At 41.2% G+C, this 72,089-nt stretch overlaps 2 protein-coding genes across 2 annotated transcripts; one reads left to right on the plus strand and one right to left on the minus strand.

The window, feature by feature from the left end:
• Nucleotides 1–1,994: 1,994 nt before the first annotated feature.
• LOC124291513 (ester hydrolase C11orf54-like) lies at nt 1,995–19,778 on the plus strand. Its single transcript, XM_046728513.1, has 9 exons — nt 1,995–2,171; nt 8,286–8,384; nt 8,867–8,940; nt 11,868–11,969; nt 13,404–13,478; nt 15,709–15,795; nt 16,185–16,334; nt 17,334–17,447; nt 18,489–19,778. Exons 1-9 carry the CDS (start codon nt 2,111–2,113, stop codon nt 18,657–18,659), a joined length of 933 nt encoding a protein of 310 aa, XP_046584469.1. The 5' UTR covers nt 1,995–2,110; the 3' UTR covers nt 18,660–19,778.
• Nucleotides 19,779–20,775: 997 nt separating this feature from the next.
• LOC124291504 (acyl-CoA dehydrogenase family member 10-like) lies at nt 20,776–51,607 on the minus strand. The gene is made up of 21 exons (XM_046728488.1): nt 51,596–51,607; nt 50,858–50,872; nt 50,315–50,473; nt 49,211–49,370; nt 47,858–47,952; nt 47,021–47,136; nt 45,176–45,357; nt 44,227–44,377; nt 37,671–37,816; nt 35,038–35,211; nt 32,836–32,953; nt 32,722–32,801; nt 30,323–30,489; nt 28,524–28,664; nt 27,641–27,778; nt 26,881–26,971; nt 25,234–25,392; nt 23,831–24,003; nt 22,707–22,850; nt 22,113–22,190; nt 20,776–21,568 (listed from the first exon to the last, which is right to left on the minus strand). Exons 1-21 carry the CDS (start codon nt 51,605–51,607, stop codon nt 21,416–21,418), a joined length of 2,652 nt encoding a protein of 883 aa, XP_046584444.1. The 3' UTR covers nt 20,776–21,415.
• Between the last annotated feature and the right edge of the window lie 20,482 nt (nt 51,608–72,089).

The following is a 72,089-nucleotide window of genomic DNA, read 5'->3' on the forward strand; positions in this document are numbered from 1 at the left end:
GCACGCGCTTCACACAATATCACAAAAGCTATGGATGGAAAGGTACATGTGCTGCGAGGGCTCCAAGCGAATACGGGTATACCAACCATCGAGGCCAGCATGCCTGGCTACCGTACCAGATCGCGTTAGTAGCCTCTTGCTTGTCGTAAGAGGCGACTGACGGGATCGGGTGGTCAGGCTCGCTGACTTGGTTGACACATGTCATCGGTTCCCAATTGCGTCGATCTCGTGATGTTGGTCACTGATCTGGCCCAGACTCCATTATTTACAGACATATAGCTGGAATATTGCTGAGTGCGGCGTTAAACAACAAACCAACCAACTAACCTAAATAAAATTTTCCTTCTCTAAAAGTAACGGTGGGCGTTATTCTGGTGACGTCGTATGCTTTGCAATAGTATCGATGAAAACGAGAAGTACTACTAGTAAGTCTAACCACTAGGTCTCGCATATTTGTATAGCAAGTATATGGCGTGTCTCCCAGTAGTGAAGGCCGCCATTGTGTAGTCCCTGCCTTGGTCAATCTAGCGCCAGCGCAGCATATCCCGTGTACCAGTCTGGACTGGCCGTGGAAACAAAATTCAGAATCTGTGCTCATATGGTCATAATACTAATACTCAAAGATGATTGCATCCACGAATGCAGTTTTTCCCTTTCTTGTCCAAGTGAAATAAACTAAAGTACATTTTTTTACAAACTAGCTCTTTCACAACCCAAGAATATTCGATCCACTTCGGAATGGAGAGTTACGTCAAGAGAATGACCTAACTAAGTTTTCTATAATAGTGACATTATTTGACTTTGTAACCAAAACCAAAATAGACACCGCGTGAGAACAATGACCATCTGCCAGTGGGCCAAGGCATCTGGGTCACGCTGACCTCAATCAAGGACGGCACAGGGCCATTACATACTTCACTGACAGTTAAGTCCGTCGAGGAAGTTGACGCTCCCACCCGTCAGGCGAAACCCTCTTCAGTCTCAACGCGAGTGGACATAGATATCTTCTGTTGAACCTTATTAATCCGGATAACGTTTCCCGGATTAATAAGTATCCGAATAAATCACCAGCAATATATACAGGTTTTACGAGACAAGGGGCGGTGGGGTAGAATCGTGGATAAAGCGTTCGCTCGTCACACCGACGACTCGGGTTCGATTCCCCATATGGGTACAATGTGTGAAGCCCATTTCCGGTGTGCCCCGTCGTGATATTGTTGGAATATTGCTAAAAGCGGGGTAAGACCAAACTCACTCACTCACTCACGAGGCAACCATTTTCGCCGATTCAGTTGATAGCGACTAGCGTAAATATCGATGCTCATAATATCGATCACTGGCTTGTCTGACTTAACTCGATTATTACAGCACCTGTCATATATAGCTGGTATAGTGTTGAGTGCACCTTAAACAACAAACAAACTAAAGAATACGTGTTCATGACTGATTAACACGACATGTTAGTGAGTGAAGATTTTCCGTCGCATCGGCATCATTTCAACCATAGAGCGACGAGGCCAATTTACATACACAAGTCGTTTATTAACGGCATACATATTGACCCGTATTAAGGGATCGTTCATAATTTATGGCTACATGTGCATAAAACTGATGACACCCCCACCCCCGCTAGCCATAAATTGTGAACGGCCCTTAAATAGTTATCACAGGGGCTTGTAACACTAAAAACTGCCATCAAGGCATATACTGTCACTGACGGGGCTTAGTACCATTTAAAAGGATCCTTTTATATAGTACTAAGACCCCGTCAGTGACAATATATGACTTGATGGCAGTTTTTAGCGTTACAAGCCCCTGTGATAGTTACATCCCGCCTGCTTAAGACAGAAGGTTAAAAAAATTCTTCAATTTTGGGTTCGATACTAATTCAATTCCATACAGAAGTACCAACTGTGTAGCCATTTCATATTATAGTACCGCTTCGTTGAATAACGGCTAGGTATGAGAGTTATTTCCCTTTGTTTTCTGATGTTTATACGCGGCTCTGAATCTTCGCACGGCACGAGGTTGGGAGCTGAACAGATGTACTGTAGAAGTGGGACATTTCACAGTGTGCTCGACTTTATTTCTCCTAGTCATCTCCACAGCTATGTCGGCTCCCGTTGTCAAGGCCCCCATGCACGTGCCCCCTATGGCAGAGGCAGCCAAAGGTAGATCTATTATGTTTACATCTGCACATTCATGTCACTGTCGGTGTTCGATTCACAACTTCCACAAGTGATTGCATTCGACTGAACGGGTATCTACCCAGCACGTATAACCCTAGAGATCGTAAAGAGGTGTTACATAGGAAACCTGGGTCCAAAGGGCTAAGGACAGAGTTGGAGGAGGGGGTAACCTACCCTAACCCAACTAGCCCTAAGAATCGAAGGGACAAGCGAATGCTTCAGCCAGCAACAAGCTTTGCCTGATAAACCGCCCTCCTAGCTGTCCCCGTGTTGAGAGTAAGGTCACCGAGAATTATCATGTCATGCTTATCAGTGTGTATAACCCACTTCCACATGGAATACTCCGTCTGGTCGTGTGCAAATTTCTAGATGAAAATTGTTATTTCATACAAAATAACCAACGTATAGCCTCGCCAGCATGCGTACCTGTGTGTCAGTCCAGATACTTATTTACTGATTTGAATGCAGGGATCGTATATACAGGAATTCACTTGCAGTGAATAATGCAGAGACTGCTATGTCTGATATATTATTACTTCAACACGTACGTTTACCTGTCATGAGCTTTTGTGATAGGTCACACAGGGAGACATGCATTCAAACTAGAAGGTACTTGATGCAGTTTTACTCCATTATAGATAGAACAAGTATATATGGATGAAAACTTCTTTAATTCTAGAGCATGACATTTCGATACAGGTCGTGCTCTAGAATTAAAGAAGTTGTCATCCATATATATATACTTGTTCTGTCTGACTTTGAACTTCTAAAATGCCACTCAAAGAAGTTCAGTTATGTTTTATAGAACTTCATTTGTTCAAAAATACTTAATAAACTACCCAAGGGAGTAAGACAATATTGAATACCTGAGAAACATCAGTATCCAAAGTAAATGAAAACATTAGTATATATGCTCAAAAGATTTTCTCAAACCTTAAATCATGGTTTGTGTGTGAGGATTCATTTTGCATTTTTTGGCATCATATAAGGAATATATGTGTGTTTACACAATATTTTAATATGTTAATTGAACTTAAATCCTGTAGACTAACACTTGGTCTCTGGAATTATACAATTGTGATTGAAACAAATAACTGCAGGAGCCCTGGGCCTAGATTTTCGAACCTCTCTTAGCGCTAAGATAGTCGTAAGTGCCATTCATTAACATTAACTTACACTATCTTGGCTAAAGAGCTTGAAAAAATCTAAACCTAATTAATGATGGAAAATTCAGAGTAAAATCTAGACTTGCTTCATTGAGAGTGAGAGAGTTGCTATTTAACGTCACATCGGCACTTCATTGAGAGGTTTTGCATCACAGGAAGGGACGGGTGGAATTGAAAATAATGTGGTTCAAGGATTGTGAGACTGTAAACTGCTGCTCTTGTTTGACAAGCTAAGATGTCCTATGCTGTCTACTTCACTTACTACAATCCTTGGTTAATCTGAACTTGTGATACATGAAAAGAATCACACACTCATGTCTTTTACTTGCTAATATATTGAAATAAGTTGCTAAAAGCTAAATAGTCTGGAAGACCCTAAAACATTTATTATAAGTATTGCTTTGTTAGATATCAGAAGACATATGGTTGAAATTCTATTCATCATCTAAGGGACGTTCATAATTTATGGCTAGGAGGAGGTGATGATGATTTTTATGGAGAAGCATGTACAATGTAAGTGACCCCCCCCCAAAAAAAATGTATGTACAAAGTAAGTGACCCCCCTGCATGTCATGTACAAAATCAATGCCCCCCCCTCCCTTCCCATATTTTTTAAGCATTATTATTTAATAATGTGTACAAAATTGATGATGCCCCTAGTACATGTGTACAAAATTTATGACCTCCCTAACGCACTTGTGCACACACAGCCTCGCACGCACACACACACACACACACACACACACACATTATGAACGGTCTCTAAAGGACCACTTCAAAAACATTTAGTTAGTGCCTTGCGGGTGGAAAGTAGAGCTAGTCATTTTCAGTGTCAGATCTTGAGAGATGAGTGATGTCATTTTATTGTGATGTCATGGTAACTGATGTGGTCATAGTGATCAACACATCCATTGTACAAATATTTCCTGAGATATATAGAGATTAGAAAGGAGTGGGTGTTGAATATGGAAATATTCCAACTCAATATTTTCAAGCGTTTTGATTTATTCACTCGCAAAATATTCAGCATCCATGATGACAAATCAAGCAGACTATGCTGCGTGTAATAAAATGAAAGGGGGATAACTCTGCCACAACTATTTTATAGATGAAAATAAACCATTAAAAATATTCATTTGAAAAATAATACTTATTTAAAGGACACCGAAATTTAGTTTTAATTATCCACAAACTTTTTAAAAAATAATTTTATTGTTTTTAAAGATGTTTTACAGTCTATTCCCGAAAACTCAACAAAGTACATTCAGGTTACAATACAATATAAGCATATGATGTACAAATCATGTGAACAGTTCATGACACAGAAGCGCCATGACTATACTTAGACCAAAGCGAAAAGAGCTGTGAAGAATGTATGGTGTAAAATAATAAAACTAAAACTAAAATGAGACCCTGACGGTTTGCACTCATATTTCGGGTACCCATGGATGATGTATAATAACTGAAAGGGATATATATACATATAAACTATACTCACATTAGTGTGTCCAGAATAAATAAAAAAAAAGAGAGAAACACCTCGAAACAAAATAAGAACATAAATCCAGTAGAAGTCCGAAAGAAACACAGAAACACAGCCATAGATCTCACACAAACACAGAGGAACTGAGTGTGTTGTCAACAATTAGACCACGTGTATAGAGATCATAAAAAGCACGTGCTGGCGCGTAGCCACACATGTTGCCACACCACTTATATTGTTCATTTTTTTAATGTTTTGTTTGGTTGACATTTTTTGTCAAAAACTGCTTGAATGGAGTCTTAATGTTAATTTAAAGGGGAAGTGTACACGATAAAATCACATTTATTCTTATATGCAACAAAATGAAATATTTTAATTATTTAATATCAATGTTTGAAATTTTTCTTACAATGAAAGTATAACCCTCAAAATAATTGCTGAAATGTTATGCCATCATGCGGTCCTTGTTTGTCGAGCTAAACAGGCTAGGGTTGCCGCCGTTTGATTATGACGTAATTGGTGCCACTTAATTTTAGACTGGTCTCCTGTCTAGTCCCAAACCAAAAGATAATAATACTGAAATTAATTACGTGAGAAAAGTTTGTGAAGATACGAAAGAAGCATAAGAACTGAAAATGTAAGCAGCAGGACAGACTGATCGTGTGTACGGTATTTTCATTCATAACCTCACGTCAATGAACATAGCAAATATGTGTAACAATGTTGACGTACGTGTGACATCACCATCGGGAAGCGACATTCTCAAAATGGCGTGTCCACTGACACGAGTACGCCGGATTTTTCGACGGAAAATTTTGTTGTTTCAAGCAGCGTGTATACATAAATGTGACATGTAAGTAGTCTGAAACATTCTGACAATCTGCTGGTTCATATTTTCTTTTTGTTTTCATTGTGACCAAGGGAAATAGTCAGAAATGAGGAGTACTTCCGTCGTCGGTGTGCATGAGTTTTTCATCAGTCATGGCGTCACGCTTTCAGAAACTATAATATGTTGTGATGAATCTCGGAAATCATTGGAATACACCTATTTTATTTAACTATCGCTTGCTACAATACCTTTCCCATGCATGGTCTAAAACTAATGAGCAAGTGTATGCAACAAAAGCAGGCGAACAGATACACGACTTTGTTTACATTTCAAACAAGTGGTCCTTTCCCAGCGCGGCATCTGATATCATTCGTTAGATTTCATTGAAACACTTGTTATAAGTGACAAAGACAATTTGTCATTTTATTTTGAACTGTATAAGGAATTCAGGGATTTGTGTAAGAGTACGTGTGACGTGATTTTATAAACACTCTGCAATGTGGCTGAAAATTCACTTGGACGTTAACTGTGTGTATTTCGTAATGTGTCAAAACTGGCCAGATTTAATTTTCAGTATATCTGCCTTACAATGAGCGGATGATGTCATAGAAAACCGAATTTCAAACAGAATTAAAACCTGCCAACTGCATTTTTCTTCGTGATGTATTTGGATATGGTATTGATAGGTGGGAAGAGAGGAAGATGTGGGACATATATTTACGATTTATGTAGGAATTTATGTAACAAAAGTAGAATGCCGACACATTCACCGATGGCAAGCTAGATATAGTGCATAACGTTTTAGTTTTTGTGAAAAACGATACTGTTGAAAGACGACCGACTCAGGTTGAATGCTGTACAATTTGGTTACGTGGTAACATTGTTTGTACAGTGTATACGTTTTTTCAAACTGCAACGTCATCACAGCATGGAACTGACCACATAGCCAGCTGATGGCCAGGCAACAGCTGGATTAAAACAGTAGCCTGCGCATCGAGACACTAGAACCACACTTATACCTGCACCACGTGAAATGGTTCTAACAACGTCATTCGTTTATCAGTCTGGCACCAATGACGTCATTTCCAAGGGACATAAGCCATGGTGTGTTTATTGTGGTCATAGAACTCTCGGTTAATGTGGAAAATTTGAATGGATATAGCGCAAAAAATAAATTAGTTACTTCTGATATATGTACTGTTTTGGCAATAAAACAACTTGCCAAACACTTTTTATTATGAAAAAGTGCAAGACAAAAAGGTTAATTTTCGTGTAAACTTGCCCTTTAAAATATCAAGGTGGCAACAGAAAGTTCGGCATCATGACGTTCCTATCTTTGTATAACCTAGTTTGGTTACACAACACTGATTAGATACCTTTCATCTGGTTACACAATACCTGTTTCAAATAACCAAAATTATCTTATAACACTGATGGCAATTTCCACTGATCCTCGGATTTTCACGGATTTTATTTCAAATGTTTCTAAATCCCAGAGTCGATAAAACCACATTAACATTTCAGCTGAAATTTGAATTTCCTGTTGCCATCTCTGTTATGAAAATACAGTCGAGCACCGTTGTGTCGAACTCTGATATCTTGGTTGTCTCGATATAACATCTCGGTACCGGCAAAATCCTTCATAATTTATCATTATTCAAGCTTTTTTAACTCGATACGGATACCTAGATATTTCGGATATCTCGATATAATTTCATGGTCCCAACAAGCAAAATTACCCATTTAACTCGATATTTGCAAAGAAACTCTATATTCACCAACCTTTCATGGACAAATATCCCTCTGAGTGAGTGAGTACTGTTTTACGCCGCTTTTAGCAATATCCCTCTGAGTGAGTGAGTACTGTTTTACGCCGCTTTTAGCAATATTCCAGCAATATCACTGCGGGGGACACCAGAAATGGGCTTCACACATTGTACCCATGTGGGGAATCGAACCCGGGTCTTCTGTGTGACAAGTGAACGCTTTAATCACTAGGCTACCCCACCGCCCTGGTATCCCTCTGAACTGAGGTTGTTTCCCCACGTTTACACATTGTGCAGCATGAATCAAAGGGATGCAGTAGAGTAAACTAATTAGGGCTTATTGAGTTGAAGGTGATGCTTGTTTGTTATTTTGTTAGGATTAATTAAGAAGGAATTAATTAGGAAGTACCCACAGTTACGTCTAAACACAACTGATAACGGATTATAGTTTCGAAACTTTTTGTTTTCTTTCATAGTGATATGTGATGATATGCCCTGGGCCTCGTTTCTCAAAGCCTAAGATCTCGTAACTTTTCTCGTAGCATTCGTACCTCCTATGTTACAGTATAGGAGATTCGAATGCTACGAGAAAAGTCACAAGATCTTAGGCTTACGAGAGCTTTGTGAAACGAGGCCCTGGTCGGATGTCTCGAAGTTCAGATAACTCGATATTTTTTCTTGGTCCCTTGAATATCAAGACAACGGTGCTCGACAGTATTCAAAACACATGTGTAATAAGGCTTGATCTCATCCTGGTAATGTCTCCAGTGGAAACCTGTTTTAGATGATAGGCCAAAATATACATGTGCTTCATGATATGTAGAGTAATTCCTATGATTGTGATATTTTCAGTATTGCAAGAAGGACTCGCTAAGAACTTTGAGAATGTCACAGTGAATGTGGTGGAGTGTCCGGACCTGACTCAGGAACCCTTCCTATTGTCAGCCAAAGGTACAGGGACTATTCTTTTCTGTCAGGATTCAATGTCATGATTCAGAGCATTTTAGAGTGACGTAAATAGCCCCGTCATCCAAAGGTGCCACCATTTGATTAATTATTTTCTCACTCGACTCACATTTTTAAAAATAATTATAAGTCACTCTCATCCAATGGTCTTGAAATTTATTTTGTAATTCTATAAATAAAACTCAGTGTTCAAAACTATGACACATTTTTATGGAATGAAATGGTACCAATTGAAATTATGTCAGGTTAATATTTTCAACCTGTCAAAAGTACATGAATTACCAATTTTCCATAGTCACCATGGTCACAGTATCATCAATGTTAAACTTCAGTTTATTTGGCAGCATATAAACACATGAATAAAATCAATCAAAACTTGCAAAATATACATATTTTCCCCAAAATTATTTCAATTACCCGTTTAGATGAAGCACTGCTAGATGATGTAATTGTTGTCTGTTTACAAGGTATATGTGGGAGTCCGAGACTGGCCGATGTTGGGGGAACCCCCTATCTCCTGCCTCTAGCTCAGAGGGACAAGGTTGGTGGATAATAGGTGAGGTGAGGTGAAATGGGGATTAACGTCGTACTTGAGAATATTTCGCTCATATGACGACGTGCATGCGTGTGTATGCTAGTAATAGCGGCTTTCTGCTGAAGCTGGCTTGTACTAGCCAGACTGATACCATGCCGTAGTGAAGCATGAATACCCCACTCAGACACAGTTTACTGACTCCGAGCAGACCAGTCCTTGTTGTACCCATTAATGCCGAGCGCCAGGCAGGGACCAACAAGTACCATATTTTAACGTCTTTTTGTATGACACGGTCGGGGATCGAACCCGCGACCTTCCGTTCTCTTGGCGGACGCTCTTACCACTACACCACGGAGGCGGTCTGGTGGATAATACGAGATAGAAGTGTTATTTTGTAATTCTATCAAGTGTTCAAGAGTGTACTTGCAAAGGGGAGAGCCTTTTTAATTTAGTGTGTCAACATGGAGAACATTATTTTATTCCTTCTTCATACCTGGTGAATGTCATTTTTTAATGAACTTGATTGGAAGTGGTTGTAATCAAGAATATTCGCATTTGTAATGTCATTTAGGCCAGACCAATTTTATTTCTTGTTTTACGGACATTTGTCATCAGAAAACCTAAGGGCAGGAGGGGAAAAAATAAAAATATAATCACCAGTCAAAGTAATATTCCTTCTAAATACTAAAAGTATTTTACTTTTGGGAATTTATTAAGTGTATATGGGGCAAAATACAATCTAAAAAAATAATTCTTGTACTTTTACATTTTTGGCCAAATAAAAAGATTAGAAATTTAGTTTTTGAGCGGGGAAAAATAATTTGCGTGTTTTGTTTTTTCTTATTCTTGAAAAAATACGACCGGCGGATCTGTGAAACAAGAGAAAAAAATTGGTCTGGCCTTATTATCATCTGTAACATATGTTATATTGGGAACTTTCTCAGTAAAGTACAGATTACCATCTGGGATTCAAACCCACACTTTCTAGATGGCATTTAGAGCGTCCGCCCGCCCAGAGAGTGGAAGGTCGCGGGTTCGATCCCCGACCGCGTCATACCAAAAGACGTTAAAATATGGTACTTGTTGGTCCCTGCCTGGCGCTCGGCATTAATGGGTACAACAAGGACTGGTCTGCTCGGAGTCAGTAAACTGTGTCTGAGTGGGGTATTCATGCTTCACTGCGGCAATGTATCTCAGTGAGCTAGCACTATAAAACCAGCTTAAGTCTGGGCTAGTACATGCAGCCGCACATACACATACACATACACACGCATGCACGTCGTCATATGAGCGAAATGTTCTCAAGTACGACGTTAAACCCAATTTCACCTCACCTGACCTAGATGACATTGTGTATTCATAGGTTTCGGCTATACCAAATTACACTAGAGGTACACATAGTATGTGATCTTCATTTCCATTTTTTGTGGAAGTGGTGGTGGCTGAGTGGGTTAGACGGCTGACTTGCTGTGCTGGCTATTTGGTACCTGACTTGGAGGGTGTGGGTTCGAATCCTGGATGGGACTTTACTTTCTGAAGTCTCAGGTTCATTTCATCAATAATTATTCCTTGTATTAAGCATGTTTGAGTAAAAATGTTTTTTCATGTTTGTCCACATTCCTCTTGCTCTACAACATTTATCATAGGTTGTATGTTATATATACTGACTGACTGACTGAGTTTGGTTTTACGCCGCTTTTAGCAATATTCCAGCAACATCACGGCGAGGGACACCAGAAATGAGCTTCACACATTGTACCCATGTGGGGATTCGAACCCGGGTCTTCGGCATGACGAGCCAACACTTTAACCACTTGGCTACCCCACTGCCCCTGTCATATATACACTATCACAAAATATTTTAAGATGTCACCTAGGAACCATTTTAAATGTGCATGTAAAATTGTAACTTTGCTATCCGCTAACATATGAGTAATTGCAGGCCTTGATAACATTCAGATCGTCATGGTGGCATCATGATTGAGCATGTCAAATGAGTGTGTGTTTTGTTGGAGTGATGTTTCGTTTGTTTTCCATTCCATGCTTAACGATATTCAAGCTTCATGATGGTGTCCTGTAAATACTTAAGACTGGACCAAACAATCCAGTGATTGTCATGAGCATGGAGGTATGTATGATATGATGACACTTGTCATCCACGTCAGGGAGTCTGACCACCCAATTCTGTTAGTCGCCTCTCATGACAAGCTACATCGATTCTAAGTTAATCTAACCTGGATCTTAACTGGTGACAGCGTGATCAGTCTAAGTAAACTTAGCCTCAGTATTATTCGTTACACTGCTATACTGAGTCTAACAAAACCTTGTGGAAGGTCGCATCAGGTAACCTTTTCAATTGACCAATCAGAACACAGCTTACCAAATCGCGAAAGTTGACATTCGCACATACCTTTTGAACTTTTACCTCGAAAAAGTGTTGTACTCAAACGTTTCCGAATGTTATTTCCGTACGATCGCTTCCGAGTGATGCACATGGAGCACGCCACAACAGTAAGTAAACAGTCACTGAAAATAGCATTTTGTCAGTATTCAAGGATGTCAGGTTTCGGGAAATATTAGCTTATGATAACCATGTCAACAGAAACCCAAAAGCATATATTCTGCAGGTCATATATCTGTGTTTTATGCAGGTTTTCATTTGTTGTGAGATCAGTGTTGGCGACCGGGGAAGAGTAAATCCATTTTGTAAGTCCCGCCGAACCCTAAATAGTAGCCGTTGTCTGATTGTTTAAATCCGTTCTGTCGTCTCGCGTTTGATTGGACGGTCATAGGTCACTCAAAGGTTACCTGACGCGACCTCCCACAAGGTTTTGTTAGACTCAGTATATAGCAGTGTAACGAATAATACTGAGGCTAAGTTTACTTAGACCGACAGCGTGATGTACCTGCATGATGTTCCCTTTCTATTGCAGGTGTTTAACTTCCCCCTGATATCCAAGCTGGTCAACTTGCCAGGTGCCTTCATTGTTGGAGCTGGGGCCGGTCCATGTCATGTTGTAGGGAGCAACAGCGAGGTAAGACATGGACTCTTCCATTGAGTGAGTGAGTTTAGTTTTATACCACTTTTAGCAATATTCCAGGTTTATCATGGCAGAGGACACCTGAAATGGGCTTGATCATCCATTGAGTAACCTTTCTCGATCTTCCAAGTAGATAAAGCATTTGTCCCAAGAGCATAAATTTGGGGGTCACGCCACCATTAAAAGACATGAAGTTATGTTACTTGTTGTTACCTTCCCTGGTGATCAGCATTAAATAGATAGAAAAATCACTGGTCAGCTTCAAGTCACTATACTATTTCTGTATGTAGTGTCCATTCTAACTGCAAATTGATATATCAGTGAGCTCACACTACAGAATGAGTGAATAAAGTTATTATACCACTTTTAGCCATGTTCTAGCAATATCACAGGGCACCAGAAATGGGGTGGAAACAACTGCTAGTGTACTCCGGTACAGTGGAACATGTAAAATCACTTGCCCTGATAATTTTTCCACTATACGGCCGTTTTCTTGTTGATTTTGTAAATAAACAACATAATTAACATTGGAATATCAACTGGACACCGGTACAGTGTGATATACAAATTTGCTTGCCTGACAGAAAAAAACACTGGACTCGGGCGTCGGGCAATGGGTAATTTCCACCCCTGCTTCTTTCATTTTACTCATGTTGGGAATTGAACCCGGGCTTAGGTGTGATGAGCGACCACTATAACCACTAGGCTATCCCAACCCACCTGACACTATACAGGGCTCGATTTAAGAGATGTTAACCTACTTGCACCAGGTGCAACTTAAGATAAAAACCAAGTTGCACCAGCCGAATTCCAGTTGCACTGCTTTTATTGTAATTATTTAGATGTTTTATTCAGAAGTTTATCCTCTCCAAAAATTGACTTGCACCTGGTGCAAGTTAGACTAATAACAAGGTTGCACTTTGTAATATTTGGCTGCACCAGTGCAAGTGACAAAGCACTAAATCGTGCCCTGCTATGGTACTGGCATTACTCACAAGCAGTAGATTTGCAGGGACACATGCATGTTAAGCTACAAAAATGCAATAATCTTGGACATGATAATCCTTTAAGTGGAGTTAAACCTAAGTTCTTTTCGCCTAATTCATCCAACCTCAGGGGCAATGGGGTAGCCTAGTGGTTAAAGCGTTCGCTTGTCATGCCTAAGACCAGGGTTCGATTCCCCACATGGGTACAAATATTTCAATGTGTGATTCCCATTTCTGGTGTCCCCTGTCGTCATGTTGCTGGAATATTACTAAAAGCGGTATAAAACTATACCCACTCACTCACTCATCCAACCTCATTGAGTTTTTACTTCTTTATAGACAGCTATGTTAATGTGGCTGCACAGTCAATCATACAGCTAATGGTGTCTGTCAGATCGTGGTTCCAGCTACTATTGTTGAGTATTTGATCCTTGTGTTTCAGCTGGTGGGCAATGTGAAGGTTCCGGAGACTGATAGTGGCAGTGTCATCAACAACACCTACACTGCCAAGATACAGGTGAGTGAGTGAGTTTAGTTTTACGCTGCACACAGCAATATTCCAGCTATATGGTGGCGGTCTGTAAATAATCGAGTCTGGACCAGACAATCCAGTGATCAACAGCATGAGCATCGATCTGCGCAATTGGGAACCGATGACATGTCAGCCAAGTCAGCGAGCCTGACCACCCGATCCCATAAGTCACCTCTTACGACAAGCATAGTCGCCTTTTGTGGCAAGCATGGGTTGCTAAAGACCCATTCTACCCTGGATCTTCACGGGTCGCCAAGATACAGGTAGTACATTGGAACAGTCTTCCAGTAAACTCCCTGTCACTGGCCTCTAGGGAGATTGAGGGTCAGAATTATAGGGGTAATGCTGTTTTTCGGGGCATTGTAATTTGCAGAAGCCCTAGGTCTTCAATTGGAAGGTTGGAAATTGTAAGTTGTTGGAAGGCCGTGGGCTTCTGCAAATTATAATGCCCTGAAAAACAGTGTTACCCCTATTATATCTAAAATGCATGGAATTTGTGTTAAAAAAAGAGAAAACAGTATCAAAACAAATTTAATTGTAAGTTTACTTTCAAGAACTCGCAATGGGCTGTTGACCCAACATTGTTAGGTCGTGGAATTTTTGTTGTTGTCATTATGAAGCGTGACGTCATTAGGTTGACAGAACAAGACAATACCGCTGTGATGTCATTTGACATGTCATTGGTTGTTGTTCAGAATATCAATCACTGGATTGCTGGTGAAGACAGCTGTCTTTTAGCTAGCATATTACTGACAACAGAAATAAGCACATTTTCCTACCCATGTTGCAGTTACGCTAATCGGAGCGGGCGTGGATTGTTGTTTACAATATCAATCACAGGATTGTCTGGTCCAGACATAATTAGTTACAGGAAACTATCTTATAGTTGGAACATTGCTTCGTATTGCATTGAAGAAGTGAAACAAGAAAACCCAACAAACCAACCACGGATACTAATCTTCCACATTAAGATGACATGAGAGACATGCAACAGACATATTTACCAAGCTGATTATTTACATATATATGTTATACATATGCATACATGCTGATTCAAAATAGCATTCATAATAACTAGATATTTCTATAGCGCTAGTATCCAGTTTAGTAACTGCTCAGAAGCACTTTTTGGAGCCTACACAAAAACTGCAAATGGTTAACAATATGTTTCAGTGAAAAAGTGGGTTTTCAATTTTGACTGAAATATAGTCAGTTCTGTAGTGGATCTGATCTCGTGTGGAAGGCTGTTCCAGAGAACAGGGGCTGCTCTGAAGAAGCTGCGGTTGCCAAAGCGGGTTTTGCTGGGTGGTGGAACTTGGAGAAGATGTTGTCCTCCTGATCTCAGGGCTCTGGGTGGCTCATACTCATTAGTGAGATCTTGTATATAGGGTGGTGCCAGTCCTTGCGTCGCCTTGAACACTAGTACAAGAATCTTGTAGATAAGGTGGTGGTGCCAGTAGTACCAGAATCTTGTAGATAAGGTGGTGCCAGTCAGCCGCCTTGAACACTAGTACCAGAATGTTGTAGATAAGGTGGTGCCAGTCCTTGCGCATTGAAGCCGCCTTTGAACACTAGTGGTACAAGAATCTTGTAGATAGGGTGGTGTGTTTTCAGTCCTATGCCGCCTTGAACACTAGTACCAGAATGTTGTAGATAGGGTGGTGCCAGTCCTTGCGTCAGCCTTGAACACTAGTACCAGAATCTTGTAGATAAGGTGGTGCCAGTCCTTGCCTTGAGAACACAATTACCAGAATGTTGTGATAACAGCTTTGAACACTAGTACCAGAATCTTGTAGATAAGATTGAGTACCAGAATCTTGTAGATAAGGTGGTGCCAGTCCTTGCGCCAGCCTTGAACACTAGTACCAGAATGTTGTAGATAAGATGGTGCCAGTCCTTGGCGTCAGCGCCTTGAACACTAGTACCAGAATGTTGTAGATAAGGTGGTGCTAGTCCTTGAACACTAGTACCAGAATCTTGTAGATAAGGTGGTGCCAGTCCTTGCATCAGCCTTTGAACACTAGTACCAGAATGTTGTAGATAAGGTGGTGCCAGTCCTTAGGCCGCTTCTTGAACACTAGTACCAGAATCTTGTACTTAGATTGTACTTGATTCTCTCTGCGACCTCTAGCCAGTGTAAGTTTTTTAAGACTGGACTAATATGCTGATCCACAATTCGTCCACTTGTTCACTCTCTGTGTTTGTTTCATTCCAGAATGATGCCTGTGTTCTGGAGAAAGTAAACTCCACAGACTTCTGTCTCATGGGGAACTTCCTGTGCTCAGAAGGAAAACCAGGAAAGGTATTTTCTCTCCCTCCTCGATAATCTTCAGGGTATACAACCCATAATGCATCGTGTCTGATTGTCTCAGAAGCAATTATTTTTCCATAAACTGAAAGCATTAGGCCCCGCCCATGAACAGACTATTGTTTCCTGATTGGCTGATACAAATAGCTGACAACTATCTATGCTATACTGTTATAATAGCTGACAACTATCTATGCTATACTGTTACAACAGCTGAAAGTGATGACGCTTGTTGTAGTATTCTTTCTGTCATGTAGAACTTTATTGTATTCATGAAGGAAAGTTTGAACCAGGGACAATTAAGGTTGCAGTTTGAAATCAGTTGTGGTCGTGTGATCAGCTCTGCTGTTCTGCCAGGTTTATTATCAGCATATGTTTCCCAGGTAATTGAAGTTGTTGCAAGCAAGAGAACTGGTCCGGACAACTTCATGACCAGCTTGAGGACGAGTCTGGCCAATCACTACAATACCAAGCCTGTAGCCCTGGGTGGAACCTTCCTGATAGAGAGTGGGAAGGCCTACCTGCACATCATGGTCAGTGGTAATCAGTATTACCTGTCGAGGGTGTTACATGTACGGACCCGTGAAGATCTGGGGTAGAATTGATCCCCAGTAACCCATGCTTGTGGTAAAAGGCATCTAACATGATCGGGTGGTCAGGCTTGCTGACTTGGTTGACACATGTCATCGTATCCCATCTGCTTAGATCGATGCTCATGACGTTGATCACTGGATTGTCTGGTCCAGATTCGATTTATTTACAGACCGCTGCCATATAGCTGGAATATTGCTGATTGCGGTGTAAAACAAAACTTATTCACTCACTCGTCACATGTACATGTGACAAACAGTGTATACGTGACTGAGAGGTGGTCACATGACCATAAATTACAACATGTAACACAAAAAGTCATGATAGTATGAAAGAGACTATGTACATGGGCGGATCCAGAAATTTTCAGAGGGTGGGGATGGGGTGGGGGTGTTTCAGGGTGTTCGAACCCCCTGAACCCCACTTTGGCTCCGCCGTTGCAAAACATTAACTTCAAAGTGGTCTTTAGTCGTGTTTCAAAAGGGGGGGTTCGAACCCCCTGAACCCCCCTCTGGATCGGCCACTGATGTGTGGTATTATTCTCTATAGTACACACATGTACTGTCCATGTACATATCCACTGTTATATGTACCGTGTATTGCTGTGTATAAGACAAGTTTTCATATGTGGTAATGCCTATATGAGGTCAAAATGCAGTTAGAGTACCAGCAAGGACCTTTTGACAAAATGTTTTGACACAATTTTGAAAAAATCGTTAATATAGTTCATTAAATGATTTTATTCACTGTTTGAAAGAACCTTTTTTTCAAAATAATTGACAAAAATCATAATAAAATTCATTGAATTATATAACTGAAAGACGTAATTATCTGAATTATCTTACCTGAATTTTGTTAAAAATATGGCAGTGATTCCACCAAGATCATAATGGTTGTCATGTCTGTTAGTGTGTCTGTGTTGACTTGATGTCCACTTCCAGCCCGACTTCTCCAAGACTCCCCTCACTTCTGAAGCAGACGTCAACAACTGGCTGAAGTTCTTCGAGATGGACGCACCCCTGGTGTGCCTGGGAGAGCTGGTGTCACATGACCCTGTAAGTTTACTTATCATACAATCGCCAGAGAATGCTTAAACTGATAAGTTTGTCACGGTGATGTGAAACCTGTACAAATGGCTGGCGGGCGGATGGCTGCCATGTTGTCTTTTTGTGTGATGACATTACTTGCTTGTCACAAGTTAACTGACCCTGTTCAGGCCTCTGGGTTAGTCAGGGTTCAGGGGTTAGGGTTCAGGGTTAGGTTTAGGTTTAGGCCATGAAAGTTTAATGGCAATCAGTAGATCAGTCTAATTGGAGCACAGATATTTTGTAAAATGTTACTTGTGAACATGATAAATGTGTCACTTACACAGTGTGTATATTCATATTGCCCTCAGAGCTATGTTCTTGTATTCTGTACAAATCATCTGCTTGCCTCTACTGCCATGCAACTGTTGGGTTTAAGATCCCCTTCAAACAGATGACTGGTCAGGCTAAGTGACTTGAATGATGTCATTGTATCCCATCTGTGTATGTCGATGCTTATTGTGTCGATCACTGTGGCCTGTTTGGTCATGTACAGACCACTGACCTATAGCTGCAATATTGCTTAGTCCAGCGTTTAAAAACAAACTGGCAAGTTACTGGCAGGTTGTGAATCTCATGTTATGGAACTTTCAAATGTCAAGCTCATGAAAATCAGTTGGTGTGACATTGTGTTCTGTTTGAGGTCAAACACTGGTGTCACTGTGGCCTGTTTGAGGTCAAACACTGGTGTCACTGTGTCCTGTTTGAGGTCAAACACTGGTGTTCTTGTGTCCTGTTTGAGGTCAAACACTGGTGTCACTGTGGCCTGTTTGAGGTCAAACACTGGTGTTCTTGTGTCCTGTTTGAGGTCAAACACTGGTGTCCTGTTTGAGGTCAAACACTGGTGTCACTGTGGCCTGTTTGACGTCAATACTTGTGTCAAGAATAAGCTGTTACAGAATTTGACAGAATTTCTTTCAGTAATTGTCTTCATGTTTTAAATTTCAATATTTTTGTGAATTATTGAGCCTTTCATCTGGTCTAACATGGCATCGATCTCTCATCTTCTAGGACCTTGACCTTCGGGTAGAGCATTTCCACTGCTTCAGCACACATGGTCAGGGAGGTCACTACCACTATGACACCACGCCCAACGAGGTCAAGTACAGAGCCTACTTTTCATTGGCTGAGTTTATCTACAGAATTGACCAACCAAAGGAAACTCATAACATGGGGCGTTGAGGTCAAAAGTCAAGGTCATGAACCATTTTTAAGTGGGTCAAGGTCAAAGTGGGTAACTGACCTTCACTTTAGCTATCAAAAGTATTGAAGATTCGGAACACCTTCCATCCTTAATTGGAATATGTGATTGTTTTCTGGTCAAATCACTTGTTGCACATCTGGTTGGGGACATACAGTTTAATTTATTGTTGTGATTATATCGAATCAAATTCTCATCAGTACAAATCAGTAACTTTAGACCATGTACACAAGAAAATAGACACCTCATCTGTATCCATGCAAATTGCACTGATTCTTTATCTTTTCTCATTTTCACATATCTTCTTAATTTAATGAAAAAGTGTTTCATAGTTTGTTGAGAATTATGGAATAACAGAACCACATTTTTCCATTTTGTAGGTTTTAATATGCAGGGATGGAAATAACTTTAAATTGCTAGTGTACTCCGCCACAGTGGCACATGTAAAATCACTTGCCCTGATAATTTTTCCTCTATACCGGTCGTTTTCTTGTTGATTTTTTAAATAAACAACATAATTAACATTGGAAAGTCAACTGGACACCGGTACAGCGTGATATACAAATTTGCTTGCCCGACAGAAGAAAACACTGGACTCGGACGTCGGGCAATGGGTTATTTCCACCCCTGATAGGAAAGCACATACTTGCAAGGCTTGTCTTGATATTAAGTGAAGCATAACTCGTTATGAAAACTTGCCATTGTAGCAATACAGTGATAATTTATTTGATTATAGTATTTTGTTACCGCATATTGATGCAAAGCTGTATTAAATACCTCTGTACTGCTGGAGATATTAGATATTCTACATTCGTCATCGGATGTTGGTTGGTCTGATTTCTGAGGTGATGATCTCCGAATTACATTTCCTTGCTACTTCGAAACTGTCTCCACATAAATAAAACATTGTTAAGTCAGAGCTGATGTTTTTGTATTTTTCAGCTAAATGGGAGCTGGAGCTTACAGTGATCATATATAGTTTTCAAAATCAATTGTATTTTATTTTGTCAGTGTTTACTTGACAGTATTGTCAATCAGTGTTTTGTTATACTTTATACCCAAGGATTGAAACATAATTCAATAAATATTTTTACACATTTTTTCCTATTGATCCTTGTCTTTTACAAATACACTTGAAGGGGCTGGTTGGTTTTTTAACGCTGCTATCAGCAGTATTCCAGCTATATACCGCGGTCTGTAAATAATTGCGTCTGGACCAGACAATCCAGTGATCAACAGCATGAACATCGATCTACGTAATTGGGATACGATGACATGTGTCAACCCAGTCAGCGAGCCTGACCACCCGAACCCGTTAGTCGCCTCTTACGACAAGCATGAGTTACTGAAGAACAATTCTGACACGGATCTTAATGGGTGCACACTTGAAGTGAGAATGGATGTTACATTAAAGACTCATGAATTAATGTTATGCTGACACAAGGTACATGTAATTGAAACCGACAAGAAGACATTTTTGTCCAAGGTAGGTAAGGAGTTTGCTTCTACTCATGTCACAGGCCCTGGCTTACCAAGTTGATCAAATCTGTGTAGTTTATCAATTTTTACATCAGTGTGGGATTTAATACCAACCAAAAAAATTGTGAGATTCAAAAGGGCATGCTATGTCACGAAATTAAGGGGAGATAATTCTGCAGTAGGTGAGAGCATACCACCAAAGGGAACTATGACTTAGTAAACTTTTCATTTCCATTTTTCTGTGTGTGTGTGTGTGTGTGTGTGTGTGGTAACCACTGGAATAAGGCAACCATAATCCAGAGGGAATGTTTATGGCTATAATTTATTAATTTTTACATCAGTCTGGCAATTGATACCAACCGAAATCACAATACAAGTCAACAAATATAGAAAATAGATTTAATTTGTTTGTGTACAAAATTGTCATACAAATGTTAATATCATTATCATTACAAAACAATATGCACCAGATAGCACTATAGTGTACAACTGAAAATGATAGATTTACACATTTCTCACGGTGTGAATCACATCATCTGATAATAGCTAAAGTGGCACGAAAGAACTGCCTGAATATTGTAAATCTGAAGACAACTGCCTGAATTCATTGAAAAATCATGATACGTACAATCAAGGCATATATCATTCATTGAAACTGGATCAGACATTACTCAGCTTCAGCGTCATTCTAAGGACAATGGTAAAAAGCAATGGTATTATTCAAGCCTACAAGCTATGAGATGCCCAACAAGCACTTGTCATTCTGCTGTGTGAACAATTCTTCCATGGATGATGAACAACTGTACACCGTGATTGTAAGATGTCTAAAAGTTCAAGTAAGGAGAAGCTGCTCTCGAGACACAAGTTCAGTAAAGGTAGATAATTTACGAATGTCAAATTCTGTATATGAGGAACATGATGTTTTGGCGTATATTCTTAATCAGTGTCATTCCCCTGATAGTAAGAATATATTCTAAAATGTCTCGAAGTTGACATTCGTAAATACTTTCCCTTTATGTGTATCACTTCTAAATGCCGTTCACAGATTTTTTCAAACATAGATTTCACAACTAACCCAGATAACATGATCTTGATTATACCTGTAACTTCATATGATATTTTTAGCCATCAAAACGGATACTGATCATAATATTATTCTTCACTCAAGAAATAACTTTATGTGTCGGGCTCTTGGTTATTGTCTTGTGGCGATGATGGCGCAACCTTGACATTATCACACGTTTGGATTCACAACTATCTACAAGTTGGATTTGACAGACTTTGCATATTCCATTCTTGCGATAGCCCGCTTGTGTACTTCATCCGGGCCGTCGGCGATACGCAGGATACGAGCCCAGGCAAACATGAATCCTATCGGCAGGTCATGGTGAAGTCCAGCTCCCCCGTGGGCCTAAACACAGACAGGTCAGGTGGAATGGTTGACATAGAACAGAATGTTGAACATATATAGCTACACTTTGTTTAATTGCTATTACATGTTTCCTTGTTCCAGACCTGTGAAGATCCGGGTTAGAATTGATCTTAAGCAACCCACGCTTGTCGTAAGAGGCGATTAATGGGATCGGGTGGTCAGGCTTGCTGTCTGGGTTGACACATGTCATCGCATCCCAGTTGCGTAGATTGATGTTCATGCTGTTGATCCCTGGATTGTCTGGTCCAGACCCGATTATTTACAGACTGCCACCATATATTTAAACTATTGCTGAGTGTGGCTTAAAACTAAACTCACTCACTCACTCACTCCTTGTCTCAGATCGACATCCCATTAAAAGACAACTGACTCCAGATCTCTTTATCGCAAAAGAGTTCACTGTTTAACAGGTCCCGCCTGTATGGTCAGTCGTGGGCCATCATGATTAATTGGTGTTCAACATTTCTCAGTTTTATGAGTCTGCCTTAGGTGATACTGGTATTTGGCTGTCCATATTTCTCACCTGTATGGCTCTGTCAGCCACTCTCTGGGCCATATTTGGGGCTGCCACTTTTATCATGGCTATCTCTGGAGCAGCCACCTAGAAATACAGTAGAATACAATTTGAAAAAATGAATCAACCAAAACTTTTTTTGATGACGAAGGCAGTCTTCAACAACAAGAATCACTGACTGACTGACTGAGTTTGGTTTTATGCCGCTTTTAGCAATATTCCAGCAACATCACAGCAGGGGACACCAGAAATGGGCTTCACACATTGTACCCATGTGGGGATTCGAACCCGGGTCTTCGGCGTGACGAGCCAACGCTTTAACCACTAGGCTACCCCAGCGCCCACAACAAGAATGAAGTATGTTCAGTCTTTATACAATACAACAGGTGTTGTATCTGGTCTATTTGGGTATGTGACTCATCTTACGCCCACACATGCCCATCATGTTGGCAGCCTTCAATTCTATTTGTATATACAAGACACTGGGTGTTGAGTCTGTCCTATCAATATATGAGAATATACAAGTTACCAGGTGCTGAATCTGTCCTATCTCTATATGAGACACCAGATGTTGACTGTGTTCTGTCTCAATGCTAGACTCACCTTATTCCCGTACACGTCCATCATGTAGGCAGCCTTCAATACCAAGAGCCGAGTCTGCTCTATCTCAATGCGAGACTGGGCGATGTCAGCCTGTATTGTTCCCTGAGCAGCTAGTGGCTTCCCGAAGGCAATTCTTTCCTGAGTCTGAAACAAGGACATTCACTGAGTGAACCCAGCCAGACTCTCCAGACCTGTATATTAGTATCTAGTTTGGTCTGTAAACATTCATCTAGCACCGGATCCCACATATATTTATATACATGTAAACCTCTGATTGCAGCTTCGACAATTACATAATATCCATCAACCTGTGCCATGTGGAGGACAGGCAGTCATGACTAAAGGACCATTTCTTAATAAATCTAACTTTGGATCAAGGGAGAATACATTTATAAAAATGCTTATTAGAGGAAATACTGTATCTTATTTAATGTGTCAATCCAAGATATTTTAACAATATGATTGTAAAATATTTACAGATTATTACAAGCGCAAGCGAGGCATATGACTTAGCACGAAACAAGTGCTTTGGCAATACATATTTTTGCACAAGTTCCGTATGAGTCATATGACACACTTGCTCGAGTGTGAAAATTTCTTTATTATCCATTTTACTCATGTACATTTGAGCAGTAAAACATGGTAAGCAAGTGTGACAGCCCTCTTCATTGACCTCACATTCAATTGTTTAATGACGTCACAGACAACGAAATACAGAAACAATGGTTGCTAGGGTAAATTGATATGTGCACATATATATTTTCTGTGACTGAAAATGTCCTGTGAAGTTGTAACAATGTTTCAATAAATAATTGTACAAAAACAAAATAACTTGTTTTTATTTGTTATATGGCCTCCCCACTACGTGGGATTCGTTCCCTTACAATGCATGCGTGGGCAGCCAGGTACATCCCTACCCAAAATCATTCATTCCTTCTGCTGATGATATACATCAGAGAACAGAACTGCGGGGAGGTGGGAGGTCCGACCCCAAGGAAGATTCTCTTCAAAAACATTGTTACAAAGAATGCACATTTGTACCCCAAGGAAGATCTCTTCTGAAAAAGAATTTGAGTATCGCAAACAGACAATTTGATGTCTTGCCTTGACTTTCATCTACTTACTCTCTTCACCATCAACTCGAGACACCGTTCCGCATTGCCGATCAGCCTCATGCAGTGATGGATTCGGCCAGGACCCAGACGACCTTGAGCTATCTGAAACCCACGACCTTCACCCAGAAGGATGTTGGAGGCAGGAACCCGTACGTTTTCAAACAGGACTTCTCCATGGCCGGCTGGCACAGAAAAACGCAACATCAATATTTCTAACTAGGAAACTATTTCCAAGAAATGTAATACTTACAAGCACCTTTTATACAATTATCGAATATGTCCATAAGGCAAAGATTCTGTGTGAAGCCTTTGAATGGCAGTATTTAGGAGATAGAGTTTCCAGAACTCATGTCAGTACTCAGTCCTTATGTCTGGGAATGAAACACATCAGTCATATAAGCCTTCAAATGTTTAATATCTTCTCATGATATACCGGTACTAAATAAGCCAATACGACCAGACCAAAACACAGTGAGCAGACAGACTCAACGCTAAGATGTATGTATGGTGTAGACATACCTGGACTGTCTTCGTACCCAAACAGAGTCAGCAGACGGACTCAACGCTAAGATGTATGTATGGTGTAGACATACCTGGACTGTCTTTGTATCCACACACACTGAGCAGACGGACTCAACGCTAAGATGTATGTATGGTGTAGACATACCTGGACTGTCTTTGTATCCAAACACAGTCAGCAGACAGACTCAACGCTAAGATGTATGTATGGTGTAGACATACCTGGACTGTCTTTGTACCCACACACAGTGAGCAGACGGACTCAACGCTAAGATGTATGTATGGTGTAGACATACCTGGACTGTCTTCGTACCCAAACAGAGTCAGCAGACGGACTCAACGCTAAGATGTATGTATGGTGTAGACATACCTGGACTGTCTTTGTACCCAAACACAGTGAGCAGACGGACTCAACGCTAAGATGTATGTATGGTGTAGACATACCTGGACTGTCTTTGTACCCAAACAGAGTCAGCAGACGGACTCAACGCTAAGATGTATGTATGGTGTAGACATACCTGGACTGTCTTTGTACCCAAACAGAGTCAGCAGACGGACTCAACGCTAAGATGTATGTATGGTGTAGACATACCTGGACTGTCTTTGTACCCAAACAGAGTCAGCAGACATACCGGACTCAACGCTAAGATGTATGTATGGTGTAGACATACCTGGACTGTCTTTGTACCCAAACAGAGTCAGCAGACGGACTCAACGCTAAGATGTATGTATGGTGTAGACATACCTGGACTGTCTTTGTACCCAAACAGAGTCAGCAGACGGACTCAACGCTAAGATGTATGTATGGTGTAGACATACCTGGACTGTCTTTGTACCCAAACAGAGTCAGCAGACAGACTCAACGTTAAGATGTATGTATGGTGTAGACATACCTGGACTGTCTTCGTACCCAAACACAGTGAGTGGTCGGAGGATCTTCACTCCTGGAGCGTCCATTGGGACAAGGATCATACTTTGCTGCCTATGTTTCTGAGCTCCCATGTCAGTTTTGCCCATGAATACACAGAGCTTGCATCTGGGGTCCAGGGCACCTTGTATAGAGACAGAAGTTCATCTTACACGATATTCTTATTTCTAATATATCACTGAGTTATGTCACCAGAATGTTCAAAACAAAAAGTACATCTCTTATTCAGCATGGTTTGTAGCAACAGCAGGACTGGCCACACAAGCAATGACCAGCAGAAGATGATCTGGGGTTTTGAAAACACTGAGGACACAGTATCCACACCACAATGGCTGAGAGAGTTTGATTTTACGCAGCTTTTAGCAGTATTCCAGCAATATCAAAGCAGATTTCCTCCACCACACACTTTGTCTGGACCTTTGAGTAGGTCAGAAATAGAGGATAACAAAGTAGTACTGTAGTACCCTCTATGACAACAACAATCTCTTCACCAGAACTGGAGACCTGTGTCAGACTTCCAGTGAGTGAGTGAGTGAGTGAGTGAGTGAGTGAGTGAGTGAGTGAGTGAGTGAGTGAGTGAGTGAGTGAGTGAGTGAGTGAGTGAGTGAGTGAGTGAGTGAGTGAGTGAGTGAGTGAGTGAGCGAGCGTGAGAGAGCGAGAGACACCAGATATGGGCTTCACACATTTTTTAGTTATTATTATTTATTATAGGATATTTATATAGTGCACATATCTAGGCAAATAGTGCATGCTCAAGGTGCTGATATTTTCCCCTCATCATTGGATGTCAATCTCAAAGGCACATCATATTATCAATCTCAACTCCCTTGGGAGTATACATCTCTTGCAGCCACTAGGCGCACCGAGTTATTGTGGCTTTCTCATCCTAACGAGGTACTCATTCACAGCTGGGTGGACTAGGACACATAGTCACAGTACTTTGTCCAAGTTTACTGCACGTTGCTGAACCCGCAACTAGGTGTTTGCACGCATTCATGTGGCCACCATCTGGTCATATACCAACGGATTCGTGGGTTCTTTTAAGTGCACAGGGTTGTGTACTGTACTAGGGGTTGTGACAACACTGAAAGAGTCTGCACACAAAGTTGACTCCAAGGTTTTTACACCCGGTCACAGGTGGGATCCCGACACCTCAACCTTGCTAGATCACTAGCCTGGCGCCTTAGCCAGCTCGCCCACAACGCCCCCATTGTACCCATGTGGGGAATCGAACCCGGGTCTTAGGCGTGATGAGCGAACGCTTTAACCACTAGGCTACCCCACTGCACCGTCTCAGATTTAGAGGACAAAGAACAAGTATTGTACTAACGAGCATAACAACAACGACCCCTTCAGTATTACAGAGACCTGACCAAGAATTAGAGAACAACAAACTAGTTCTGTCTGATTTATTCTCTGCTCACCCAGCAGAAAATGGGTACCCCGTGAAATAAGTCACGTGACTATTACCTTCTAGCGCCTCAAGGGAAATTGGGTTATCCGGGATAATAATAATCAGATTCTGATTACAGCGTCCAGTGAGAAACTAGTCAGATGGATACTAGGTGCTATATAAATAACTATTATTATAATTAATTATTATCTCTCTCACCTGATGTCCACCACTTGTGTCCGTTGATGATGAAGTAGTCGCCGTCTTTCTTGATGGAGGACTGGATGTTGGTGGCGTCGGAGGATGCCACCTGTTAATAAGTGGGCAATTTACTCTCACATAAAGAACACTACATTACAGTGTACTCTGTCAATACCGGCATCAGTCGGGACCAAATAAAAATGCCGGTTTTGACAGAGTGCATTTCTGCCGGGACTGAAACTTTGTGCCGATGTAGACAGAGTGCCGGTGTTTACAGAGGCCGGTATTGACAGAGTCCACTGTATTACAAGACCCTGACTCCAAAGAACAATAGCAAAGTAGAGTGTATTCCTTTTAATATCGCTATATTCATATATTCAGGGTTTTTTTTCTCAATATTCCACTTAATTCAAAAACATTTATAACTGAACATTAAATCCTCTCCTTGTTTACTGTTGTCAGTGAAATGCACCTCAACAAACAATAACATTAGGTATTACGATAATCACATAATTTAGTCATTTTTGGGAAACAATTTGGGAATTATTACAGGCAATAGCTTCAACCAGGCCTCTGAGTAGATCAAGATAAATCCCTAATGAGTGAGTAAGTTTGGTTTAATTATTATTGAGAACCTACAAGATATTCAAATCCTCACAAAGGCAATGCATGAAGCACAATTCTGGTGTCTCAGCTGTGATATAGGTGGAATTTTGTTGAAAGCGACATAAACCCACACTCACTCACTCACTCACAAGGTATAAGATTAATCTCGTACATTTGGTTCTGTCATTCCGAAGCAGGATCTGATCTCCCCATTCAGTAGTGGTGTCAGCCATGTCTGCTTCTGTTCCTCTGTCCCGTACTTCACCAGCACCTCCATGTTGCCGGTGTCTGGGGCGTTACAGTTGAACACCTAAAGCACAACACCTGTCATAAGTCTGACAAAAATAACCCATTAATACGGTCAGCGGATTCAACAGGCTTGATTCCTGACAGCTGACCAGAAACACCAATGACAGACCCATTATATAGTTGTGGACTTAATGCTTCAATGACTGAAGCTCATGACAAGTTAACCTATGTTAATATGGACATGAATTTCAGTTGCTTCTCAACTCCCTGGGAATCATACAAACACGCATGTCTAAGTGTTTGAAGGCTTTCATTTCACATCACCAGCTCCTCCTACTAATCAGAACACTTACAGTTTTAACAAAATCGCCTGCCTGGAGAGGCACCATTTGATTTCGAATTATACTTGATTACTAAAAGCATGTGTAAGCAATTGATGTTTATTTAGTGGATAATAACAGATGGACGACTGACAAAAAACAACAACCACAACAACGCTCATTCATTTAATTGTTTCAAAGTCAGACATCGCCGCGAAAGATGTTGACCGATTTCATCCTACTAGTTCTCAATAGAGGATAAATATGGTGACAGTGCTGACAGGCATGTTCAAACAAACATGAATTCAATCGTGAAAATTGGACGCCAGAAGTAAGGTTTACAGACTATAGTCCAGTTTGCCGATCCAGCCACTCTTGGCAATCTGGCTTACTTAACTTGATCTTTGATGCTGTGTGTGTGCTGTGCACAGGTCTGTTTGCCAGCTGAGACTGGACTTACAATAATAATTGATAAAGTTTTCCTACCTCTGGAGCCAGGACACATCGCCCCATCTCTTCACACAGGAAGGCGTACTCCAGGTTGGTGAGACCTGCTCCGTATTTCCGCTCCGGATCAGTCTCCAGTGGAAGAAACAGGTTCCATAAGCCCTTGGCTTTGGCTTTATTCTGAAAAGAACAAATGTCCCACAAATCTGACAAAGTCACAGGGTGTGCTGCATGTGTTTGGGTTTATTATCCAGTCACTCCTAAGGAGGTCAGTCCAATATGACAAAACCAACTTTTGGGCTAATATACCCTATATGGGAGGACCAATATTAGGGTAAGGTTGACTTAACAGGATTGACACATTTTAAGTTGTTTGGACAAATTCTAACTGACACCAGGAACTGGCTGTTTGATCCAAGTACAGTGGAATCTGTCTGAATCGGACTGAAGAAATAATCCGGTTTAGACAGCATGCCGGATTGTAGAGCTGACACGGTTACAAGAACTGAACCAGTTTTGTCTCTCATATACAGTGTCCAGTGTTGTATCACGTGGTTCTCTCAATTACTGCACACATTGACAATATTCACTTAATAACATAAACATGCTCATTAATAATGCAGAATGTAAATAGAAAAGGGCTTAACATAAACCTTGCCTAACTCCTAACTGACTCACGAATGTATCTGATAATTCATTATTACCCCTTACACAAATTTTCACATTTTCATATATACTCTGCAGTAATTTTCCCATTTTGTAACTGACACCATGCTTGTCTAAGAGATTGATTGAAATTTACTGTTCTCATTGAAGCGTTTTGTTTTGGCTGGCTTTGGCATGAGTGGCTGTTGGTGTTCGAGAGCCGCCCTCTATGTAACATCCCTCATGACTGACACGTGTCAACTCACTAGTTACAGGTACAAGTGTACCCATACTGAACTAAGATTAAGATTATCTGTGTCGGCAACCATGTAGTTTCAAAGTTGGATTAATTGATGACAATACACATCCGTCCGACCCCTCACCACGCAGCGGATTAGACAGCGCTGATTACTGTAAGAAAAGTATAATACTTTATGGATAACAACTTCTTTATTTAATTATGATGCGACGTTTCAGTATAGCTTCTTATACCGCAAGCAAGAGTAAAGTAATACAGCACAGAACCGACTTATATACATGTAACAGGGATTAAGTAAGACAACATGAGGGATTAAAGGATTAACAACAATGGATATTGGTAATAACGCAGTAACAACAGTGAGTGAGTGAGTTTAGTTTTACGACGCACTCAGCAATATTCCAGCTGTATGACGGCGGTCTGTAAATAATCTGTCTGGACCAGACAATCCAGTGATCAACAGCATGAGCATCGATCTGCGCAATTGGGAACCGATGACATGTGTCAACCAAGCCCAGACAAGCCTGGGTTACTGAAGATCAATATTCTAACCTGGACCTTCACGGGTGGAGACAAGCATGGGTTACTAAAGAGCAATATTCTAACCTGGACCTTCACGGGTCATAGAGGGAGGAGGCAGGACTAGATATACATAGCACATGGGATTAATTAGCAACGATGGCTGGAGTGCTCTGTTCTGTTGTTTTTATTCATTCATTGTAGGCGGATGGAATGAGGTCTCTGCTGATTGACGGGCATTTTTGCCGGCTGATTTGAACTGCTTCTGCCAGTTTTTTTTGGTGAAGTCCTGGACGTTTTTTGATAATATTTCAACATTATCCCATTTGATGATGTGATTAGGACACTTGGCTAAGTAAAAATTAACAAAACATGAATCAAATGGCATGTTGCCTTGACCTTCATGTGGCCTGACCTTGATATCTTCCAAGGGCTTGAACACCTCCCATTTGCGTGGCCCCATGCTGTGGGCGACCATATCTGCCTCGAGTGGGATTATGTCCTCGTCAACCATCTTCCGCACCCTCTGATGGAGATCCTGAACCAAGGGGGACAACCCCTTCACTGACACAGCCATGGCCCCTGTAATCCAGTAGATACACTTATCTTTAAAGTGAGTGAGTGAGTGAGTTTAGTTTTACGCCGCTTTTAGCAATATTCCAGCAATATCACGGCAGGGGACACCAGAAAATGGCTTCACACATTGTACCCTTGTGGGGAATCGAACCCAGGTCTTCGGCTTTAAGTGTGACAAGTGAGCGCTTTAACAGAGAGAGAGTGAAAGGAGCTAGGCCCAGAGTCACACTTAGGTGAAAGGGAGAGAGGGAGGAGACAGAGAGAGACGCTCAGAGAGAGACTCAGAGAGAGAGAGAGAGAGAGAGAGAGAGAGAGAGAGAGAGAGAGAGAGAGAGAGAGAGAGAGAGAGAGAGAGAGAGAGAGAGAGAGAGAGAGTGTGTGTGTGTGTGTGTGTGTGTGCGGTGTGTGCAGGGGTGCGCACTCCCCCATTTGTCCTGAAAGTTTGTTCAATGACCATTGAAACTCGGGTGAAAATGGAGTGTGCACACCCCCTTTTCTCAATAGTGTGCACCCCCCAACCCCCTCTCAAAAAGCTGCATCCGCCCCTGACAATGACAGTATTTCAGCCATATCAGAAAGTCGTATAATAAAATTACTGTATATTTATACCTAATAAAAACCTGTTGTCGTAGGACAGTATAACAAGTAGATTATCACAGATTATACTGAAACTATAGTATCATAGTTTATCCAGCAGTGCCTGTGTGTGGTTGTGTGAACATGTAGGTCGTCATGGATCTGTGTACTTACCAGCAGTGCCTGTGTGTGGTTGTGTGGACATGTAGGTCGTCATGGATCTGTGTACTCACCAGCAGTGCCTGTGTGTGGTTGTGTGGACATGTAGGTCGTCATGGATCTGTGTACTTACCAGCAGTGCCTGTGTGTGGTTGTGTGGACATGTAGGTCGTCATGGATCTGTGTACTTACCAGCAGTGCCTGTGTGTGGTTTGTGTGGACATGTAGGTCAGTCATGGATCTGTGTACTTACCAGCAGTGCCTGTGTGTGCTTGTGTGGACATGTAGGTAGTCATGGATCTGTGTACTTCACCAGCAGTGCCTGTGTGTGGTTGTGTGGACATGTAGGTCGTCATGGATCTGTGTACTCACCAGCAGTGCCTGTGTGTGGTTGTGTGGACATGTAGGTCGTCATGGATCTGTGTACTCACCAGCAGTGCCTGTGTGTGGTTGTGTGAACATGTAGGTCGTCATGGATCTGTGTACTCACCAGCAGTGCCTGTGTGTGGTTGTGTGGACATGTAGGTCGTCATGGATCTGTGTACTCACCAGCAGTGCCTGTGTGTGATTGTGTGAACATGTAGGTCGTCATGGATCTGTGTACTCACCAGCAGTGCCTGTGTGTGGTTGTGTGGACATGTAGGTAGAGTCATGGATCTGTGTACTCACCAGCAGTGCCTGTGTGTGGTTGTGTGGACATGTAGGTCGTCATGGATCTGTGTACTCACCAGCAGTGCCTGTGTGTGGTTGTGTGGACATGTAGGTCGTCATGGATCCGTGTACTCACCAGCAGCAGTGCCTGTGTGTGGATTGTGTGGACATGTAGGTCGTCATGGATCCGTGTACTCACCAGCAGTGCCTGTGTGTGATTGTGTGAACATGTAGGTCGTCATGGATCTGTGTACTTACCAGCAGTGCCTGTGTGTGGTTGTGTGGACATGTAGGTCGTCATGGATCTGTGTACTTACCAGCAGTGCCTGTGTGTGGTTGTGTGGACATGTAGGTCGTCATGGATCTGTGTACTTACCAGCAGTGCCTGTGTGTGGTTGTGTGGACATGTAGGTCGCCATGGATCTGTGTACTCACCAGCAGTGCCTGTGTGTGGTTGTTGTGTGGACATGTAGGTCGTCATGGATCTGTGTACTTACCAGCAGTGCCTGTGTGTGGTTGTGTGGACATGTAGGTCGTCATGGATCTGTGTACTTACCAGCAGTGCCTGTGTGTGGTTGTGTGGACATGTAGGTAGTCATGGATCTGTGAACTCACCAGCAGTGCCTGTGTGTGGCTTATGTGGACATGTAGGTCGTCATGGATCTGTGTACTCACCAGCAGTGCCTGTGTGTGGTTGTGTGGACATGTAGGTCGTCATGGATCTGTGTACTTACCAGCAGTGCCTGTGTGTGGTTGTGTGAACATGTAGGTCGTCATGGATCTGTGTACTTACCAGCAGTGCCTGTGTGTGGTTGTGTGGACATGTAGGTCGTCATGGATCTGTGTACTTACCAGCAGTGCCTGTATGTGGTTGTGTAGACATAGGTCGGGAAATGTAGGTCATGATTGACCTGGTACTTGTGGAATACGATCTCAACATTGACAGATCTCATTGAGGAATAGGATCTCCGCCCTGACTGGACCTGGGATCCTGTGCCCTGCTTTTCTACCATCCCCAATCCAATGTCAGCCAATGTCTCTGCAAACTTGCCGACCTTCTCAGCAATCGGGGAACTTCCTTGTCCTTCAGTGGAAGAAGAGTACTCAACATTGACAGATGTCATCATTGAAGCACAGCATCCAGGGCCTAGATTTGCTAAGTGCCATACATTAGCGAAGCTCTCTTAGCGTTAAGATAGTTGTAAGAGCCATACATTAACATTAACTTACAACTCTCTTAGCGCTAAGATAGTTGTAAGAGCCATACATTAACATTAACTTACAACTCTCTTAGCGTTAAGATAGTTGTAGCTGCCATACATTAACATTAACTTACAACTCTCTTTGCCATACATTAACATTAACTTACAACTCTCTTAGCGCTAAGATAGTTGTAAGAGCCATACATTAACATTAACTTACAACTCTCTTATCGCTAAGATAGTTGTAAGAGCCATACATTAACATTAACTTACAACTCTCTTAGCGTTAAGATAGAGAGCCATCATTAACATTAACATACACCTATCTTATGCCTAAGAGAGTTTCGAATCTAGTCCCTGGCTATGAAGACAGGGTTGACCTATGGATTTCCATGTCTAATTTGGCCTGAGCAATCCCTCCAGTTCTCATCAGCCTCAAGTCTATCTCTCAGATCATCATGTTCTTACTTTATCAATTTTTGTAGAAGCACATAACTCAGAACTCTTGTCCTTGCTTTGAATATTTATAAGTATGATTGTGGAATCAACTACTACACTCATATGAAACATAAAAAATTTGGATCAAACTGTCATGAGCATTGATCAATGGAAGTCATCAAGCCTGAAAGTCCTTTCCCTTCAGTTGCTTCTTAAGAACACGCATGGGTTGCTGAGGACCAATGCTAATCTGGATCTTCAAATATCTAGATTAGAGTCCAGATTGCAGTGAAATAGCACTTAAAATTAATCAAATTCATCATTGGCAGGTACAAGTCAATTAGAAATAGATATGTCAGTAGATCAGTTTATTAGTCATGCTACTTTTCTCAACAGGACTGACTGACTGACTGAGTTTGGTTTTACGCCGCTTTTAGCAATATTCCAGCAACATCACGGCGGGGGACACCAGAAATGGGCTTCACACATTTTCTCAACAGGATTAGATAAGAGGTTACTAAGAGCAGATAACTATAAACCCACAAAACCCAGGAATCTAGTTCACACGGACTATGCCAAGTTGCCAACTATGTAACGATGCATTGAACTATCGATGGATTGCAATTGTTGAGTCTCTGATAGCAATTAATCGATAGCAGAAACGAAAAACTGTCGATGCATCGATAATATGTGTGACTATCGACAGATCAGTAATTGACTTCTGTTGATAAAGTTCAGCGGAAAAAAGGAAGGACCAGATTCGTTCACTTTGATTTAGAGTTATATATCCGCACCTGTTACCTCTTAAACAAACATGGCGGCAAACACAGCATATGACTCAGAGTTTGAAATTGTTTTATCTGTGCTTGATCTGTGCTTCAAGTTTCTTGTCAGTTATTAAAAGAGACTAAAACTACTTCACCTTGTTTCTATTTCAAATAAACTATACATTCATTTAGGAATCACTTTAAATGAGACAATTGAAGAAGAAAAAAACTGGTCACAATGGTATGTTGCAATAGACTATCGCTATAGTTGTTTCCCCCTCAATAGTCACCCCTAATGCCAACTGCTATGGGGTAGAGTGAAAGACAGAAACTTTTACTTTGGGTGAGTGAGGTGAGGTGAAATTGGGTTTAACGTCATGCTTGAGAATATTTCGCTCATATGACGACGTGCATGCGTGTGTATGTGTATGTGTGGCTGCTTGTACTAGCCCAGACTTAAGCTGGTTTTATAGTGCTAGCCCACCGAGATACCATGCCGCAGTGAAGCATGAATACCCCACTCAGACACATTATACTGACTCTGAGCCAACCAGTACTTGTTGTACCCATTAATGCCGAGAGCCAGGCAGGGACCAACAAGTACCATATTTTAACGTCTTTTGGTATGACGCGGTCGGGATCAAACCCGCGACCTTCCGCTCTCCGGGCGGACGCTCTAACCACTACACCACGGAGGCGGCCTTTTACTTTGGGACCACTGTAAAACTTAATAAATGTATGGAAACATTATAATTTCATACCTGAGATGGCTCGTTTGTAGACACCTTGACATATAGCAGCCATCCTGAAGAAGGCGAAGGCCATGTAGAACTCAAAGTTTGTGATTGGTTGAATGTTCATTCTCTCGCAGTACTCAGCAACAACTTCCTGGACTGTTGGAATACCGAGCTTAGACACATCCTGACCAAGAAATCCTGTTGTAAAACAATATATTCCTTAGTAAGTATACTTTATCCATATACATCCCATAATAATCCTGTTTACTTTAGTAAAGCAATTCTTGCCCATTGCATCCCCTAATACAACAGTATATTTTATCTTACCTCACACATAAATGTCGTTTTCTGATTGGCTGAGTGCTCTTCAACTATTTTCAATATACCCCATTTTGTATGTTTCCCGCTGGGAATGCCGAGCTCTGTCAATTCATTTTGTATTCTTGTTAGTAATTCTTCATCTCGAATAATTGAGTCACGAATGATGTGCGGAAATTATCAATGTTTTGCAAATGCAAATAGGTAGAAAGGATATAACTCTAAATTTGTTTTACTTGTCGTCTGCTGGATTCTATGTCATCTGAAAATCTAGTATTGGCTAATTGCCTAACTCTGGTACTTCTTCTTATGATCCGATGCCCATGCTGCAAACAGTTGAAAATTAACATCGAGGTGTTCAGTAAGATAAATTCGGGGCCCATGGGTTGATGTACCCTCAATGTTTGTTACCAGTGAACAACTTATAATGTCTTCATTCAACAGTTTCTGCTGTTGACATATTCACTCCCATCGCTTATTTCAAAGGCACTTCAAGTCACCACTCTTATCTGTACAGTTTGACATCTTGTCAAAAGTGGTTTTACAGATCTGGGTAAGAGCTCCTCCTGTTCCCCCATCCCAAATAATATTTATAAATGTACTAAAATTATTAACAAAACACTGATTACTAAATAAGGGACAAAATGGTAAAAGTCCAAAATTTATTTAGGGTTGGTTTAAGTTGGGGGGGAACTCTTTCCCAGATCTGATGACTTTTGATGCAAACAGCACTAATTCAAATAAGGGACAATGGTGAATGATTTTTATGCAGAAGCATGTACAATGTGAATGACCCCCCTAAAATTTATGCACAAAGAAGTGACCCCTTGCATATCATGTACAAAATCAATGACACCCCTCCCCTTCCCATAATTTTTTCAATGACAATAATTTTTAATCAATGACACCCTCCCTTCCCATAATTTTTAATCAATGACACCCCTCCCTTCCCATAATTTTTAATCAATGACACCCCTCCCTTCCCATATATTTTTTTAATCAATGACACCCTCCCTTCCCATAATTTTAATCAATGATGTCCCCTCCCCTTCCCATAATTTTTAAGCATAAATCTTAGATATTTTAATGTACATAATTGCCCACCCACCTACCTCCCCAGAACAAAATGGATGACCCCCTTAAAATCATAATCACACACACACACACACACAGAAACACCACCCCACCCCCACCAGCAATAATTTATGAACTGTCCCCAATAATAAAATAAACTTATTTATCTTAAAACTTTATTCAATAAAGGAAAACAATAAAAAAACACATGAAATGAAACATAATTCACATCTAATAAAACAGCTTTGTAAACATCATTGCCCCTACTGTAGTCTCAACTGCTTCACACATTATGCTGATCTAAAAAATACCGAATCTGATTCTTTCGATTTCTATTTTTTTCAAACAGGTGCCAAGATATTTTTTCTATATAATCTGGCTTGGTTATTACAGAATTTCTTTCTTACATGAGTCAAATCTGAGTACAAGGCTATTTGCTTGCAAATATCTTTCAAACTGGGCACACAGTGGTGGTCTGGTAGAAAAATCAAGATTGTGACATATATCACCAGGAACAAGCAATCGATCACATTTTCTCATAATTGACAATTGATGGGTCCATGTTTTCTTGTTGAACATATTAGGATAGCCCCATGTATTTCTAAGCAATCTTCCAGCTTTATGAAAAGTCATGTCTGTATATTTAGTGAAGGATCTCAGATAATCCAGTGATGAAACATCATGAGCTTTGATCTGCAATGGTAATTTGTGCAGTTTAGGGAAACAGATGACATGTTTTTATTTCATACTTATCTTGCCAGCCTGAATAGGACCAACCAATGCTGTTAGTAGCCTTTTATGATTGGACTGTACTGACTGATCAATTTGAGATTTCAACCGCTCCCAACAATACTGGGCACACAACAAAGCTTCCAGCAATATCACCAGGACGGGGACACCAGAAATGGGCTTAGCCCCATTCACATTGTGCTCCATGATAGCGGTCTGAATCGAACCCGGTCTGGATCAGATAATCCAGTGATCAATATCATGAGCTTTGAATGGTTGGGAAGTTAGGCTGACATGTGTCAACCAAGTTTGCCAGCCTGACCAAGCCTCTTATAAAATAAAATGGGTTGCTACAGACCAATCTAACCCTTAAATTCGCAGGTTGATTGTCCATGGTAACAATTGTATCTTCTGTATATTGTACAAAAACTGCTCCATGATGACTTTTGAAATTTTTGTGAGAACTCTATTTGCCCATAATGAATGCTTGCTGCAGTATATAAAATGATATTTGGGTCACTTGCAACAATACCTACCTGCAAATAATGGAAAGTCTTTAGGCAGATAGTATATAACACAGCTCTGCGTAAGGTCAGACAAGGGGTCACCAAGGGTAGATAACTCCCAATCTAGAACCCCAAGCACATCAGACTTGTATTGACTGAATATCAAGTTGTCCAACCTGCCAGATGGAAGAGGAGACATTAACAAGCAGTTGTCACAAAGGTGACATAATCCCCCGACGCAAGTTATCAAATCAAACTTAAAAAGTAATGAAAGTGAATGTCATATTTTAAGATGAAGTTAAATGTCAACAAAAACATGACCAGTCAACCTCTCTTGATATCTTGTTCTGTAGCTGTTCAAACACACAAATATTTTCAAGACTCACTTTGACCTTGACATGAATGTCATTGTGTATGAAATATGCCAAAAATAGTAATAAAGAAACTGCTTAACAAAAAACATTCAAGAGAAGTCTTGAAAGTCTATGAAGAAAATCCAGTGAACCGTTCTTGAGATATCTTGCTGACACTCTTAACATACTGAAATCTTCAAAGTGTCGGTCTGACATTGAAAACTACATGAAGGTCACCAAAATCGAGTGGGCCCTGCGCATTCCCCAGATGAAGCTTGGTGTCAAATATGAGCTGTTCTTGAGATATCTTGCTGACAAGGGTAAAATGTTAAAGTCCCCTTGTGACCTTGACATGAAGGTCAAGGTCACCAAACCTTTCACATACTGTGATGAACCTAGGTACCATCTATGAAAAGAATCTAGTCTACGGTTCTTAAGATATTCCAATTCGTACGACTGTACGCACATACTATATCCCCCGCCGTGCATTCAAGCAGAACATTGTGGAAGGAGACATCAACATCAGAAGAGAGACATACAGTAGAACATGGTTATAGCGAACACGGATATAGCGTACAAACGGATATAGCGAACAAATTTAAAAGTCCCGTCAACAGTCCTTTATAATATCATTGAAATTATACGTGAATAACGAACTCGTGAGTAGCGAATTAACGGCTATAGCGAACTGATTTACTACCCCCAAGACCCAATTAACGACGTGATTAGCGAACTCACTCAGTGTCAGCTCAGCCACTTAACGGTACAGTTTACATCAATCTTGTTTTCGGTGAATCAACATTGTTTGATGGTCATTAATAAATTAACAAAACAAACATATCGTGTTTAACGAAAGTTTTCGTTGACGAGGACGGTATCCATTGCCGTAGTATGATTGGCTGCCTTAGGTGCCTTGGCGAAAAAACGTCATTAGAAACCAATCTTTGTCCAATAAAATCACTTTTTACAACTGTGAAAATACTCTCGGCAAGGGTACAGTGATATTGTTGATGTTCCAGAGCTGTCGAACGATACCAGACACCACACGATTCGTTGTTGTGTCATGTTTATGCCTGATTACATAAAAATGAAAATATAAAAGAAAAAGGCACGGGCATGTTATGACATGTCACAAATGGAAAAAAAATCGCTACAGTTTTTGCTTCTTTCGTGGTTTATCTGGACATTATAAATGTAAGCTTGCATTTTCATTAAAAAATAAATGTATTTAAGTTGTAGTTGTATTATTTCAATTTTATTATAAAAATAAACTTCATATTTATCAACATGATATAGGTAATGTCTGAGAATGTCTACATCTCTACAATCCAAGATGGCGGTCAAATGTGAATAACGAACAACGGATATAGCGAACTAAATTTCTTGGTCCCTTGGAGTTCGTTATATCCGTGTTCTACTGTAAATGGGAACAGTACATCATGGAAGGAGACAATACCGTTAAAATGAGTAGCTTTAAGATTCATAACTGTGGTGTTTCGTTTCGTGAAAATAGGCCACCAAAGTGTATGTATATGATGCATATGATTTATAATATACTACTCAAAACAAGTTAAGGGTCATGTGATGTCATCATGTAATGTTATTGATGAGGCTGGTTGCATTATGCATGAATAAAACAGATAACCGTGGTGCCAATAGTCATCATGTGGTAGGGTGTTAAAAAAAAAATGAACAAATTGAAACATCGAGTAATTCACAGAAGCACCACCACTGTGCTTGTGGAAGATGCTGTTTCATCATGAACAACATTTGCACGTGTTCTTCGTGGGATTAGTGCTGTGCATGCTTATTTTCCCTTAAAAACTTGTAATTGTCGCATTGTTATTGTCACTTGAAATTCAACAATAGCAAGACGTCAACTGAGCATGAGAGACAAAGGAAGAGCTCTTGCTTGATTTCAAGATGGCGAACCTCAAAGCAGTGTGGCTCAGAGAATAAATGTGAGTCAGAGTGTCATTGGAAGGTTACGACACCAGTTTCGTGTCACTGGAATGTGATGTGTTACATCGTCATTGGCAGGCCTCCATCAACAACTCCTGAGAAGACCGATACCTGACAAATATGGCCCTCCCACAATGCACAGAGTAACTGCCAGACAGTTTCGCGGGACCAACTGAGAACTGCCACAGAGTACCCTGGTATCTGATCAGATTGTCAGGAACCGACTGCCGAGTTCCGTGACCAATCTGAGAACTGCGGCAAGTACCAGCATCTGATCAGACTGTCAGGAACCTTCAGAGACACATGATGGCAAGACATGACTGGTGCAAGACATGACATGTGTAGACGCCATGTTCGCTGGCAACGGCTCAGTGGGCATCAGTTCTTTTCTCCGACGAGTCTAGGTTTACTCTACAGTTTAATGATGGTAGAACTGGTGTGTATCGGCGTCCTGGAGGGAGGTTTGCTGACGTTAACGTCAACCAACGTTTGCCATATGGAGGCGGGGTTGTCATGGTTTGGGGTGCGTTTTCCTTTCATCAAAGGACACCTCTCTATGTCATTAATGGTAACCTCAGCGGTTATTGCTATATACGGGAGATTATTAGACCCCTTGTTTTGCCATGTTTACAACATATTGGTGTCGGATCCATATTCCAAGATGACAATGCCCGACCACACCGTGCCCATGTTGTGACGGACTTCCTTAAACAGAACAAGGTTCAGCACATGGAATGCATATTCAGCAGATTTAGCCCCTATGCAGGGGTGGAAATAACCCATTGCCCGACGTCCGAGTTCAGTGTTTTTTTCTGTTGGGCAAGCAAATTTGTATACCACACTGTACCGGTGTCCAGTTGACTTTCCAACGTTAATTATGTTGTTTATTTAAAAAGTCAACAAGAAAAAGGCCAGTAGAGTGGAAAAATTATCAGGGCAAGTGATTTGACATCTGCCACTGTACCGGAGTACACTAGCAATTTTAAAGTTATTTCCACCCCTGCTATGGACATGCTTGGGACGAGTTAGGACGTTGGCTTCATAACAACCACGCCCCTCCAAACAACCGTGCAGAACTGGCCCAGTATCTCATTGCAGAATGGCAGACAATACCCCAAGCCTTCTTCCAACGTCTGGTGAACAGTATGAGACAGAGGTGTACTGCTTGTCTTACTGCTCGAGGTGGTTACATCTGTTATTAGTCCAATGTTGGCGTTTGAATTTTCACTTCTGACAGTAGGTCACTTTGACCTTATTGACTAGCAATCACTGACATTCCTGCTGTTTTTGTCTCCCTTTATGGTTATCATGAAATGTTGGCTCGAGTTGTTAAATGATCGCTACATTTCACTGTTATTTATATTTGTAGTTATGGCCATTAAAAGTTTTGACCCTTAACTTGTTTTGAGTAGTATATTACCTAGATGTTGTTTCTATAACAGTTTTTACATGTCTGACATTATGTCAGTTTTCATAAGGTTTGTTGATGCGTCAAAATGTGCACCCGCATCGGTTTTTCATTCCCGCCCAGTGCAGCGTCGTGATTCAAATTAGTTTACAGTATGTTTGAGCTCTGTTCAGAGTAAGTTAGTATTATAAATGGTATTTTATATTTATTTATAGTGCTAGCATATTCTTGTGTAGTGTAAACAGAGATATTTTTACCAAGATATTTTAATATTGTCAGAAATGAGTACACATAGCCTTCATGTCCAATTTGTCAATTTGAAGCGCACGTAAAATCTCAAGGTATCAGCCACGCTAGCGCTTCACTGTAGTTATATTGTCGTTACACTGTTCAATTCTGCATTATCAAAATGCTTCTAGATTGTGTTCTGACTGGAACTTTTTGTTTGTTTCAGTCTTTTACATATTATCACGGACAGGAATAACGTTTATGTCATCGTAAACTGCTTTCGTCTGTACAATAACTGTACAAAAACAACCCCTCTATATGAGTGAGTTAGTGATGATGGTTTTACGCCGCTTTTAGCAATATTCCAGCAATATCACAGCGGGGGACACCAGAAATGAGCTTCACACAGTGTGCCCATGTGGGGAATCGAACCCGGGTCTTCAGCTTGACGAGCGAACGCTTTAACCACTAGACTACCCCAACGTTCCCCTCTATATGAGGATGAGAACCAGCCCAGTCTAACTCAAGTATGGTGTAGAAATCTTTGTGTTTCTGAACAATAAGGTGTAATACCCATAATGTATATTGCTTTGAATTTATTCAAAATAAAATGGCCGATAATAATGTTCATATTAATTGTCGCTATTAGGACAAAGGACAGACTATTTACTACCTAATCATTTAAATGACAATACAACACTAAGCAAGAAAATCTTTGCAAAAATCTTGCTGTTCGATTGACACAAAGAAATATTACATTAAAATTTTCATGACTCCCAAATAATGAAAATGACTCCCAAAAATAAATACTGTGAGTCACCATGACTCCCATTTTTCAAAGTCTGTGTCAAACCCTGGACAGTTTAGGCCATCTTGGACAGAAGTAGAACAGAGCTTAATGTTCCGTTCAGGAGCCTTGATTTTTCAAACGATCTTAGCTAACATTAATCCTAAGAATATAAGATCAAAATTAAGATCCATTTTCAAAGCTGTTGTAAACCTGTTGCAGACTGTACAAAGCTACGATACCTAGCGTAACTATGACTGAAAACTGAAAACATCGTGGAAATTGAAAAAACAGGTTGTTTCCCAATGGCATCATTTGGATTTCCCGCCGTGGACAATACTGTATCAATGTAATACTGAATTCATGATCACAATGTCAGGTGACATCCATGTGCGTGACTTTCCGCACGATCTTACATGCATCCTACATATACAGTGGAATCTGTCTATTACAGACTGGCCTAGGACTGACTCATTTGTCCAGATTATAAAGCAGTCCGGATTAGTCAAAAATGGATGATGTTTCTCACTTACTTTGGAATAGACTTGGATAGAAAATATATTTTACACAATTGCCTCCATCGTTATGGGGTTTGAGATCACAAATGAACACTATTTTTTATGTGAAATCTTTGATGCCATCTTTGTATGCTTGAAAGGACAATTTGGATTACATAGTTAAACAGGGGAAATTGTCAGATTTTCAGTGTGAAGTATATGAAATAATATCTCTTGCAAGGTATGCAGATGAAGATAAAATAAACATACAACAGATGTTGACATCAATCTTATGGTATCTGAGCCCTGCAACGGTTTCTAAAATATGCTACAACCCTCTAAAATTTCCTTACAATAACTTTACAATAATTTTAGGGCAAAGATTGCTTTGAAAATCTAGTCCAAGATTATAGCACTTTTTTCGTAGTCCACATTAAAGCAGATCTTATAGTGCCAGCCAGGTAATACACCATGCCACAGTATAACAGCCCCACTCAGACACAATAAACTGACTTTGAGCTGACCAGACCTTGTTTAATCCCCCACCAATCACCAGGCAGGGTAACAGCAAGTACTGTCTTTCTACATATACTGTGAGAAACAAATAAAGGATCACAGGAAAATTCAAGCGTTCCTTTATTATTTTCCAGTTTTCATCACCACAGCGCTATTCAAAGCTGGTGATGAAAGCTGGAAAATATACAGTGAAACCTGTCTAAACTGGCACCCCACGGGACCGGAAAAAAATGCTGGTTTAGACAGGGTGCTGGATTAGATAGTGACGATCATTTACCAACATGGCTGCCATTTACACGCTTCAGTTTCTCAATCTAGCATGCCGAAAGGAGTGTATTGGATTAAGGGACCATGATTGGACTGCTCATACCCATGCCGGCTTAGAGGGTTTGATTCATCGCACAATCTAGCTTCCTGATTATCTAGCGTGCCAAGAGGATTAATTAGTGTATTGGATTAAGGGTGCTTGGTTGGACTGCTCATACCCATGCTGGTTTAGACAGTGTTAATTACAGTTAAAATTGCTTGGTGGGACCGAAAAGTTGTGCCGGAATACGGAATAGACAGGTGCTGGATTAGACAATGTCTTAATGATCATAATATCATTGTAAAATGGCGGGACCAAAAGTTTATGCCGGTTTTGACAGTGTGCCAGATTAGACAGGTGCCGGTGTTGGCAGGTTTCACTGTAAAAGGAACGCTTGAATTTTCCTGTGATCATTTATTTGTTTCTCTCAGTATATTATGGCATGACACAGCAGGGAATGGAAGCACCGACCTTCCCTTCTCTGGGTATTTGAAGAACCCTGGAGTTATATGTGTTTTCGTTCCCTACCTGAAATCCCCGTGTACAACAGTCACTCTCTCGTCCTTGGGAAAGTTCTGTGGAATCCATTCCATCAGTTTTGTCATTGATGGTATCTCTCTCGTCTGGCTTGCCTCGTACTGCTTGGCCCATCTCTTGAAGTTCCGTTCCATATAGTTACCTTGAAAGCAAATCTGAACATCAGAAACCATTGAAATATTCCTGAGTCAGGCATTAAGCAACAAACAAACCCAGTGAAGATCTGGGTTAGACTCGGTCTTCAGCAACCCTCGCCTAGCGGGAATAAGAGGGATCTGGTGATCAGTCTCGCTGACTTGGCTGATGCATGCCATCATATCCCATTGTGTACCATGATGCTCATGATTTCAATCACTGGATTGTATTGTCTATTTACAAACTGCTGTCTCACACCTCGAAAACTGCTGCTGGTGGCAGTGAGGAAAGACAAAGTCATTTTCTCTAGTTCGTTCACACAAAGTGATACAATGTTGTTTTCTTACCAATCGAATATGAAGTTTGATGAAAGTGTAACCTGTAGATAAGCCGACCCCCTTCCTACACAATGGTTTTTGGGGTCCTCAAAATTTGACTTATCTACAGTTATATACGGTAATTACTGGTGTTGGTAGACTACACACAGCAGACAATCAGCATTAACTATTTCATCAGTCACAGCGAATATGACAGCAGACAGGCATACTAGGAAAATTATGACTCACATCTAAAAACCAATTCTCTCTCCCCACCAAAAACCCCCCAGCCCCCCCAAAAAACCCAAACAAACAAACAAAAAACAATAAATTTAAAAAAACCCCAAAACCTAAACAAACCAAAAAACACCCACAAAAACAAAACCACACCAAAACCCAAACAAAACGTCAAGTCGTCATGACTTCCAGTTTTACAAGTCTATGTAAAAGTTCTAAACAACCAGTAGTAGATTAGCTCTTCATGATACCTTGTTTCCCATAGTTTTCCAACCCAGCTTTGCTGATATCCACGGAGTGGATTTTGCAGAGAACATCAATCATGGCTGAGTAGATGTCCTTCTTCTCTGCAAAGTTCATCCCTGTCAGGTAGAAGTCCTCAAATATTCTCCCTGGTACGTAGTCCATGAGGTAGAACTGGGTCCCAATGACACTGAAATGATTATTTGATCATCATTCTAGCATTTGGTGAGTAAATAATGATTGTTTGGCATGATAACAGAGTACATTCCACATTGAAACATCACTCTATGCAAGGAAGAAGTTGTTATCCATAATGTCCTATGCTTCAGACACCAGTGTGGACTGCTTCAATTCACAGCGGTCTGTAAATAATCGAGTCAGGACCAGACAGTCCAGTGATCAACATCATGAGCATCAATCTGCTACAATTCACTTGCATATTCCACAACTTGAAGAGTATCAATTCATGAACTAAGTGTAAGAATCAACCTTGAAACATCGCTCTATGCAATAAACTTTTTATAGACACTGAAACAGACACCAACTACTATTTGACCAACTACTATTGTCATTTTTAAACTACATCCCCAACATAAATAATGTAAGTCTTAAAAAATGTAAATAATTCATAAAAAGAGCAAAAATCATACAGAACTTACATTAACAAAGGAATTATTGGGAAATTATTATAATAGTCAAATTTCTGTCATGAGTGAACAACTTGTGAACATTACTGATAGAAAGAAGAGTGAGTGAGCGAGTGAGTTAAGTTTTACACCGCACTCAGCAATATTCCAGCTATATGGCAGCGGTCTGTAAATAATCGAGGTAGGACTAGACAATCCAGTGATCAACATCATGAGCATCGATCTACGCAATTGGGAACCGATGGATAGAAAGAAAAGGTAAGAGAAACTGTTTTGCGTTCGTCTGCATGTGTTCAATGGTGCCACTGAATAGGACTGGGATAGGTAATAGGTTTGGTGGGTGTTGAGTAGGACCTGTTTAGTGTTACCAACAGGACTACCCAGACACTTCCTTAATTGGGCTGCTACAATTGACTTGCATATTTAGTTGATCGTGGGGCGGTGGGGTAGCCTAGTGGTTAAAGCGTTGGCTCGTCACGCTGAAGACCCGGGTTCGAATCCCCACATGGGTACAATGTGTGAAGCCCATTTCTGGTGTCCCCCGCTGTGATGTTGCTGGAATATTGCTAAAAGCGGTGTAAAACCAAACTCAGTCAGTCAGTCAGTTGATCGAATCGTATAAATGTTCAGGCATTGAGTTTATTATTCATGGTACTAAAATCGTTCATAAATATGAATTTTTAAAAAAAAGGAATGTTTTTAATTTTAACTTATGTTATTTACCACAGCGAGATGCAGAATGGATTATATCCAAGCCAAGCCATAGTCAACTTTAGAGTATTGGTGATCAGGGGCTCCTTTCACAAAGCAACCTTTATTAAGGTTAATCTTAACTCCTATTCTTTAACATTGCACAAGGTTACCTTAGTGACTTACCATCACCTCAGTGCTTTGTGAAAGGAGCCCCTGATCATTTACACTGACAGTAAACTAAGCTTACAGCTAACTCATAGGAACATAGCAACTGCTGTTTGAGTGAGTGAGTGAGTGAGTTTAGTTTTAGTGAGTTTTGTGGCAAATGCAAGCAGTATCACAGGGGACACCAGAAATAGGCTTCACACATTGTACCTATTATGGGAATTGAACCCAGGTCTTCGGGCATTGACGAGCTGACACTTGCTTTACCGACTAGGCTACCCCACAACCCCACTGCTATTCTAGGTTATAGTTAAAAGGTACATCAACAGGCTGTTGATTATGAATCACCTTTCATCATTACAGAAAGCCAGCATCTTAGGGACAGGGACGCCATTTTCCCCGACAGCCTTCATCACCTGATACTCTCGGTCCACTGCATGGGCGGATGGTAGCAGCTTGCCAGGCTGGATGAAACACATTAGACATGACAACGTTTGTTCGTTTTTCAATGCCGATGGTCTATAAATTATATTTGGACCAGACTATCCTACGATTGACATAACAAGCACTAATCTATGCCAGCAGGATACAATGACATGCATCATCCAAGTCATTGAGACTGACCTTCAGATCAGGTTAGTCGCCTCTTACAACAAGCATGGGTTGCTGAGGACCAGCTTAACCCGGAACTTCGAGAGGACACATGATGATGAGTGGCTGGAGCCAATTTGACAAGACATATGACAAGATGAGGTGAGTTGAAATTGCGTTTAACGTTGTGCTTGAGAATATTTCACTCATATGACGACGTGCATGCTTGTGTATGTGTATGTGCGGCTGCTTGTACTAGCCCAGACTGAAGCTGGTTTTATAGTGCTAGCCCACTGAGATACCATGCTGTGGTTGGGGACCAGTCTTCGTGGCAAATGTTGTTTCCAGGGCGGATGCTCTAACCTTTTACACCACGGGACGCGGTGGGACATATGACAATAAGTTTTGTTGAAGTTATTGCAATTAACCCATTGTCATGTCACCAGTTATCCTCAGATTGATTTTGTCAGGCCTGATTTGTGCATTAGAAAACACGGTGGTCTTCATACAGACTTTTCAAGAAATGTGTGGCTTAATAAAACAGGAAAGTCATTATGCTATCATCATTTGTATCAGATAGTTCTTGTAACTCACTGGCTTTTTCCTCAGGACCATATTTCTGCCTCCATAGTTGAGGAAGTAGGTTGGGTTGGACTGGCCATGCTTGAAGGCCCTCAGTATCGGGGGTCCTGAAACCAGTGGCGCTATAGTGAAACCTATCTGAATAGATGAGATGAACTTACCTTGAGATGTCAGATTGAGGTGAGGCTGTAGGTAGGACACCAGACTGTCTACAGGCAGGGCTAGATGAGATCAGCTTACCTTGAGATGTCAGATTGAGGTGAGACTGTAGGTAGGACACCAGACTGTGTACAGGCAGGGCTAAATGAGATGAGCTTACCTGGAGATGTCAGATGTCAGGTAGGACACCAGGCTGTCTACAGGCAGGGGCTAGATGAGATCAGCTTACCTGGAGATTGAGGTGAGACTGTAGGTAGGACACCAGACTGTCTACAGGCAGGGCTAGATGAGATAAGCTTACCTGAGATGTCAGATTGAGGTGTGACTGTAGGTAGGACACCAGACTGTCTACAGGCAGGGCTAGATGAGATCAGCTTACCTTGAGATGTCAGATTGAGGTGAGACTGTAGGTAGGACACCAGACTGTCTACAGGCAGGGCTAGATGAGATCAGCTTACCTTGAGATGTCAGATTGAGGTGAGACTGTAGGTAGGACACCAGACTGTCTACAGGCAGGGCTAGATGAGATGAGCTTACCTTGAGATGTCAGATTGAGGTGAGACTGTAGGTAGGACACCAGACTGTCTACAGGCAGGGCTAGATGAGATCAGCTTACCTTGAGATGTCAGATTGAGGTGAGACTGTAGGTAGGACACCAGACTGTCTACAGGCAGGGCTAGATGAGATAAGCTTACCTTGAGATGTCAGATTGAGGTGAGACTGTAGGTAGGACACCAGACTGTCTACAGGCAGGGCTAGATGAGATCAGCTTACCTTGAGATGTCAGATTGAGGAGGTGAGACTGTAGGTAGGACACCAGACTGCTGTCTACAGGCAGGGCTAGATGAGATCAGCTTACCTTGAGATGTCAGATTGAGGTGAGACTGTAGGTAGGACACCAGACTGTCTACAGGCAGGGGCTAGATGATCAGCTTACCTGGAGATGTCAGATTGAGGTGAGACTGTAGGTAGGACACCAGACTGTCTACAGGCAGGGCTAGATGAGATGAGCTTACCTGGAGATGTCAGATTGAGGTGAGACTGTAGGTAGGACACCAGACTGTCTACAGGCAGGGCTAGATGAGATCAGCTTACCTTGAGATGTCAGATTGAGGTGAGACTGTAGGTAGGACATCCAGACTGTCTACAGGCAGGGCTAGATGAGATAGAGATGATGAGATGTAGGACAGATTGAGATCAGCTTACCTTGAGATGTCAGATTGAGGTGAGACTGTAGGTAGGACTCCAGACTGTCTACAGGCAGGGCTAGATGAGGCGGCACAGACGCAGTTCCGGCTACATATCCTCGAAGACTTAGACCCAGCTCAGACTCCAGTGCAAGAACTGCCTGGTCAGGATCTTCTACCTATTACCATGGTAACCCTTGATTACTTTATCATATTTATGAAGAGACTCACAAAACATTGCAGTGTAGATTTCTGACGAATGGTCTGAATTCAAAATTAGCCAGCCCGATGGACTGGTAAATATTTCAGATAACATCTTCCAATCATCTGAGTAAATTCACCATATCTTCAAATCTATTTTTCAAATTGAGTGTTACATTTAAACTTGACAATTACTGTTTGAACACTGAAGTATCATTGAACCAGCTCAGAGCACTGTGGTGACATATATTATCACTAAAGCAGCGACACCTATCGATGCATGGAGTTAGGCAAACTCAGAGTCGGATTTCTTTGAAAATGACTGTTGTGAATAGACTATTCATTAAATTATTCATTATAACTAAAAGTTGGGGTGTTTTCTTTGGATTGTCTGGTCTGGTTAAATCCACTTTGGCTGGCTGGGTTTTGGGCTTATTTTACACACTGAACATTGTTACAACTCATTATTAATATTCCAATACCAAAGATGCTTATCATACCAATGATCCCTAATACTAAGGACCCTTATCATACCAATATTGCCTTATCATGCCAGTGATACCTAATACCAGTGATCCTTATCATACCAATATTGCCTTATCATACCAGTGATACCTAAAACCAAGGATCCTTATCATACCGATATTGCCTTATATCAGTACCTAATACAGTGATCCTTATTATACCAATATGCCTTATCATATCATGATCCCTAATACCAAGGACACAATGATTCTTATCATGCCAGTGGATAATACCAGTGATCCTTATCATACCAAATGCCATACCAGTGATCTAATACATGTTCATATCAATATTGCCTTACATAATGATACCTTATCCATGACTGCCTCATGAATCTACTATGGACAACATATATATGTTTTACTTGTGATCCTGTGTAGAGACAAGCTTATTCTACCTTGATTGTGCGGATGCCCAGTTCTTTGGCTTGCTTCAGGTTGGTGCCGATGTCATCTAAGAAAATGGCCTGTGCTGGGGCTACCTTGAGTCTCTCCAGGCAGGTGTGGTAGATGCGGGGGTCCGGCTTCCTTACTCCCTCAACACAGGACTCAACTATCTGGAATTGTACAAGTCATCATGAGGACACCTGGCCAAACATAGACCCACCTCATCAGAGACTCACCCTATCAAACAGAGATTCACCACAATACTCACCTCTAGAAGTAATAGAACAGACACACAATGCCATATTGTCTCCACAGAAGAAACATATTCTTGTTACATGAAACACTTGCCACATCAATCAGACAGCTCATTAAAAAGACCCCTAACCTCAAACAGATTAGACCCTTCAAACAGCTCACATTCACCCAATCAAACAGCCATTTCAAACAGACTCATCACATCAACCAGAGACTCACCACATCAACCAGAGACTCACCACATCAAACATACACTCACCTCATCAATCACAGGCTCACCACATCAACCTCAGACTCACCACATCAAACACAGACTCACGACATCAAACATAGACTCACCACATCAGAGACTCACCACATCAATCACCGACTCACCACATCAAACACAGACTCACCAAATCAATCACAGACTCGCCACATCAATCACAGACTCACCAGACTCACCACATCAACCACACTCACATCAACATCAAACATCACTCACCACATCAGACACCACTACAGACTCACCAAGTCACCACATCAACCAGAGACTCACCATCATCAGACTCACCACAGAGAGACTCACCACATCAATCACAGACATACAACATCACTCACAGACATCAGAGACTCACCACAGACTACATCAATCACATAGACTCACCACATCAATCACAGACTCACCACATCAATCACAGACTCACCACATTGAGTAGAGACTCACAACATCAATCACAGACTCACAACATCAAGGACACAGACTCACCACATCAACCACAGACTCACCACATCAATCACAGACTCACCACATCAATCACAGACTCACCACATCAAACACAGACTCACCACATTGACTAGAGACTCACAACATCAAGGACAGACTCACAACATCAAGGACAGACCCACCACATCAATCACAGACTCACCACATCAATCACAGACTCACCACTCACACCACATCAATCACAGACTCACCACATCAATCACAGACTCACCACATTGACTAGAGACTCACCACATCAAGGACAGACTCACCACATCAATCACAGACTCACCACATCAATCATAGACTCACCACATCAATCACAGACTCACCACATCAATCACAGACTCGCCACATCAATCACAGACTCACCACATCAATCACAGACTCACCACATTGACTAGAGACTCACCACATCAATCACAGACTCACCACATCAAACACAGACTCACCACATCAACCACAGACTCACCACATCAATCACAGACTCACCACATCAATCACAGACTCACCACATCAATCACAGACTCACCACATTGACTACAGACTCACCACATCAAACAGAGACTCACCACATCAAACTCACCACAGATCCCACCACATCAAACAGAGACTCACCACATAAAAGAGAGACGAGTGACCACATCAACCACAGACTCACCACATCAACCTCAGACTCACCACATCAATCACAGCCTTGCCACATCAAACATAGACTCACCACATTGACAAGAGACTCACAACATCAACCACAGACTCACCAAATCAATCACAGACTCACCACATCAACCACAAATTCACCACATCAATCACAGACTCACCACATCAATCGCAGAATCACCACTTCAATCACAGACTCACCACATCAAACATAGACTCACCACATCAATCACAGACTCACCAGATCAACCACAGACTCACCACATTGACAAGAGACTCACCACATCAATAATAGACTCACCACATCAAAAACAGTTTCACCACATCAAATATAGACTCACCATATAAAGCACAGACTCACCACATCAACCAGAGACTCGCCACATCAAACAGAGACTCACCACATAAAACACCACATCAACCATAGACTCACCACATCAACCACAGAGATTCACCACAATACTCACCTCTAGAAGTAATAGAACAGACACACAATGCCATATTGTCTCCACAGAAGAAACATATTCTTGTTACATGAAACACTTGCCACATCAATCAGACAGCTCATTAAAAAGACCCCTAACCTCAAACAGATTAGACCCTTCAAACAGCTCACATTCTCCCAATCAAACAGCCATTTCAAACAGACTCTCACCACATCAACCAGAGACTCACCACATCAAATATCACTTACCATTTATCCATCAACATTCTGAAGCTGGTTTGGTATATTTGTTTGTGGATTACACTGCACTCATCAATATTAAGGCTATTTGACAGCAGAATGTAAATAATCAAATCTCGACCAGCCAATCCAATGATACATATTGGGTGCAACGATCAAGGCAAAATGGTATGATGCCCGGTAAAGAACAAAGTCAATGAGCCTGATCACACAATGATTGGTCAGCTCTCCTGATCAGCATTGATCTTCCATTCAAATAATTCTAAATACATAAATGTGGAAAACCATTTCCATCTTCCAGGTTTGTAAGGCAACTGCACAGTATATAAATATCACACAAAAAAAGTTGCTTGCAGCATCTCAGACTTTTACCACTTTGTTGAAACCCGGGAGAACAGGTATAATGTTGATAAATCTAGAGACATAATCAGGTCAAACTACAACTCACACCCATATTTACAAGTTTCTGACACGCCCAAGGGACACAACTCTGCAGTTGCAGATTATTGTGCCACCTATGAGCTGTATCATTTCAGACCTTCCTGGCTGATCATTCCTGTTGACTGACAATAATTAATTTGAAGATCAACACAGAAAACTAAAGCTGTTGTGAACTTGTTGTCATATTGCATAATAGTACTTGTTGAAATATCAACACTGAAACTTGTGTACATAACTGAATACTAAGAATATTTCACACTTGCATTTCTCATTCTTCTTTCCATCCCTATGCAGAAATTTGGACCAATTTCCACCTTCCAAAATACACCTCAACCAAACACATTCTAGCTGTTGCCATGGTGACCACTGGTTTCCACATGGGGATCGAAAGAAGGAGAAATGCACAAAGACACAAAGGACAGTTTTGAAAGTTTTTGATAACAACCTTTCAGGGCTTCGATTGGTGACGGGATGACAACTCCGCCCATGTCAAAGATTACAGCCTTGGTCTTTGTAGGAGTTGCCTTCCCTTGTTTGCGTGCTGAGGAGGACAACATGGCGACGGACTGGTATGGGGCGACAATGTTGGATCGAAACACAGATCTTGACATTGCAAAAAGTATGTTAGACATCTTCCATAACACACCAATACAGAGCTGGATCTACCTACTTCCCATGTGTGAACCACAAGTACAACCTGAAATAAAAAAAAGATGAAAAATATTTATTATTACATTGTTCGACAAAAAATATATTTCATTTTAAATACTATGAATCTAAACGATTTGCATGCAGGAAAATGCTATGACAACTCAGTCTAAGTTAACTTAAACTCAGTATTATTCGTTGCACTGCTTATACTGAGTCTAACAAACCCTAGTAGAAAGTCGCTTCAGCAAACCTTTTCAACTGACCAATCAGAACACAGCTTACCAAATCGCGAAAGGTGACATTCGGACATACCTCTTGTACTTTTACCTCAAAAAGTTTGTACCCGAACGAATGCTATTTTCCGTACAATCGCTTTCGAGTGATGCACATAGAGCACGCCACAACAGTTAGTAAACAGTCGCTGAAAATAGTGTTTTTGTCAGTATTCTAGGATGTCAGCTTGCGGAAATATTAGCTAATTGAAACCATGTCATCAGAAAGCCCTAAGCATATATACTGCAGGTCAAATATATGTGTTGTATACGGATTTTCGTTTTTGTTGAGAGATCAGTGTCAGTGACCGGGCAATTTTGTAAGTCTTGCTGAACCCTAAACAGTAGCTGTTGTCTGATTGGTAAAAATCTGTTCGGCCGTCTCGCATTTGATTGGACAGTCATAGGTCGCTCAAAGGGTTTGTTAGACTCAACATAGCAGTGTAACGAATAATACTGAGACTAAGCTTACTTAGACTGTATGACAACTGTAGTTATGTTTTAACAAGGGAGATAATTCTAATGACATACAATTGTTTCTCAATCAATCTCAATCTCAATCAATGCACTGTTTCACTTGTCAAGCAAGTGATAAATGATACTGATGGCTGAAATTACCATATATAAGGCAGTGGAGCATACAGATCCATATTTATTTTCATCATTTTCCAACATTGTCAACCAGCCTTCGCATGACTAGATTTAAAAGCCCTCACTACAAAATTCTTTAATTACACAAGTTTACGCATTGTCAATAGTCTAACGAAGAAAGTTCACATCAGTTCAGTTCTTTGAGAGGCTAAGGAATAGGGGTGTCACGATATACCAATCTCACGATACGATACGTATCACGATTTTAAGGTCACGATGCGATACATATCGCGATACATAATTTTCGCGCCTTTTCATAGCATTACGTTACAGGCAACGTACGCGCTCGCTGATTGGTCCATCAAAATAGTCTAGCCAATCACAAAAGCTGTTAGTTTTCAACCTATTTTTTAAGTAAAGCTAGCTACATCTATTTATCGGAGCGATCTCGTATAATTTTACTATCAAGACTTCGAAGGACATGGATAAAGCATAAAAATTTGAGTCGATAAAGTTTTAAAATAGGAATCGATACATGCAAGCATGTATCCCGTATCGTATCGTCAGTAAAAATGTATCGATGCATCGATACATTCGCGTATCGTGACACCCCTACTAAGGAAGGAGCACGGTGAGAGAACTTCAGTGAAATGTTGCTGCTTTTGTAATAAACAATTTGTTCATCTATTTGTCTTATCCTTCCGTAACAGTGAGTAGTAGAGACATTGCAGAAAGGGCTGGACAGAAGGATAATAATGTGGTTCAGGACTGCACATAACAGACCACAACAACACATCTGTAGTTAAGAAAAAACACTAACACAAGTTAACTCAAACCCATTAAAAATACCTCTTGCAAAAGTAATTTGAATTTTGGTATTTTATCATGAACGTGTCACAATGCATAACAGTTAATGGTATTGTCAGACAGTCATAATAACTTGATGGTACAAAACTGTCAGGATTTACAGTCTTACAGGGACTGGCCTTTAAATCCCTTAGATGTTATGACATGAATATTCAAGTTATGATTAATTTGGGAGGGGAATCATACACATTTCAGACATTCACCTGGAAAAAGGTAGGTGAGTGAGGCTAAATGTGTGAGAATCAGCATTGTTACTTCAGATGTGAATCATTCATCGGTATGCCGAATTGTACCCTAGCCAAATCTAGTCCAAACTTGACCAAAGTCCCCGACTTGGTTTATATCATATGCTCGTGTCTGACATTGAAAATCATTTTGGTGCCAGGCAATGTAGTATTCGATATGTGTCTAGAATTCCAGGATCGACGGTGGTGGTGTGGTAACACGTTAAAAAAATATGCGTGCATGGACTTTGGACCACTTGGTAGAGTTCCATATAGATACTTGAAGTTGTACATTGTTTTTATAGTTCTCCTTTGGACAAATTTACAAATGTCAAACAAAGATAACTGCATTTGTACCTATATTATGAACCTTTCTTCGAAATAACATAAATTAGCATACTTGCATATTTTTACAAAAGGTGGAATTAAAGCAAAACCTCACCAGTGATCAATGACACAAAACTGGACGAACTCGAAGAAAGCATCAAAGGGAGGTAACCAGCGTCAGTTATAACAATGTGTGGACCGCTAAGTAGTCTGAATAAACACACATCAGATACTTGTTGGAGTTTGGACTTTCGTTGGATATCGTTTCAAGGATATTCCTAAGAATATAGCTAACATCGCAATTACTAATCTTCGCTAGAACAGTCTCACTCACTCAGTAACTAACTAACAGTGTGTGAGGGAGGGAGATTTTACGTCAAATCACATAATTTAAGTGTACGTGACGACATATATAGAATGCCATGTGAAATGATGCAGCAGTTTACCTGAAGAAAATGCTGAGTCAGCTTCAGCGCCCCGTAGTAGGCTAAAACCACGGCTTTGATTTGTAAGACTGAATTGTTTGGATTCGTGAGGCAATTTTACATCAGAATACATGTTCAAACCTTTTGGCGTCTCTCGGTACAAAAATCACCCCCAGGCTCTTGGACTATTTACTCATAATGGTTTCATGTAACTGCAACATTGGGTCCTAATACTTTGTACCAAACTGAATGTTTTGTGTGATTTTATTAAAATAACTATAACATTAATAAGAATGCCACATTATAGTGTTACATTCTTGAAATATAGTATTATATGGTGTCCAAACGACACACATATGCGTTATATGTAAGATAATGGTTATCTACCTTAGCCTCCGATGTACCAATCGCCCAATGAATATTCATACCAATCGCCCTATGAATAATCATACCAATCGCCCTATGAATATTCATACCAATCGCTCTATGAATATTCATACCAATCGCCCTATGAATATTTATTATGCTGGATATCATGTAGGTTATGGTGAAGGACCAATAGGCCTGCTGGTTATGTGATGTCAGTGTTACCATGTTCCCAGTGAGCATACGTCCCAAATCGCCTCCACGTGTTGGTTTGTTGTTTTACGCCGCACCCAGAAATATTCCCGTTATATGACCGTGGTCTGTAAAATTACTGATTTATTCACACTGTGTAGAGTCATATATGCCAGTCTCGTAATGTCGACCGTTGAATTCTATATGTCTGTATACCCGAAGATCCTGGTTAGAATTGGTCTTCACCAACCCATGCTTGTCGAAAGAGACGACTAATATTTAACGTCATCGGGTGGTGAAGGCACGCTGACTTGGTTGACATATGTTATTGTATCCAAATTGCGTATAGATCGATGCTCATCCTTTTGATCACTAGATTGTATGGTCCAGACTCGATTATTTACAGACCTATAGTGTCTGAAGCGTTCACGCCGAAGATCCGGCTTCTATTCCATACACGGGCGCAGTGTGTGAAACCATTTCTGGTGTTCCCACACTGGCCCGCAGTGATATTGCTGGAATATTGTTAAAAGCGGCGAAACACCATACTCACTTACTCACTGCCGACGGTACACATGTCGTGGCGATGTGTGGTCCTGTGCACAGAGCTCAGGTCATAAGTCAGATGAACTTAAGCAACGTTGAGCGGGGAGACTCTTGGATGGGTGACCGTGTTTGGCATCTTGACTCCTGTCCTACAAGGAAGCATATGTGATACACGTGGTCTCAGCTTAGGCAAGTGAGATTGTTTAAATTTGTTTCTGTTCAACCAGCGAAAAATGGAAACCTGATGGGATAAGTCATGTGACTCTTAACCTTTTAGTGCCTCACAGGCAGCTTGGGTTATCCGGGTTAATAGTAATCAAATTATATGTGTGCGCTTTGTGCAGGATATGAAGCCTGGAAAGGGACGTAATAAATATCCTACATTACATTATTACATTTATTATAAGTTAAATGTTTGGCCAGGTGGCCAAGAGCTGTAATCGGAACCCTGTATGCTCACGTTGCAGTGAATCTCATGAAAGGTCTGCATGTGTACCCACTGCAAGCATCAGATTCTGACCCTGATCAAAATCCTTTCCACGTTTGATCACGGCTAAAATAATCTGAAAATCAAGTGCAGCAAAAACGTTCAGTGTCATGGCACAGAAAAGTACAACCTCACTTTTAATCTTCCTCCTTTATCTTCAGCTGTTGTCTCGTGCCCTGGCTCAACCCCCGCCACCAAAAAGTAACCATGATACCATTGCTCCGGTTTCCTTGACCTTGGTTACAGCCTTGAGTCGTCGCAGATTAAAGAGCTTGCTGTCAGTGCGGTATCTGAGGCGTACACCTGGGTCCTCGGTAGCAAAGGCGTCCGTCAGCATTGCAGAAACATCATGCTAAACAGGGTCAGGGCTAAAACACAGCCCTGCTTGACTCCGTTTCTTACGGGAAAGTCTTGGGTTCCCACTCCATAATCGAGGACTCTAGCCTTCATACCATCGTGGAACTGGCGAACCATCCTGATGAAGTGTTCTGGGCATCCGAACTTTGCCCTTATTTTCCACAAACCTTCCCACCTCACAGTGTCAAAGGCCTATGGATTTTCCATGGGGAAGCTGGTTGATGGTCTTTTGAATCTCTTGCAAGGAAGATTCAATATCCATACATAAGTCTATCTGTACTTGTGGAAGGTGATCTATAGCCTCGTCATTTATGGATGATGGTCGGTTAAGGACGCAGTTGAAATGTTCTGCCCATCTTTCGAGAATTTGTTCATGGTCGGTGATCAGTGTCAAGCCGTCTGAGCACAGGAGGGGTGATTTGCCTGAGACTTGAGGACCATAGACTGTTTTCAGGGACTCATAGAAAGATTTGGAGTTGTGCATATCTGCAATCTGCTGTATTTCTATTGCTTTGTTGCTGAGACACTTCTGCAAGTGGCGTAACTTCGTTTGAATGTGATCTTTGAGAAGACGTCTTTCTTGGATGTTGACTGTGGGTCCTGGATGTAGGCTTGATGGAGTAAGTTTTTCTTTTTTAGCATGGCACTGATTTCCTCATTATTGTCTTCAAACCAGTCCTGATGTTTGCGTTCTGTTGGGCCAAGAATCTTAATTGACGAAGCATAGACAGTGTCTCTAAACTTTTGCCCAGTAACCTTCAGCACAGTCTTTGTCAAATTCAATATTGTTGAGTTTGGTATGGAGGTCAGATGCAAGTTGACTGGCTTTTTCTTCGTTCTTGAGCTTTAACACATCAATGCGCTTTAGGGTCCTCTACCTGCGTTTGGCAGCTACATCCAGGTCCAGTTTGGAGATGACAAGTCTGTGGTCCGTCCAGCACTGAGCACCGCACATGGCCTTAGTTACTTTGCCCTCCTGTCTGTCCGCCTTTCTTGTTATTATGTTGTCAATAAGATGCCAATGTTTGGACCTAGGGTGCATCCAGGTGGTTTTGTTACGAGTGGCTTGGCGAAAAACAGTGTTGGTAATAAGTAAGTCATGGGTGATGCAGGTTTTGAGCAGGACAGTACCGTTGCTGTTGCATTTCTCTACACCGTGATTGCCTATAGCGCCTTCCCAAGTCTGGATGTCTGCGCCAACACGAGCGTTGAAGTCTCCGAGAACATAGAGTTTGTCGCATGTTCGAACGTTGGAGATGAGGGTATCTAATTCGTCGTAGACCTTGTCTTTAACTTCTTCAGGGTTGGTCATTGTTGGAGCGTAACAGCTGATTACAGTTGTATGTGTGGCCTTTCCAACAGGGAAACGCATGGTCTTGAGCCTGTCATTTACACCCTTTGGTAGGCTTGTGAGATTGCGAACGTGCTTGGTCCTGACTGCGAATCCTACACCAGCTCCACGGCGTTCATTGGTTTTGCGGCCACTCCAGAAGAAGGTATAGCCAGCTTTGACTTCAGTTAATTGGCCCTCCTCAGCTAGGCGAGTCTCGGACAGTGCAGCAATCTCCACATTGTATCTGCCCAACAAGTGCTGTACGCCGGGATGGTCTCTGTACGTTAGGGTTGTCCAAGAGGGTACGTATATTCCACGTTCCGAGGATAAGTGGAGTCACCTTTGTTTTTCTTGTTGTTTTTCGACCGCTAAGTGGGGGCGGTGGGATAGCCTAGTGGTCAAAGCGTTCGCTCGTCACGCCGAAGACCCGGGTTCGATTCCCCACATGGGTACAATGTGTGAAGCTCATTTCTGGTGTCCCCCGCCGTGATATTGCTGGAATATTGCTAAAAGCGGCGTAAAACTAAACTCACTCACTCGACCGCTAAGTGGGACCCCTGCTAGACGCGGTAATCTACCCCGGATGATTTGAAGCAGGCAATTTTTAGGTCACCTTTTCTAGACCCTTCCTCATTCTATGGAGGTGAGCAGTGCTGTCCTAAATAGGGCTGCTCAGAGACTCAGGGTGTTGCCAAGTTCCTCAGCTGCTTCGGTCAGAAGAGAAGCGACCAGTATCCTGAGCCGCCTGTGGGCAGGTTTGCTTCTGCATCCGCCAGTGTGTCCACACCTGCTACGTCAACGCGCTCCCGTCGCCACAGGACTACTGCTGTCGTCCACACTCTCTCGTCCAGGATCACCTTGTTCCAGTGGCAGGACGTAGTCGAGACGACTGGAGATGACACTAGATGCAGGAGTTGTCAGAGTCTTGTCAGAATATGGTCAAGGAACCGCCTACGGGGCTCCACTCCGAATTTTCTGTAGGGTTTGTCTCCCTTAGCCTTTGTTGAGCCAACAACTATCCGCAAGGCAGTGGTGATCTATAGCTGGAGTTGGGTTAGTAGGAACCGGGCATATCCACACGCTGGTGGGCCATGCGTACCGTACCTCAAGGGCGCCCAATACGGGCCCCCCGCCCAGATATATTTTTATGTACAAAATTGCTGAAAATTCATGTACAAAGTAAGTGAACACACACACACACACACACACACACACACACACACACACACACACACACACACACACACACACACACACACACACACACACACACACACACACACACACACACCATGTCATGTACAAATTCCATCCGCCCCCTCTAATTTTTTTATTAGCCTATTCTTAAAATATTTTTATGTACAAAATTGCTGCCAATGCATGTGTACATGATTGATGGACCCCTACCCCCTACCTCCCCAGGGAAAAATGGATGATCCCCCCCCTTAAAATCATCATCACCACCCTAGTAATAAATTATGAACGGTCCCTAAATACTTAAGCTTATATTTTTCTCATATATATTTGCAAATGAAGGGGGGAGGGGGCAACTATGCCAACATAAATAAATGTCAAATCAGGTTATATATTTCCCGCAGCCAGCTGTTCACCAGAAATGTCGCGTGATGTCATGGTTACGAGTTTAGCCAATCGGTACGCGCTTCTGTTGCACGAGCTTTCCGTGCGCTTTATTTCGACTCAACGGAAGAAGCAGACGTAAAATGCACCAGTGACTGTCATATTCATTCCGACACGATGTTCAGAATTCATGAAGTCGAGATTACAAGCGGTTTAGAACCGGATTTATTGCATTTCTTTTATGTACGCACAACGGAGAGCGTTACTTTTTAAATTTGGGCATGTGATGTGCTTTATGAAGATTGCTCATGAAGGAACATGTTTCAATATAACTTCCTGCCTTTCATATTTTGTCAGTTTGCAGAGGACATTGAAAAAAACTGCCAACAAGGTACGTGCAACAATGTGTAATTGAACAATGTGTTTGTAAACTTAAAATGTATAAGGTTACAAACACATTGTGTTCGTAGGAACAGGGGGGTCTCTGGGTGGGGCTTAAACACCCCTCCACCCCCACCCACCCTTTACTTTTTTCAAGACGAAACCATATCTACCTTGTCATAACTACAATTCATTTTGATTTTCAATACTTTTCATACTTCTCAGCGTAGACACCTGATTGAATAAAAAGCCAACCAAGGGAGGTAATAAAATCATCGGCTCGAGCCGTAGATGCATTCAGGGTATAGTGGAGATTTATCGGAACGTATACCCTGGAGAGTATCGAGGATGGGATACAAGGGGGGCATGTATGTCCCTGCTCTTCAACCCTCACTTTAAAGTCGAATAATATTCTCAATATATCACGCACTCGAATACATTTCCTGTTTCTTGATAAAGCAAAAGTGCTGTAAATGACACCTGAAAATTGGGTACATTGTATTGACTATAAATATCCTCATTTTGACACTTTACAAAATCACAGTAAGGTGTTACTTCGTGTATGTTTTGATATGTGAAAATCGGATAACTCGCAGAAATGAATTCCACCACTCCTGTCAGGGGCGGATACAGCTTTTTGAGAAAGGGGGGTGCACACTATTGAGTAAAGGAGGGGTGCACACTTCATTTTCACCCGAGTTTCAATGGTCATTTAACAAAATTTTCGGCACAAAGGGGGTGGGGTGGGGATTCGCCTATGCCTGTTAGGGGATCACATAAATCGTGTCCGTGATGAACCTGGTGTTGAAAACCTGGATCTTGCATTACAGGTACATTACTGACTTTTGTCCCATTTCATACATTATTTTCGAATATCGATCTATGTCTTATCAAAGAAGTGCAGTCCTTTGTTTATAATTGGAAGAATTTGGATTTGGTTGATTGAAGTTTCTAGCATTACTAGTGTTTAAATTGATTAACAAAGTTGGAAGCATATAATAAATAGAATATTTCATGTGACGTGAGGAACGTCATATTTTCTCTCGCGACCACCCCACTCGTGAAAATACCACGTTTTGCACGTCACTCGATGACAGGTACATCATATTTCACTGGACACGTGAAATATGTAAATTGTCCACTATGTCCTTACTACCCACAGCAAATTCGCTTCAAATGTAAAGTACAGCGGCGTTATGCCCCCTTATCTATATGCGTTTTGTTCGCTCACTGTTTCCATAAAGATGACCCGTAAAGGTCGGGGTTAGAATATTGGCCTTCAGTAACCCATGCTTGTCGTAAGATGCAACTAACGGGATCGGGTGGTCAGGCTCGCTGACATGGTTGACACGTCATCGGTTCCCAATTGCGCAGATCGATGCTCATGTTGTTGATCACTTGATTGTCTGGTCCAGGCTCGATTATTTACAGACCGCCGCCGTATAGCTGGAATATTGCTGAGTGCGGCGTTAAGCTAAACTCACTCACTCCATAAAGATGTTAAAAAAAAATATCGTTGCACAGTGTTTGTTTTTAGGTATACGTTAAAAAGCGGGCAGATGTTCTGTTTTTTAACGTCAAACAAAATTTCGGATAACATGTAACTGTGTCTCCTTTTCACACCTCCTATGTTTTTTGCGCTTGAATTGAATTTACACCATCGGACAGGAAATTTAATATTTTACATATCTGTGTAAATGTTAGTTGTAGGGAGACCCAATTCAGAGCGAAGACAGTTCATTTTTCAGATCTTATGAAAATGTGCTTCACAAAAACAGTGTTACGGTTTAAAATATCCCAAACTACCTCAAGACGATATAGTTTCTGTAGTCAGGGTGACTTGGAATGTTATGTACCTCTACCATAGTAGGTAATACCTAGACGACCAAGGTGCCTGGACATGGGTTATACAATACAACTGTTCGTGGTCACGTGGGCTCCATTCTGAGAAAGCTATGATATGCTGGACTTTCCCTGCGAAGAACGTGGTCAGTCGATATAGGGGGTGTATTTTGCTTGTCCAAATGTTCCGAGTAGCGGGGAAGGTATAACCTTCCGCATTCATGGTGAAGTGTAAGAATGAGACAGCAAGGTTACACGTATGTTTGAGAAATATTTATAAGTCATATTTGAGTATCTGCTTTGGGATTTAATGTAGCTGGGTTTTTTTTTATAAATTTATTTGCATATTCAATAAAACAATTACCATTTGTGATTATTAAACCCTATTTAGAAATATAATTTGAAATATAAGGTGGTCAGCTTGTAATAATTACGTTAGAATTTGTCTTTAAGAAACTTATGCTTTTCTCCTTCTTTTAGTTGTATCAAAGAGGTTTAATTCTTTAAAATAAATAAGTATAAACAAAAACAGCAATGCAATGTACGAGTGCTTCGGTGATATTAAGTACCATTGGAATCAAATAGGAATACAGTTATCGTTCTTAGTAGCATACTTTGACGTCGGTGCCTTTGATCACAAGTGCTGTGTAAAGTGAGTTACATCACTGCACACTCGTGATTGGCTTGGTTACCTCACAGTTTTGTGTGGCTTTGATTGACAGGAGAATTGACACGAGGGGTGGAGCACCTGGCTGTCCCTTTCTCTGCACTCCTCCCTCGTAACAAATAGTGAACTGTGTCAATATTTTAATGATAGTTTGTTAAGCAACTTTTTTATTTTTAAGACAAAAATTCTGCAAAAACCTCACAGAGTGGGTATGATGTTTTGATTATGATCAGCGTTTCATTGAGTATTTTATGTTTATTAGTTTTCGAGTTAGATTGCAATTCATCGGTCCGCTTTTGAGCCAAACGGACTATAACTGATGGTCTCAACTTGGGATTCCCCGTCTAATTATAACACCAAGGGGAATACCCTAAAACAGCTATTAATAGAATGGCTATATTTTAAAATATGGTATATGTATTCCAGCACGAATATATTACAACGTTTCTGTAGCTTGTGTGTGCTTTTGTTTGTTGTTTCCGTAGACAGAATCATGCTGAACAATCTTCCAAAACAAAATGAATTTTTTACAATAGATTGACTGAGAATTCGTTATCCGATGAAGATTATGTTCATGCCCAGCAAGTATGGTCCAAATTTCACGTACAAAATATGGTAGAGTACCATGATTTGTACATGAAAACTGATGTTTTACTTCTGGCCGATGTGTTTGAAGAGTTTAGAGATATGTTCCCAGCAGCAGCAGCAGCAATATTTCCAGCAGCAGCAGCAGCAGCAGCAATACTTTACGCCTAAACATTTCAAGTTTACCAACAGGTGAGAATCATAATTAGTTAAATTATGAAAGATGACGGGCAAGTAGAATTCCTCCTTCTCTTGACCCGTATCGTGACTTTTCTTCTGTTTACTCTTTTTAAACTTGAGCTGAAGATTACAGGTTTGATGGGCGGCACCTCCGTAATTGAGAGTTTTCTTCAAATGATCATGATCCCTCACGTAAGCCTAGTCACCTTAAATGGGTCAGTGAATCACCCCTTTATCATTAACTCGGCCAACCGTTACTCAAAGCCCGTGCTGTGGAGCCAGTGGAATGCGTTGCGAGAGATATCTAGATCACACGTTATCATAGCAATTCAGTGAGTGAGTGAGTTTAGTTTTACGCCGCACTCAGCAATATTCCAGCTATATGGCGGCGGTCTGTAAATAATCGAGTCTGGACCAGACAATCCAGTGATCAACAGCATGAGCATCGATCTGCGCAATTGGGAACCGATGACATGTGTCAACCAAGTCATCGAGTCTGACCACCCGATCCCGTTAGTCGCCTCTTACGACAAGATAGTCGCCTTTTTATGGCAAGCACATGGGTTGCTGAAGACCTATTCTACCCCGGATCTTCACGGGTGAGCAATTCAGAGGGTTTGTTTATGATACGTTGGCGCACCCATCTACCAACCATACAATTCACACGAGGGATGCGAGGGATTTACGCCTCAGCAATTCACAATCTCTCTGTATATCGGTTTGCGGTATACACTGAGTTTACGTAAAATATTCTCAATGTTTAATAAGTTTGGTGTTTGAGTATGGAAGTCATATTCCTGTATGTGTATTACAGCTTTGTTTATCGTGGACTGATGACAAAGCAAAGTGAGCTGGCAATAAGTGAAAGGGTAGTTGAAAAAGATATGGCTTGGGTGCTGACACAGTCATTTTCATTATGTCTCAGCCTGTGCAAACCTGACAATCGCTCGTCGATTTCGAATTCAAACTGGCTAGTGCGACCTACTTTTTTAAAATTTAGCTACACCACATTTGTGTTGTAATAATAGTGAATCCATTTTTAACTAATTGCAACCTCAGTAATTGTTGATGCTTCTATAGGTTAGATAAACTCACTTTATGCACTCTGCGATATAAATAAATCAAAACTTGACCGAACGATAATTTTGTAAACACACTAGCCCTATAGCTACTGTGTACAAGAGAAGCAAGCGCAAGGCGGGAGAGGTGTGTACCGATACTGTTGAACCAATTTGCTATGACCTCCATAGCCCATAAGCATACACGAGCATGTTAACGTGGTGAGACTGTACATTAGACTAAGGCTTAGTCTCTGAATATATTTAATTTTGATAGTAACAAACAAGCCCATTTATATTGAAAAGGAGCCCTAGGGAGACCAGAGAACCTGAGGAAATCTAGACTTGCTTTATTTAGGGCTTTAGCACAGCAGAGAGGGCTTGGCAGTAGGGAAATTAATGTGGTTCAGGGACTGTGAGACAGACTAACTGTACATAAACACCAGGCATTGCCAAGTTCAGCTAGAGCTGTGTTAAAGACAACCATATCTATTTTTTAGCGTGACGTCATCGAGGCAGGTAAAACTGACCAATCAAAATAATGGCACCATCGTCAGGTGGCGTGGCTCTCTCATTTTACTATCATCAGTGAGCTGTACAATTTTAGGAAGCAAATTGGCCATGTTATTTAGTGCATGCCAGGTAAGACTTCCGCCCGTATCCCCCTAACGGTGAGGAAAAAATATCTTTGAGTGGCTTTTTTTAGAAGTTGGATATGTCTTTGGATATGTTCAGATTCAAGAAACATGTTAAAACTCATCCTTATCAGATGAGGAATATATATATTCTGGTGATATGATTGGACTAGAATAAAATTTAAGGGTATACGGGCGGAAGTCTTTCCGCATGGGAGTTATACAGTTTTGACTACGGTTATAAAACCACTTCACTGGCAGATTTGATATTTCTACTTTGAACACTACCTCAACAGACAACAGCTTGTTCAGCTTGCCCAGATCAACTGAATACTAATGCATTGCGTGACCGTGTCACAACTGGTTGGGTCTATTATTGTGAAGGGGTGCACCTTTGTCAGTTGATCATCAACATGTCCGAACAGCCGAGACAAGGTCGCTGTTTAACATTCTCTGCTCCCCTCCCTGTAATGAAGTTAACTCGACCTGCCATTTTGTGCCAATTGACCTCCCAGGTCATGCATATATAGAGTAGCTCAAGGTCAAGCTGAACAAGCTGTAATATATGGGCAATGTCGCCTGGCCACCAAAGTGGAAGCCATTTGAACACGTGACTAGCCCTCCATTTGGTCTATATCTCTCTCAGCTGCCAATCAATAGCCATGTGTTTTCTTCTTCGTTCAGACGTTAACATATTTGTCATTTCAGTGGCAATGTTTATTTAATACTGTACATTATACGTTATTTAGGAGCTAGGAACTGTAGGCACATTTCTGAAAATCCATCGCTCAAGTTATTCCTTAGACTCCAGCTAGCAGTGTTTTGAGCCAACCATGGTGTTTTGGCTTTGTTATTGGTTGATGAACATCTCCTTCCCAATGCTGTGTGAGTATGTTTCATCATTGTGAGTTTGTATATTATTGTGATTATCTGTGTGAAATTAATATGCTGCTTTTGAATTAAACGTTGTTCAACGAATTACAGTTATTATATTTTGTCACTGAGATGGCTGCTCATAGTGACGTGGGTCTATATATAGACCAGGGGTCGGGTTTTCCAGTTGAAAAACACTTCCCGTTTCCTCTCAATCTTGCGCATGCCCAGTAAAACTGCAAAAAAAAGACTTCAACTATAAAGAGGCGCGCTACGTGTTTCTGCCAACCGGCGAAGGCGACCTCACTTGCACCACGTATTTGTCACAAACCTTCTTCCAAAGAGATGGAGGAAAGTATTCAAGTAATCATCTTCAGATGAACAATGAGTCTCCGGAATTCAAACGGCGGCTTGAGACATTTCAGGAATGGAGGAGCCAAGCTGTCAGCGAGCATGCTCTTGCACGAGCTGGATTCCAGTTCATTGGTACGTATATTTCATTCCTTTGCGTTATCCTAAACACATTAAACTGAGTAGTTCATTTCTGATTGTTTATTATGGAATGTAGGAGCTCGTGTCACATTTTACATCGAAAGAGTCTATAAATGGAAACAATTCTTCGTGTACACATTTTTGAGATAAAACATATTTTTAACGAAGTTTCAGTGATACTTCTTCTTGGGATAAGAGGGGATTAGAGGAGTATAGAGGCGTTACAAGTTGTCCGTTAAAACGCTGCTATATTCATTATATTTATGACTTCTAAGAGGAATCTTTGGATGGCACTTTAGAAGGATGCACTTGAAGGTGGAAAGATTATGGACGCTCTGTATTATGAGAAACATGAATTTTCGAGTGCATTCTTACGCCTTCATCTGTAATCCAATGTTGTGTTTTTCTCTCGATGTTTTGGAGTTGGAGGCAGGAGATCAGGTAACTGGCTTTAAATTCTATTATTTTGTTTGTTTGGAACAATTGAAACTACACGAGATTACGCTATTTCCGAATGAAGCAAAGCCTGATACGGGTTCAGGAAAGAATCAGCTTATAAGGCTGCATTTATTGTGAACTTTTTCAATTTCGATACAAATTCGCGATTGAATGTTCTGTCTGTTTTGGTAAGCTGCTGGTGAATTAGCGGGTCAGGCAAACTATTTCTCCCTGAATGGTTCCCTGTTATCTTTTGGGCTTGCTGGTTTGGAGTGTGAGACAGCATTTCAATGCAACAAATGAATTTTCGCAACGTCCTATATAACTCTGCGTCTGAAAATGGTAACATCTGTAAATTGCTAAACACGTTCTTTTTGTATTTCGGGCCCCTGGTTACAAAGTGCAATGTGATGTCTGCGGGGAGTTGTGCAACTGATTCAAAGGAGACGACCCTTTTGCTGGGAACTACCAGAAACTCTTCCCAAATTGCCTTGTATCATACAGTTGGAACAGGACCTAGGAAGAGCACCTGTTACGCTCAGAGTACCAAAACTCAGTTTTTAAAGGCTGGCAACATTTTTCCCGCGACTGCCACCTTCACCTAACCACCTGGCTGCGTAGGCTTTCTTCTTGAGGGGTGACCTGGCCGGTGCTTCTACTCTTGAGTGGGACTCCATTGACTGGGGCAGCGAAGGGATGAGCCACGTTCCATATTGCATCTAATGTTTAATCCCTGTTGTGGCTTTATCAGGGAACGCATCAAACTTTTCAGAGACTTGGCATCTCGGAACATACCAATTGGTCACTTGCCTGGCAGAAGATCGATACGACAGACTCTGCGAGCAAAGTCCTAATCAAAGATCAGATCTTCAAAGCAAAGGAAACTGGATGATGGCAAACCGCGTCTCTTCCGCTTGCCAGAAGGAGCTAATAGGTGCTGCGGACTTGAAACAATTCTCGAGGAGATACAGCTCCATATCATTAAAACTGGAAGGAATTGCCAGACTGTTGCGGGTTTTATTGCCGGGTGTCTCTGCACTCCTCCCTCGTAACAAATAGTGAACTGTGTCAATATTTTAATGATAGTTTGTTAAACAACTTATTTATTTTTAAGACAAAAATTCTGCAAAAACCTCACAGAGTGGGTATGATGTTTTGATTATGATCAGCGTTTCATTGAGTATTTTATGTTTATTAGCTCTTTTGAACCAAACGGACTATAACTGATGGTCTCAACTTTGGATTCCCCGTCTAATTATAACACCAAGGGGAATACCCTAAAACAGCTATTAATAGAATGGCTATATTTTAAAATATGGTATATGTATCTTGATATTGAGTCCAGCACGAATATATTACAATGTTTCTGTAGCTTGTGTGTGCTTTTGTTTGTTGTTTCCGTAGACAGAATCATGCTGAACAATCTTCCAAAACAAAATGAATTTTTACAATAGATTGACTGGAGAATTCGTTATCCGATGAAGATTATGTTCATGCCCAGCAAGTATGGTCCAAATTTCATATACAAAATATGGGAGAGTACCATGATTTGTACATGAAAACTGATGTTTTACTTTTGGCCGATGTGTTTGAAGAGTTTAGAGATATGTTCCCAGCAGCAGCAGCAATATTTCCAGCAGCAGCAGCAGCAGCAATACTTTACGCCTAAACATTTCAAGTTTACCAACAGGTGAGAATCATCATTAGTTAAATTATGAAAGATGACGGGCAAGTAGAATTCCTCCTTCTCTTGACCCTTATCGTGACTTTTCTTCTGTTTACTCTTTTTAAACGTGAGCTGAAGATTACAGGTTTGATGGGCGGCACCTCGGTAATTGAGAGTTTTCTTCAAATGATCATGATCCCTCACTTTGACCGAATTTTATCCAAAGCTTTATGACAGATATGACATGTATCAGCTGACTGATATGCAAAGCCTCATCAGCCTCTGTCATATCTATAGGAAACTAGTCACACGTTCACTCAATTTTTCTTGAATAGCCTTTTCCTCTTTCAACAAACAATCAATGAAGTGTCCAATGACATTTGGGCCCTGTACATACAACCTGTTGGTGGCATTCATTCATTGCGTAAGCCTAGTCACCTTAAATGGGTCAGTGAATCACCCTTTATCATTAACTCGGCCAACCGTTACTCAAAGCCCCGTGCTGTGGAGCCAGTGGAATGCGTTGCTGAGAGAGATATCTAGATCACACGCTATCATAGCAATTCAGAGGGTTTGTTTATGATACGTTGGCGCACCCATCTACCAACCATACAATTCAACACAGGGTGCGAGGGATTTACGCCTCAGCAATTCACAATCTCTCTGTATATCGGCTTGCGGTATACACTGAGTTTACGTAAAATATTCTCAATGTTTAATAATTTTTGTGTTTGAGTATGGAAGTCATATTCCTGTATGTGTATTACAGCTTGGTTTATCGTGGACTGATGACAAAGCAAAGTGAGCTGGCACTAAGTGAAAGGGTAGTTGAAAAAGATATGGCTTGGGTGCTGACACAGTCATTTTCATTATGTCTCAGCCTGTGCAAACCTGACAATCGCTCGTCGATTTCGAATTCAAACTGGCTAGTGCGACCTACTTTTTAAAATTTAGCTACACCACATTTGTGTTGTAATAATAGTGAATCCATTTTTAACTAATTGCAACCTCAGTAATTGTTGATGCTTCTATAGGTTAGATGAACTCACTTTATGCGATATAAATAAATCAAAACTTGACCGAACGATAATTTTGTAAACACACTAGCCCTATAGCCACTGTGTACAAAGAAGCAAGCAAGCGCAAGGCGGGAGAGGTGTGTACCTATAGTGTTGAACCAATTTGCTGGTGACCTCGAGCTTCATAGCCCATAAGCATACACGAGCACGTTAACGTGGTGAGACTGTACATAGAGGGAAATTAAACACCAGGCATTGTCAAGTTCAACTAGAGCTGTGTTAAAGACAACCATATCTATTTTTAGCGTGACGTCATCGAGGCAGGTAAAACTGACCAATCAAAATAATGGCACCATCGTCAGGTGGCGTGGCTCTCTCATTTTACTATCATCAGTGAGCTGTACAATTTTAGGAAGCAAATGTGCCATGTTATTTAGTGCATGCCAGGTAAGACTTCCACCCATATCCCCCTAACGGTGAGGAAAAAAAAATCTTTGGGCGGCTTTTTTTAGAAGTTGGATATGTCTTTGGATATGTTCAGATTCAAGGAACATGTTAAAACTCATCCTTATCAGATGAGGAATATATATATTCTGGTGATATGATTGGACTAGAATAAAATTTAAGGGTATACGGGCGGAAGTCTTTCCGCATGGGAGTTATACAGTTTTGACTATGGTTATAAAACCACTTGACTGGCAGATTTGATATTTCTACTTTGAACACTACCTCAACAGACAATAGCTTGTTCAGCTTGACCTGATCAACTGAATACTAATGCATTGCGTGACCGTGTCAGAACTGGTTGGGTCTATTATTGTGAAGGGGTGCACCTTTGTCAGTTGATCATCAACATGTCCGAACAGCCGAGACAAGGTCGCTGTTTAACATTCTCTGCTCCCCTATGTAATGAAGTTAACTCGACCTGCCATTTGTGCCAATTGACCT

The sequence above is a fragment of the Haliotis rubra genome, unplaced genomic scaffold (genome assembly GCF_003918875.1).
Source record: "Haliotis rubra isolate DU_JTF1 unplaced genomic scaffold, ASM391887v1 Scf493, whole genome shotgun sequence".
Taxonomy (NCBI): domain Eukaryota; kingdom Metazoa; phylum Mollusca; class Gastropoda; order Lepetellida; family Haliotidae; genus Haliotis; species Haliotis rubra.

Excerpts from the sequence above, each read along its gene's own strand:
- LOC124291513 (XM_046728513.1), top strand. The coding sequence starts at position 2,111 with ATGTCGGCTCCCGTTGTCAAGGCCCCCATGCACGTGCCCCCTATGGCA. Across the intron at positions 2,172-8,285 it reads TATGGCAGAGGCAGCCAAAG|TATTGCAAGAAGGACTCGCT; the intron begins GTAGATCTATTA and ends TGATATTTTCAG. Across the intron at positions 13,479-15,708 it reads CCTACACTGCCAAGATACAG|AATGATGCCTGTGTTCTGGA; the intron begins GTGAGTGAGTGA and ends GTTTCATTCCAG.
- LOC124291504 (XM_046728488.1), bottom strand. Across the intron at positions 37,817-44,226 it reads GTTGTACACGGGGATTTCAG|GTTGGACAACTTGATATTCA; the intron begins GTAGGGAACGAA and ends TCCATCTGGCAG. Across the intron at positions 25,393-26,880 it reads ACACAAGTGGTGGACATCAG|GTGCCCTGGACCCCAGATGC; the intron begins GTGAGAGAGATA and ends TCTCTATACAAG.